The sequence below is a fragment of the Panicum virgatum genome, chromosome 9N, assembly GCF_016808335.1.
Source record: "Panicum virgatum strain AP13 chromosome 9N, P.virgatum_v5, whole genome shotgun sequence".
Classification (NCBI taxonomy): Eukaryota; Viridiplantae; Streptophyta; class Magnoliopsida; order Poales; family Poaceae; genus Panicum; species Panicum virgatum.
In genome coordinates, this window is record NC_053153.1 from 30,249,959 (window position 1) to 30,322,047 (window position 72,089).

A 72,089-nucleotide genomic window follows, 5' to 3' on the forward strand; every position below is an offset into this window, starting at 1 on the left:
CGCCACTTGGGCGGTAGCACATACCTATTGGGAGCCACGAGCGGCAGGTGTGGTGGCCGCCATACCTTGCCAGACTGGTGGCTCGGCCACTGTTTTGGTCTCACATTCTCTGCTATCGTATACTGAGGTATTTTCCTCTTTTGCTCTCAAAATAACTACTAATAAGGTAATACAATATTGGATAATATCCAAAATCAGCAATCACATAGTCAGCACACCACTTGTACAACAAAGAGCATGGAGGTAGTAAAAGATAGCTTGAATGTGTACATGCAAATGGCTAGTCTTGAATCCTGCTTCTCTTAATAACATTGGCTAACGCATGGAGCTTTGCCTTCCAAACTGAAGTTTTAGTTCCTTGGAGTTGTCTATTGGCATGCATTAGTCAAAAGCTCTGCCGAGGACCCATATTCACACTCTGTCCTCATCAATCTCCTCACCTCCCCTGCCTCCTCCCAACGTCGTCCTGTTTCTGCATAAAGATTTGCTAACAGCACATAATTCCCCGAGTTCAATTCTATGGTTCAAGACAGATAAGGTGACATCTGCTCAGTTGGATTTGTTCAGAGTGTGAAACATCCTATAAGGATCTCGCTGCCGCGGTTCCTCTCTATGTGTGCACTAGAAAAGTCCCAAGAGCAAGTTCATTGGATCATCTATTTAGTCATGATGAGGCAATGGTATCACCCATAATGTTAATCCTGATCCTCCTAAGCAATTGTGATTGTGATGCGTTCCTTGTACTAATCTACATCAGCAACAATATGCACAAGAGTTGGCATCCTCCTCCCGGGGAACAAAGCAAGAAAACAAGCCGGCTCACAGCATCAGAACGCAGTCCAGGTAGCACTCCTCTGCCTGGGCTTGAGCGACATGCTCACGCCGTCGCCGTCGGCGGTGAGGCTGCCGCACTTGCCGGCCGGGATGCTGTTGGGCGTCAGCGCGCCCGGCCTCGGGGACGGGAACCTCGCCGGCCTCCCGCCACGGGGCGACAGGCTGACCTCCTCCAGCGCCCGGAACTGGAGCTCCGACGGGTAGTCCCGGACGCAGCCGATGCGCGGCCCCGCGCCGGTGCTCCACTGGAAGGACAGCTGCTTCCCGAGCTGGTACGACCGCATGGCACGCTTGGAGTTGATGCGGCTCAGGATGAGCGCCTCCGGCACCTCCGCCAGGTCGTCCAGGCCGTGCTCCTCGTACAGGTCCTCCGCGAACAGGTTCCGCTTGCAGAAGTCGAGGCACTCGCCGAACGTGGCCGAGTCCGGGTCGATCTCCTTGCCGCCCGGCGACGGCAGCGGCCTCGAGCTGGGCTGCGGGGCCGGTGGCAGCGGGACTCTGTTGTTGGAGCTGATCACCAGCCTCGGCGGCCGCTTCCCGTGCAGCCTGTTGTCCGAGGAGGCCTTCCTCATCGTGGATGGCTGGGCGGGTTCGTCGTTGCGGGTCTCGGCTTCCTGCTCGCCATGGCCTTGCACCGCCTCTTGCTCCTGGCTGTCTTCTTTCCGCTCGCAGAGCTCGGTCAAGTCCAGCTGCGAGTGGTGGTTGCCCTTGAGGCTGAAGTCGCCGTCTTCTTCACCTTCTTCTGATGGGCTCAACTGCAGGAAAACCGAAAAAACAGTTTCAGGTTATGCAGAATTTCATTTGCAGGAAAACCTTCTGCTGACCTTCACATCGCTCAGATCCACGCTCCTGTCCTTCAAGAAGTTCATGAACTCCTGGAAGTTCCGCTCCGTCGGCCGATAATGCCCGCTGTGAGGCCACACAGCCTGCAATGGGCAGATTTCAGAGTTAAGCGAGACAGGCAAATTTAGTGTTGCAGTTATGAATCCCTCCTACTAATTGCCCTGGTTGGTACCTTCAGAACTCCATTCTCTGCAACCAGTCTCCCGGCAGCAGAAGTGGCTCCCCCTGCAAGGAAGCTTGAGTGCTGGAATACGCCCTTCCGCTTCTGCAAAGATGTAAAAAAAATCGGCCTTGCATGCGTCAGTTTCTGAAACGCTGTCAGTGTGAAGAAAATTCTATTAGAACTCTTCTTGGAGAATTGTTACTACTCACCTGGCCGATATAAAGTGTCTTGCATGTACTCAGCACAAAGATCCACTTTGTCCCCGTGGCGCTTCCAGTTGTATCGACGATCTGACGGCTCAGCTTGTACATCAGCCTCTTATCCTCGACTATCACTTCGTACGATTCCCTCTCTTTCTGCACAATGCCGTGACAACAGATCCTGTTAATAGGATGTAACATCTGCAACCGAGAAGATTATTCTGCCTGCATGTTTTTTCTCTTTGAATCAAAAGAGGAACAGTGAAACTTACAGGGCCAAGGTACTTGATACATTGCTTGTGCAACTTCGATCTTGGGCAATGGTCCTCTAAGCTGACATCTTTCCCTTCACCTACATCCAACCTGTCATAGGAATTACAGAACCGTGAGTACTCAATAACTGTGTTGTTCTTTAGGTTCGGAGACATGACTACTGCACTTTTGCTGTGTCTGTACCAGTAGAAGAATGGTTGCTTGCTCTGGCAGTGGAGCCAACATTGGTAGTAGAAGTGCAGGTTGTGGCCATACCGATGCCGAGGGTCAATCTGACAATAAGAAATTAGTTGAAATCCAGTTTTGGTTGCAGAATGGCATCATCTGAATAGCATTGGGACATTTTATTCTTTGTGCATACCGCTTCAAGCCAATGTTGCAAGGCAAGTTTCTGGGCCTTTTCATCCTTGGAGAGACCTTTGCCAACCTAAACGTGATAGCAACACTACACCTGTGTCAGAAATGTAGTATATTCCTATTCCAAGAAAACTGCTGATACAAAAAAAAAAATGGTATGATGATATCTGAATGAAAGAATACAAGTGGTACCTTGGCAGCCCTCATTCTTGCCCGGCACCATTTTGAAACAGCAGTCTCAGGCTTCTCTATGTCAAAGAATGACACCGAATTTCGCTTGAGCAGTGCAAAGTCAAGCAATTTCCACCTGCATTTGCCGATCATAAAATTCAGAAACCACCACTTCAATGACAAGAGCAGTCAGTCCTTACCATCGTTGCTCCACAAGAACGGCACAATCCGCAAGCTGGCGCCTTGTCCTGAAGCTCTTGTACACCTTCTGCAGTCTGAGGGCCGCGGCCTGGTGCCTCGGGCTGTCACTTTCGTCGACTGGATGATCCGGTGGACGGTCTCGGGCCGGCCCGAATCTTGATGAACCAGCGGTGCCAGCACCAGGACTGGTGTTGCAACAGTCTCTGTCAGGTTTGGGACTCCTGACGGACGAGAGAGTCTGCATCTGAACGTGGTCGGCCTCTCTCCTCTTGAAGCTCAGGGAGCCTTCCAACATCAGGTTCCCATGGCCGTAGCTGGGGGACAATGCCGAAGGCGAATCAGCTGCGTCCTCCATCTCCATGTCGTCGAAGCTCAGGGACCGGATGAACAGCCGGCCCATGTTGTCGTCCACGGCTGGCAGGTAGTCATCCGGTGGGTAAGAGATTGACAGCCCCATTTCCCCTGATGGCAAGATGTGGTTGTTGGAAATAAATATTTCAGTTAAGATATTGTGATCTTTACTATTAAGGAAGTGTTTAAACCATCTAAACGCGATTAAGGAAACCTAATGATATAACCCTAATGGGCTGTGATCAGCAGGCCCATTAGGCCCGTTTCCAGAGGCTGGCCCCCAGCCCCACAGTGCCTATAAATATAAGGTCGTGGTTAGCACCTTAATTAACCCATTCACGTCATTCTAAAACCCTAGCCACCGCTAGTCTGATCGCTAAAGGCACTGGAGGGGTTTGGAAGGCCAAGCACTCCCGTTGGCGCCCGGAGGACGCCGATTCGCCGCTGCGTCTTCTACACCGACAAGAACGCCTACTTCCTCTACGGATCAGGCGTAAATGACTGCTGCAACTGCTAACGCTGGTATAATGTTTACCAATTTATTCCGCATTAGATTGATTTGTCATGAACTAGGTTATGTTAAGATCTTGGGTTATTAGCCTCTAATGTTTAAGCCTGGCTAATTCTAACAATCGGTATCAAGAGCCATCTTAACCTAGTCATGCACGATCAATTTTGAGCTATGTTTATGCCTCTGTTTTCGTCGGTTTAAGATGCAATTAGATCCTGTATAATGGCTTTTATGTGTTAATCATGCTTGATTAGATCTAAATCATGATTAATTAAGTTTCTGATCACGAGATTAGATCTAATCTATTTCGGTTTATGTCAAGTTTAAGATTAATCTTAATCTGTTCCCCAAATTAGATCTCTGTTCATGTTAACTTCCGCAAAATTAGTTGTTAGATCCATGAGTTTAGATGCATCACAGAGCATTAAGAAGGAGGGGAAAAGCAATTTTTCAGATTGCATCACGAAATTCCCAAATTTATGATGAACTCTAACCCTAATGGATGAATCCTTACCTGGAGGTGTGTCTGAGCCATAAGATCTCGGCGAAGGACACCCCAACGGAGCCCCTCGACGGGAAGCCACGCGACTCGGTCGCACGGCAACCCGGCGAGAGGATCCGGAAGGGATTAAGGCGCTGCGGCGCACGCCGCTCACCGCGCACGGCGCGGGACCCGCGCTTGAGCAGCGCGAGACTCGTGGCATCAGAAGGCGGAGGGCTAAGGCGCCGACGCTCGCGCGGCCCCGGCGGCGTTTTAGGCGGCCAGCATGCCGGCCGGGCTCTCCACACGCCGGCCCCACAAGGGCGTGTGGCACGCCATCAGCGGGCGGCCGGGGGGCGGCCAGCAGCCGCAGCTCCCTCGGAGCAGCGCATCAGGTGGCGCTGCCTACGGGCCCCCCGCGCGCATGAGGCCGCAGCGGTCGGGAGCCAGAGCGCTGCTGCTGGCCAGGGCCCCGCGCGCTCGGGTGCATGCGCCGGCTCCCACGCAGGCGCGCGCGTCGAGCCAGGCGGCGCTCCTGCGGGCCCGCGCGTCTGAGACTGCGGCGGCTGGGCCAGAGCGCTGCTGCCGGCCAAGGCCCCGCGCGGTTGACGCTGGCGCGCGCGGCGCTGGACTGGAGACGAGCGGCGGCTGCTGTCTGAGGAGAAAGTGGAGACTGGAGTGAGGAAACTAGGGTTCACACCGCACCTCCACTGTTTTATACTGCACCACATCAGTTCGTGGCCATTGGATCTTGATGAACGGTCCAGATTTCTCCGCATTAGGATTTCGTGGGATGGACCAAATGGGCCAAATGCGCAGATTGGGCCGCGCGCGCAGAGGAGAATTTTGGGCTTTTTACGTGTTTTAGCCCAGTTTTGATGTTAAAGCCTTATTCTTTTACTGTTTCTTATGATTTAAGCTCAATTTTAATTGCTGTTATGTTTAAAGGCTTTAATTATTTCTGTTGCACTTATTAATTACCAGCATTATGTTATTTAATTTCCATGAGTTATGTAAATGTTTTTTTAATCATGTTTTAATTGCATTTATTCACTGAAAATTATGTTCATCCACCATAAGCAATTAAGATGCACTCTATTTAAATGGAACCATCGGGAAGTTTATTTAGAGCAATTGTAATTAATTCTGACCATCGTTGATTTAATTACGAGTTTTAATGATAAATTTCGTTTGTTTTCTCCATCGGTGATGCAAATTGAAATTTATGTATGATTTTAATCAAACCATCGTAGGGTTAATATCATACTTCTTATGCGCATCTTAATTGTGAGTTTAATTAAGTTATTATTCTCATGATTTTCAGTGAACACTATGACGGGCTACCTGAAGTCCATTGAGCACCAACTATCCAAGCTGGTATAAAGATGTTCAGGTGGCCATTGCTGTGTGCGAGTATGATCTCGCCTTACGTCAAGATAAGCCAGCAGAGCCCACTGATCCCAATGGTGATCGTACTGCCATTGAGAAGTGGGAGAGATCAGACAGGATGGCTAACATGATCATTAAGAACACGATCACTCCGGCCATCTGTGGTGCTATTCCTGATAAGGACAAGGATGGTAATGATCTGAGCGCCAAGGCATATCTTGCCAAGGTGGAGGAGAACTTTAAGAGTTCTTCCAAGACTTATGCTAGCACCCTGATCATGAAGATGCTGACTTCACAGTATGATGGGCAAAGTGGAATCAGGGAGCACATTATGAGCATGTGTGACATGGCAAATAAGCTGAAGACACTGGATATGGCTATCTCTGATGGTTTTCTGGTGCACTTCATCATGACTTCTCTGCCAGCACAGTACAGTCCCTTCAAAATAAGCTACAACACTCAGAAGGCGACTTGGAGCATGGCTGAGCTCATTAGCTACTGTGTTGAGGAAGAAGAAAGGCAGAAAGCTGAGAGGATGAAGGATGCTATCAACATGGTCAGCGAGCGCTTTGGGCGTGTTAGCATGAGCAACACTCCTAAGCATCAGGCTGAGTCTGGCAGCAGCAGGCAGCATAAGAGAAAGTTTAAGGGCCATAAGAGCAAGGCCGTGTCACATAAGAAGACCTCTAATGAGAGGCTGTGCAAGTTCTGCAAGTCACCTAAACATGAGCAGAAGGATTGCCATGGATTTAAGGAGTGGCTTAAGAACAAAGGTACAATTACTGATTATGTATCTTTTATTGATGAATCATTCTTAGTGAATTTTTCTCCCAATACTTGGTGGATTGACTCAGGTGCCACTGTGCACATTTCCAATTCACTGCAGGTATTCAGTTCGATCCGAACTATAAGAGAGGGGGAGCGAAGTCTAAGAGTGGCTGATGGCAATGAAGTGAAGGTTGAAGGCATTGGGAGCTTCAATTTGGAGTTACCAGGCGGCTTCAACCTTAGTTTGCATGATGTTCTTTATGTTCCCAATTTGAAGAGAAATCTTATTTCTGTTTCGCGTTTAGATAAGTCGGGACATATTTGTGAGTTTGGCAACTCTGTGTGCAACATTAAATTTCATAATTTAAGTGTGGGCCTTGGTCATTTGCAAGGCGATCTTTATTTGCTCTCTCTTGATAAAGTTTATTCTGCAATGAATGTGGATGATGTATCGCATAAGCGTAAGCGTACTGATGAGACTTCTTCGAATTTGTGGCATTGTCGTTTGGGCCACATTTCGAGGGGGAGAATTGAGCGTCTCATAAGAGAAGAGATACTCCATTCATTAGATCTCTCAGACTTCGATCAACAATGTGTTGATTATATTAAGGGGAAATTCGCTAAGACAATTAAGAAAGGAGCTACTCGGAGTACGGGCCTATTAGAAATAATTCATACTGATATTTGTGGCCCGTTCCCAGTAAAGTCTGTTGATGGTTTTGACTCGTTCATTACTTTCACAGATGACTTCTCTCGTTATGGTTATATTTACCCCATTCGTGATCGATCCGAGTCATTAGATAAATTCAAAATATTCAAGGCTGAAGTGGAAAATCAGCATAATGTCACTATTAAATTAGTGAGATCGGATCGAGGTGGTGAATATTATGGGAGACATGCTCCATTCGGCCAAGTACCTGGACCATTCGCTAAGTATCTTGAAGAGAATGGTACAAAGGCCCAGTACAGTATGCCGGGCGAACCACAGCAAAACGGAGTTGCTGAGCGTCGTAATCGTACACTAATGGACATGGTACGTAGCATGCTTAGTTATTCTACTTTGTCTGTGGAGTTGTGGATGGAAGTATTAAAAACAGCTGCGCACATACTTAATCGTGTTCCTTCCAAATCCGTGCCAAAAACACCTTATGAGTTGTGGTTTGGGAAGAAACCATCGCTTAATTATTTGCGTGTGTGGGGCTGTCCAGCCGAAGCTAAGTTATTTAATCCACAGCAAAAGAAATTAGATGATAAGACGGTGAGCTGCTATTTCATCGGATACCCTGATAAGTCTAAGGGATACCGATTCTACTGTCCTGATCGTTTCACTAAGTTCGTTGAGACCAGGCAGGCTGTATTCCTAGAGGATGCAGGAATCAGTGGGAGCTTTCCGAGGAGGGAAATAAATCTTGAAGAAATACGGGCTGAGCTTCCCATCTCGGTGATTCAAGAAACAGTAACACCTCAGTTAGTGCCGCTGTTCGTTCCTTCCGTTCATAGGACACCATCTGTTCAGATTACGCCTCCTGTTCAGAGTACTAGCTCTGCTCCGCCTGTTGAAGTAGCTCCTGAGCCTGCGAGCGAACAACAAGCTGAGCAAATAGCGCCTAATGCTGAAGTTGAGAACCCTATCGAGGTGCCTCAGACTGCACCTCAACCAGCACCTCAGCCTGTTGAACCATTAAGAAGATCACAGCGGGCTAGGAAACAGACAGTTTTCCCTGATTGTGAAACATACTTAAGTGAAGACATGTATGATATTGGGAAAGCTGATGATCCTAACTCATTTAGAGAGGCAGTATCATGTGAGAACTCTGCCAAATGGGTTGAGGCCATGGAAGAAGAGCTTAAGTCCATGAGTTCCAATGATGTTTGGGATCTGGTAGATATTCCTAATGGAGTCAAACCAGTAGGCTGTAAATGGGTCTACAAGACTAAACGTGATTCTAAAGGGAATGTCGAACGATTCAAAGCAAGGCTTGTAGCCAAAGGATTTACACAAAAGGAAGGGATTGATTATAATGAAACCTTCTCCCCTGTGTCTAAGAAAGATTCATTTAGAATCGTTATGGCGCTAGTGGCTCATTATGACTTAGAGCTACATCAGATGGATGTCAAAACTGCGTTCCTTAATGGTGACTTGGATGAGACCATCTTCATGGCACAACCGGAAGGTTTTGTTGTGAAGAGCAAGGAACATTTGGGATGCAGACTTAAGAAATCCATTTACGGGCTTAAGCAAGCGTCAAGACAGTGGAACCTTAAATTCGATCAAGTGATTAAGAAATTCGGATTTAAGGAGAATGACGTGGATAATTGTATCTACACTAAGATAAAGGGTGGTAAATTTATAATTCTAGTGCTTTATGTGGATGATATCCTATTAGCGAGCAGTGATAAGCGTATGCTGCATGAGACAAAGGGATTTCTTTCATCCAATTTTGATATGAAAGATCTTGGTGAAGCCTCTTATGTTCTGGGCATTGAGATACACCGAGATAGGACCAAAGGAGTACTAGGATTGTCTCAAAAGGCATATATTGAGAAAATGCTTAAGAGATTTAATATGGATAAGAGTAAGGCCACACCTGTTCCATTAGCGAAGGGCGATAAGTTTAGTGAAGCCCAATGTCCTAAGAACCAATTGGAATCAGATGAGATGAAGGACATACCTTATGCTTCAGCTGTCGGAAGCCTGATGTATGCACAAGTCTGTACGCGTCCTGACTTGGCATTTGCTACCGGAATGTTTGGAAGATATCAGAAAAATCCCGGAAAGGTCCACTGGGTTGGTGTCAAGAAGGCATTACGTTACTGCCAAGGCACTAAAGACTTCATGCTCACATACAGAAGATCAGATAACCTTGAAGTTGTGGGTTATACTGATGCTGACTTTACTGGATGTGTGGATAGTAGGAAATCTACATCAGGATATATCTACATGTTAGCTGGTGGAGCTATATCATGGAAAAGCTCTAAGCAAAGTTTAGTTGCAGCGTCGACGATGCAAGCTGAGTTTGTGGCATGCTATGAAGCAACTGGACAGGCTGTTTGGCTTAAGAATTTTATTCCGGGCCTTAAGGTAATTGACAGCATTACGGAACCTATAATGTTATACTGCGATAATCAGTCTGTAGTATTCTTTTCGAGTAACAACAAGTCAAGTGGTGCTTCCAAACACATTGACCTTAAGTATCGTGTTGTGAAAGAAAGATGCCAGGATCGAACCATTAAGATTGAGCACATAAGAACTAATTCTATGTTAGCGGATCCGCTCACTAAAGGCTTACCACCGAACGTGTTTAAGCAGCACGTTACTAATATGGGTTTGGTGGATAGTCTTTAGGTCCTGGTTTAGGGCCATTATGACTCCCAACTAACGAATAAGCGTTCTACCGAGGTGTTTCAGTGAGACTGTGGGTAATGGGATCCCAGTAGTGCATCAAGCTACAGACGACGCATTAGTCCGGTACTTTCTGTTACTACTAAGGGTGAACATTAGTATAATACGAACATTAGCCTTAACCGTTCGATCAAGTGGGAGAATGTTGGAAATAAATATTTCAGTTAAGATATTGTGATCTTCACTATTAAGGAAGCGTTTAAACTATCTAAACGCGATTAAGGAAACCTAATGATATAACCCTAATGGGCTGTGATCAGCAGGCCCATTAGGCCCGTTTCCAGAGGCTGGCCCCCAGCCCCACAGTGCCTATAAATATAAGGTCGTGGTTAGCACCTTAATTAATCCATTCACGTCATTCTAAAACCCTAGCCACCGCTAGTCTGATCGCTAAAGGCACTGGAGGGGTTTGGAAGGCCAAGCACTCCCGTTGGCGCCCGGAGGACGCCGATTCGCCGCTGCGTCTTCTACACCGACAAGATCGCCTACTTCCTCTACGGATCAGGCGTAAATGGCTGCTGCAACTGCTAACGCTGGTATAATGTTTACCAATTTATTCCGCATTAGATTGATTTGTCATGAACTAGGTTATGTTAAGATCTTGGGTTATTAGCCTCTAATGTTTAAGCCTGGCTAATTCTAACAGTGGTGCCACGCAAACCTTTGGCCGACTTTCTTTTTCTGCCGTTAGATTTGGTTGTTGGGTATCACAATCTGTGGTCCGTAACAATCAACCTGTGCCAACAAAAAGCAAATTATTGGAAACCAAGTGCAAGTGCTAGAATCGGGTAAGAACTATTTCAGAAGAGCACATTTGAAGCCCTTTTTCGTGCATGCTGCTTTTTTCAAGCGATTTTCCCATTTTCAGGAGCAGATTGCAGGTCAGGATGTAGGTCAAGAGATGCAAGAAGTTAAGAACAATCGAGGGAGGGAAAGCGAGCATGCAACCGAACAAGAAGAGCTTCCATCTCTCATTCAAGTTTGCTACATGCTTCTAAGATCTTAAGGACCATGATTTACAAAACAAATATTCAGACATTAAAGCAGAAATAAGAACCATGAACACACCTCTTTAATCGCCTCCAGATCCTTGCGCCAAGTTCCAACCAAAAACAAGAACAAGAGGCTCCTTGATCCTGAGATAGGCCTGCGAAGCAGAAAGCTATTTTGGTGAAGTTCAGGGCCAATGGAGAGGAGATTTAGGAGGAACAGAATCTAAATGGGGTGGTGGCCATACAGGGAAGGTGGGTGTCAGGAGGTCAAGGCCCTGCAGCCTGCAGCTATAAATAACAAAGCAAAACTTGGGCTGTCCTATCCTAGTGCCTTGATTAAAGAAAGGCTCACTGGCAGATTTGGTGAATTAAAAACACACTACACAACAGGCTAACATGTTCTGTGTAATACTGCAAATGAGAGTTTTGTCCACATTAGTTAGGAGACATGCAAGCTTGGAAGAGAGAGCTTTCACACTAGTCCTCCTTGAAGAAACCATTCTGAAAGGTTTTTAAAGCAGGGGGGAAAGAGTGTGTTGGCAACAGATGGCCGGTCTATTCTGACTGTTTTTTTTTTTGCCTCGTTTGTTTCTATTATCTTCAAGCGAATCCAATTTAGAAAGCGCGAAAACGAAGGAAGTGGAGGTCTCTGTTGTTAGCACTTATTTTTGAAGGAGGTATTTAGACGCATTTACTTATCTGGTGGTTACGTTTTGTGTAAAAATCTTAGCTGAAAAAGAATTCCGGTCATCTTTACTTTAGTCTGGTTTCTTTGGGGGCTTTTGCGAGGTTAGAACAGGTCAGGAGCATTATTCTGCCGACACATAACGTCATCTTAAAGACATTAGCCGTTGCTATTAAAATGGAGATCTCGTAATCTATGTTCTTATCCAAGTCTAAGTCACAAAAGAAGCATCACTTTAAGTTGGTAGTTGCTGAATCTTACTTGAAGAACCACTAACCCTTTGCCAAATGATAGCTAATCTTGAGCTGCAAGATCGGGATGGCCCTTTTGTAATACCCTTTTTGAGAGGGATGTCATCCAGCAGAGGGCCCTTTCGCCCATTCCTAGCTTTTGCCCATTATTGCAACCGGACAGTGACTTGTCACACGCAAAAAAAAAGGGGAAAGTAAAAGGTTGCAGATTGTTTAGCTAGCATCTCGGTAAAAGAATGCTAGCTAGATTACATCAGACTTTAGCATCGTGGCCATCGTATTTTTCCTCTCTCTCTTTTTCTTTTTTCGAAAGGGGAATTCAAAAAGAGCTGAAGTCTCCTGCGGTCAGTGCTGCGTACGGACAGGAACTAAAATGCATCTGTGTTTACAAAGGTGTTTCCCCCGGAACCGGCGATCTTAGGCTGTCCGTAATGGTTAGTTATTTAGCTAACTAATCTGATGTGGCAACAAAAAAATTTGGAGAGAGAATAGTCACTAGCGACGAACAAATAACTGATTTATTTCACGTAGTTTAAAAATATATGAGAAGCATGTGAGTCCAATAGTATAAATTAGTCTTTTTTCTCTCTCACTTCTACATTAACAGACTATATAATTAGTACTAGTTATTATCATTGCGGATTCCCTTACCGTTATTTGTTGAGTTTGCATAGTGTTTAATAACTGAACACATCTCTAAAGGTCCAAAAGACAGGCACGCTACTATTGAATATTCACCGACGCGGACGGCAGCTCTTGAAGCTTGAGATCATAGTCGGTGTGTGCGTGTCTACAAATCGAGGATATTATGTATATATAATAGTAGTAAAATAATGATGGAAGTAGTAAGGGTGTATTTAGTTGGTAAAAAAGTTTGGGTTTTAGTACTGTAGCACATTTCGTTGTTACTTGACAAATAATATCCAATTATAAACTAATTAAACTTAAAAAGCTCGTGATAATAAGTTATATTGTGCAATTAGCTATTTTTTCAACTGTATTTAATATTTCATATATGTGTTCAAAAATTTAATGTGACGAATATTGTAGAATTTTTTTTGAACTAAACACCTCCTAATAATCGAGTCAAAAGGTACATACGTATGCAGCACCGGCGTCGGCAGGCCGTACAGGCCGTACCGAGACCCGTCCTTGCAAGTACAGGTCAGAGCACCAGCTGTGCCCAGCTTTTTCCAACCAAAGCCCGTGTTTGGATGTAAAATTCCAAATTCCAAATTTTTTTTCGGCACCTTTATGGAGACTTAAATCTAGACGAAATAAAAAACGCATTGCGATTGCTGTCTATAAATGGCGAGACGAATCTAATTAACCTAATTATGCTGTAATTAGATGCTAAATTGCTACAGTAATGCTACAGTAAACAACCTCTAATGATGGATTAATTAGGCTCGTTAGATTCGTCTCGCGATTTACAGACGAGTTCTGTAATTATTTTTATGATTAGTCTACTTCAAATGTAGAAAGATTCTTTTTCAAAAAATTTACAACGCGCAACCAAACGGGGCCCAAGGCTGTGTTTAGTACCCAACTTTTTCCAAAATTCCCATCACATCAAATTATTAAATGTACCAAAAGACCCATGCATAGAGTATGACATGTAAGTAAATAAAATAACAAATTTCATAGTTTAGATGTATATTTTGAGACGAATCTTTTGAGCCTAGTTACCCATAGTAGGATAATATTTACCACAAACAAATATAAAGTGCTATAGTACTTTTTAGTTCGCTACAGTGCCAATTTTGCAGGATCTAAACACAGCCCAGGATGCACGAGGTGAGATGCAGGCAAGGCAAACCGGGTCGGATTATGGGATTAACCAGCGCAAACCGAGCCGCTTAGGGTAGTCCCAATGGTAGAAACTAACACGTTTCCATAGCAAATGAAATCATCTATAGAAACCATTCTTCACAGTGGTAGTGTCTTTGAGTAATAATTGTTTTCTCTCTCTCCCAATTCCACTAATGGGGAGCATTGCATTAACCCCATAGAAATTAGTGGTTTCTCCCCAATGGAAAATTCATGATTTCTTGTGCATTGGGTCAAGAGTAGACATGGTTTCTCCATGAGAAAACCATTTCTATGATTTGTACTCTCTTTCCTCATTAACTAGGCTGCCACATCACCATTTTGCTTATTTGACAAGCTATTTAATAGAGATAGAAACTACCATTAATACTCCATTGGGAGTGCCCTTATGGACTCCGCCATTGCGCTGGACCGCTGGTCATGACCAACGCAGGTTATTCCAATCTACTAGTAGTATGTTAATTTAGGGACCAATAGAGATAAATCGCAATTACTTCCTATTAGTTGTACAACTCCCTAAGACCAATCTCAGAGAGAGTGTCATGAGATGTGAGAGGAGTGTCATCACCATGACACTCCTCCGGCTCGGTTATCTAACCTTACAATGACACTGCCCACTGAGACTTCTAAATTATTCAGAGATCGTTTGTTTTTGCGGATGCTACTAGATAATTCAATGGCTCGCACAGATCGCGCCGTTAGGGCTTTCTCATGGCTCCGTGCAGGGGCGGCAGCAGGAGCATCAGGATTAACTTTACAGGTAAGAGAAAAAAACAGAGTTACTAATAAACTTGTTTATCGGATTTTTTATTTTTCATAAATTTAGTGGGAGAAATTTCCTGAAATATGGATAGAAATAAGATATCACAATGCATAGAAATAAGAGGACATATGGATTAGGAGGAAAGATGGGTACGGATTCAAGATTACTGAGAATTTTTATCAAACCAGTCACCATCAATAAACACGGTTATCACTGCTAGAAAATCTCTCATTAGTACCGGTCGGGAACCCCCGGTTTCTACCGGTTTTCCGACTGGTACCGCTCCTCCGGTACTAAGTGCACGCGTACTTAGTACCGGTCAGCTGGCCCGGTACTAAACGGCCCGTTTAGTACTGGTTGGTAACACACCAACCGGTACTAAACTGCTGGCCACGCCAGCAGCTAGGCCGAGCAGTTTAGTACCGGTTGGTAATACCAACCGGTACTAAACGATTTTTTTTTTCTTTTTGATGCTTTATATTTGTTCTCTTTTCCTTTCAATTTCAATTAATTAGTATTAGTACTCGTACTCGCAGCGGTTTGTGTATTCGTACTCGTACTCGTATCTATAATTCGTATTTGTATATGGAGCAAAGCAAATAAAAAAATTATATACATATACATACATGGATAAAAGAAATGTTAGAAATTATATACATACATGGATAAAGGACAATAATATTTACAAGTATGAATTCTCATAAGTTTTTTCCGACAAATTCTTCAATAATTCTAATCATCTGCATCGTCATCGGCACCGGCATCCTTCTTGCGGCGTTTGTTGAGTTTATCAGCTCGAGCCACACTTATCATTGGATCGGAATAAAATTCACCTTTTTGATTTATCACCTCATCCAACATGAATCCACAGTGTGCTTCTTGAATTGCCCTGATTCTTTCCAGTTTGATGAGGTTCTCTTTCAGTCTCCGAATCTGTCAACAACAAATAAACACCAATAGTTTAATTTAGTACCTACATGGAATTAGATACAAGAAATTGTTACTAATGTTATACGTACTTCGAAGTTTTCTTGTGTCACCCTCTTGGTTTCTCTGCAAAAAAAAGTGCATGTGCTCACATACGTAGTATCCGCAGAGGTTGGTTCCTTGTTGCTGTCTTAAACACTATATACATATATACATGTTATGAAATATTCATGCTGTTTGAATAAATGAAAGTAGATGTGCGATATTCGTACCGGCTTGTTATAGTTGAATTCAAGCTCAGTCGGTGTTGACGCGACTCCTAATTGTGTTTTGAGGAACCGAGACCATGCCCTTTGCATGATGTCTATGAGATTTTGATATAATTCTGGTGGCTTATTCAAGGAGTTCCACACAGTAACTCAGGACTGATCAATTTCGATCACAAGTAGGATCCAATGGAAACTGTTGATACATACATATGGATACAAAAAATGTTAGATATATACACTCATTGGCTAGTTGACTCAAAAAGTGAAAGGACTCACTTGAAGTTGTACGGCAACAGAATGAATGTGCGATCGTGCTGCCCTTCCAAGGACATGACTAAATTATTCTCGGTCCGATTCGGATATTTGCGTACACACTCCTCATGTATAACATTCGGATCTATGAAGCCAACATTGTAAATCCCGCTCTTCCGGCAATTCTTACATTTTCATCCTGCACGATTACAAATAAAAGGAGGGAATGAGAAATCCAAACGACTTAGTAGAGCTAGAGTATACAATTGACAAAAAACACTTACATAGACCATACACTGACGAGGGACTTGTCTAGGGCGTCTTGATGGAATAGAAACAAAAAATGGTCAAAATCAATCCAAATGTCATCCATTCCCCGATAGAAATGGGTATGTTTAATTCGAGCAGCTAGCATTATATACCCCTCTGCACATGCTTTCAAGTACCACTGATGTAACTCACGCATTCTTGTTGGTAGGGTGTCAATCAACTCTGGCCACATCAGAGGTTCCCCCAGTACAAATGGCTTTCTTCCTGCCCCTTGGTGAACCGGGATTTTTTCCTGACCTAGTTGCTGAGCTTTTGTGAGGTTCGTTTCCTTGACAAACTCAGCAGTAGCTTCATACTCTTTTGAAAGCACTACTAGAGGGGGTACGCTTTGTTTGGGCTGTTTGCCGAGCTGGGGGACTTGGTTGTACCTCCGATTACTCTTCTTCTCCCATGATTTTGTAATCGAGCGGTCGTAATCCGACATCAGTGGAGGCTTTGGTTGGCACATCATGGATAGATAGAATTTCTTCGCTGCCGGATCCACTGGTTCCTTTGGCGGAGGCTTCTTTGGCTTCAACTGCTTGCGCACGTCTTCTTGCACATAAGCATCCAATTCCTCTGGAGTCATTTCGTAACTTGACTTCTCTGGCGCGGGATTCTCTTTCTTCTTCCGTTCTTGGGTCTTCTTATATCTTGGAGGTGGCGGTGGCGGCACCCAAGCAGATTTCTTCTTCTTTGCGGGGCGAGGAGATGGCGGAGGCGGACAAACACTAGGCTCCCCGGAAGCGGCCAGTGACAGCGATGGACTAACGCTGGGGTCCTGGGCTGCGGACGGTGACGGTGGATCCACACTGGGCCTCGGAGACCCTTGAGCAGCTGGCGGTGACCTCGGAGACGGGCTAGGATCCCTTCCTGCAATTTTTATGTACTGTTTTTTTTTCCAACAGATCCAAGTGTGGAGGGCCTGTCCTAGTTCCTCTTCTCCATCGCCTCCAGGGTTCTCGAGGTCGAGGTCTTTCCATCCTTTCTCGACACGGTCAACCATGACTCTAGCATATCCTTCTGGAATCGTCATGCCATGGATTGTCCCGCCTTGAACAGGGACTTCAGCAACCCCGTGAGCGACTACTTTCAGTTTTTTCCTTAGCGGAAATAGAAGCTTACAGGGGGTCCTCACGGCGATGTCATCCACGGAGTAATGTTCCGCAACCGTTTCCTCTCGATCTGCGGCTGGGTGTTCCATTGAAGCGATGCTGCTACGACGCTGCGAGCCGACGGGGCTAGTCTCCAGCTGTGCCATTGATCTGGCTTTTGGTGGCTGCTGTTGGCTAGCTGTAAGTGCACCTTCGATCGAAGCAACCCGTTCTTCTAGGGCACGCACCTTCTCTGCTACTTCAGCTTTTCTTCTCTGTTGGCTTCGATACGTCTCTATGTCGCCACTGAAGCCATGCTTCCATGGAACTACGCTCATGAATCGCACATGTCCTGTGTGTTCCGGTGTGCCAAGAGCGTACGTCAGCTCGTCTTTCTCTCTGTCTGACTTGAAGCTGCCTTCAGACGCGGCCTTTAGTGCCACATCGAGCCTGTCGGCCGCTTCCCTTATGGCATCGCTAGTGACGAACGACCCATCTTCCATATTCAATGAGCCTCCATGAGCGTAGAAGTAATGTTTTGCTCGCAATGGCCAGTTGAAAGTCGCCGGTACGATTCCTCTGGTAATAAGATCATCTTCCATCTTCTGCCATTTCAGAATCGCCGACGCATATCCTCCTTGCCCAAGATGATGGAAGTGCTTCTTTTTTCTCGCATTTTCCTTGGCTTGGGCTGTCTTCTTCTCGCTATCCTCGGACGACTTGTACTGCACGAATGCCTCCCAATAAGGACGTTGATTCTTGAAGTTTTTCTCGTAATCCGGCGTGAGTCCCTTTTTAACATAATCTTTGTTCAAATTTTTCTTGAATGTCTGAAAAGCAATAGCCATCTTCTTCATGACCCAATCCTTAAATAGCTGTTCTTTGTCCTCCGGAAAGGTGAAGTGCCATTTGACATCTGCCCATAACATTTCTTTCTCGGTCTCGGGAACGACGTCAGCATCGATATTTGTGGCTTTACTTTTCTTCCATAGCTTGAAGCTAATGGGAATGTGGTCCCTGACATAACATCCACATTGATTCACCACCGTCATCTTCACACCCTTCGGAGACTTTGGTTCACCGTCAGGATGCAATGAAGTGATAATAGTGTGCCCCTCCATGATTTTCTTCGACCCATGTTTCCGTTTTGGTTTCCTAGTCAATCCGGATGCCTAAAAAATATGTATTTAGTACGCATTATACTTACATACATAATTAATGTGTATGTTTATATATATAAGCACGAATTGTATATACCTCTGCGTTATCATCTTGCACAGTCGTTTGTTCTGTCTAGTTATCATCTCCATCGCCAGTATCGTTAAGGTATTGGCTGCCATCGTCCTCGGCAGCATCCTCTTCATTGTGGTGCGTGCCCGTACCAATTATGTCCGCAAGAAAGGCCTCGTCGTCATCACGGCGAAAGGGTTCCATTTCGTTTCCTATGTGAATCACATATGTTTGATATGCAATTTTTTACTAATTAATAATGTATAAAAAAATTATAAGTGCACCTTCGATAAAGCCTCACAATGCATACATGGACAAAATTTCTAAAATTTACATCATATACATCTTATATACAATGTGCCCTGGAATTTAATAAAATGTGCCCTGAATTTTCTAAGATTTTCTACTAATTACACCTGTTTATATTTATAGTATAGCAAACTAAAATTTACAAAGAAAATTAGAAGTTCAATACATAAAGTTGTACAAGACAAAATTTACATCATATACATTTCATAACATACAATATATAAAACAATAAATGTGAAGCTCTTAAAGACATGAAGTTTTCTACAATATATAATATTTTTGTACAATATCCATAATTATTACAAGATATAAAGACATACTTTTGTACAATATATCTATAATTTCTCTACATTTTCCATAATTTTCCATACATTTTTCATAACTTACATACATTTTCCAAAATTTTCCATAATTTCTCTACATTTTCCATAATTTTTCATAATTCCTCTACATTTTCCATAATTTTCCATACATTTTCTACAAATTTCAACAAATTTACTACATTTTGAACAAATATCTATAATTTTCTACAAATTTCAAAAAATTTCTACAATTTTCACTAGTGCGTATCAATTCCTAACATTTTCCTACTATTTTCATTATTTCTACGTATATATCTACCAATTTCTTACAAATTTTCAAAAAATTTTAACAAATTTACTATACTTCGAAAAAAAATATCTATAATTTCTACAAATTTTCTAAAATTTCTACAACTTTTGTTCAATTTTTTACAAAATAGAATACTGCTTTAAACTAATTAAAAAACCTAAACTAAATTCGAATTTGAACCCTAAACCCTAAACTAAATACTGCTTTAAACTAAAATTCAACCCTAAACTAAATTTGAATTTGAACCTACTAGTCAAATAAACTAAATTTCAACCCTAAACCCTAAACTTAATTCGAATTTGAACCTATAATTCATTAAATTAAAAAGGTTCAATCACAAACAAAAAAAATAAAAAAACCCTAAACCCCCGGGGGCCGGCCGCTTGCCTCTGCCTATCGGCGTCGGGTGCAATGTGTGAGGGGGGGGGGTGGGGGGAATCGGGGGCGAGGAGGACGTCGCGGCTCACAGCTGCAGGCACGCGGTGGCGGTGCTTGAGGACGGCGGCGGTCGGGGATGGATGACGCGAGGACGGCGGCGCTCGTGGACGAGGCCGGTGTGGTGGCGTGGCACGGGCGAACTGAGGGCCCGCATGCGCGTGCTCGGCGAGGAGGAGCTGCGGCGGCAGCGCGTGAGCGGCGAGCGGGCACGACGACGGCCCACGAGGAGGCACCGGTGGCGTGGAGCGGGGGCGCCTGCTGTCGAGGAGGAGAGGGCCCGGCGTCGCGGAGGCGGAGACAGAGGCGCGACAGGGTGTCGGCGCGGAGATGGAGGCGCGGCGGCGGGGCGGAGGCGGAGTTGCGACCGGCGGCAGCAGCGGCGGCGAATCGATCTCGGCGGAGGCGAAGGTGAGGGGAACGGCGCTCCTGAAATATATATAGGGGTGCCAATTTAGTACCGGGCCAAGGCATCGCCCGGTACTAAACTGGCGCCAACGGAAGTTAGTACCGGGCGTAGCCACGGCCCTGTACTAAATGGCCACATTTAGTACCGGGCCGTGGCTACGCCCGGTAGTAACCTGCCCTATCTGGCGAGAAATTTTCATGCAGTTGTTTAGTACCGGGCTAAGATTCAGCCCGGCACTAAACAACTAATTAAATAGCTTTTCTGTTTTTTTGTGAGTGTTTTACATGTTGTTTATTCATAATAAATTAATTATAAATACAAATATATGTTGTTTTCATCATGCAAAATTATATTTTTGTATTTTAGGTCACTATGTTTGATATATTTAATGTGTATCCACTTAATTTATCATATTGAGTCCAAATATTTTTTATATGTGTTTCAATTGTGTTTTGTGTGCAAACTATTATATAAATGCATAAAAAATTTAAATCTCAGTTATTTCATACATGTTAATTAAAATAGTTAATTAAATAGATTTTCTGTTTTTTTGGGTGTTTTATCATATATGTGCGTGCACTTAATTAAATATATTTTCTCTTTTAATTATGTTTATCACATTGAGTATGCACTTAATTAATTTATCATATTGAGTCCAAATATTTTTATATGTGTTACAATTGTGTTTTGTGTGCAAACTATTATATAAATGCATAAAAATTAAAATTTAAGTTATTTCATACACCATATATTACATCAATCACTTGGTTATATGAACATGAAATTATAACATAATGATTACACATCATCGTTTAATGGAACGTTGACAACCTTTCTTTTTACGAATGTCCCTTGATCATGATCGAGGCGTAAGTAAGGAGCGTCCTTTTTGGACAACAGGATGCTAGGGTCAACATCGACAGAGAATGGAGGACAGGACAACAGGATGCTAGGGTCAACATCGACAGAGAATGGAGGACAGGACAACAGGATGCTAAGGTCAACATCGACAGAGAATGGAGGACGGTCGTAAAACTGATCAAAGTCTTCTGACTTGTCCGAAATGTCTTCAACTCTAATGATTTTTCTTTTTCCTGGAAGAACTATGTGGCGTTTTGGCTCGTCGTCGGACTTGCCTTTATTTTTTTAGGTTTGCTATCCATGTCCTTCACATAGAAAACATGTGTCACATCCTTGGGGAGGATGAATGGTTCGTCTTTATATCCAATCTTTTTGAAGTCCACTATTGTCATTCCATACCGGTCTATCGTTACACCGCCACCTGCTCGGTTCACCCATTGGCATCGAAACAAAGGAATCTTCAAGAGGTCATAGTCAAGCTCCCATATTTCCTCTATGACACCAAAGTAGCTGTCCTTATTTCCATCATGGCCTATTGCATCAATACGCACACCACTATTTTGGTTCGTGCTCTTTTCATCTTGGGCTCTTGTGTAAAATGTATATCCATTGATCTCGTATCCTTGGTATTGCAGGGTGGAACTCAAGCTTTCTTAAAATGAAAACATAAATAGTAAACCATAATTATTTTGACACTCTTCAGTTCAATGCGAACGCGTCGTTCCACGCCATAAGGGATGCGCAATCAATGTTCGCGGCTTTGTTTCAGGCTCACTTTCTCTAAAACCATCGAGAAGAAAAAATGTTTGTTTCGAAACATGTCTATGTCGTTAACCTTGACCCTGCGGTGATGACACTGACATTCGGGGCTAGTATTGACATCCACGACACAGTGCGGTACAATAGGACCCGATGAAGGATTTTATTATTGGGACCAAGACCGTACTCCTTCATCGCGTCGTCATATATACCGCACCGCATTGTGGATATCGATGCTAGCCCAAATAGCAGAGTTTTCACCGAAGGATCAAGGTTAACGACATATTCATGATCTGAAACATACATTTTTTAAACTTTTCGATGGTTTCAATATGAGCCCCAATAAATACATCATTAGAGTGACAAAATAATGCAACTAAATGCATAACAAATACCAAACTAATTAAGCATGCCACTTGACAAAAATTGAAAAAAAATCTGAACAAATTATTAGAATAAAAATGAAAACATAAATTATAAACTATAATTATTTTGACACTCTTCAGTTCAACGCGAACATGTCGTTCCAAGCCATAAGGGATGCGCAATCAATGTTCGTGGTTTTGTTTCAGGCTCACTTTCTCTAAAACCATCGAGAAGAAAAAATATTTATTTCGAAACATGTCTATGTCGTCAACCTTGACCCTGCAGTGATAACACTGACATTCGGGGCTACTATTGACATCCACGACACAGTGCGGTACAATAGGACCAGATGAAGGAGTACGGCCTTGGTCCGGATAATTTCATTCTTAACTGACTCAAAAGGTTTGGATTTCATAATTGAGACCAAGACTGTACTCCTTCATCGCGTCCTCATATATACCGCACCATATCGTGGATATCGATGCTAGCCCCGAATAGCAGTGTTTTCACTACGGGATCAAGGTTAACGACATATTCATGATCCGAAATATATATTTTTTAAACTTCTCGATGGTTTCCATATGAGCCCGAATAAATACATCATTAAAGTGTCAAAATAATGCAACTAAATACATAATAAATACCAAACTAATTAACCATGCCACTTGAATAATGCAAAATCACATTAATTCTCAATAAAAAAACCTAAATAAATTAATTGAGAGAAATCTCTAATTAATTGAAATAAATCTCTATAACTCCTAATTATTTTGACACCCTTCAGTTCCAGGAAAACACTCTTTTCAATATCCAGAAACCATCTAGAAGAAAAAAAACTTTATTTCGGAAAATGTATATGTCGATAACCTCGACCCTGCGGTGATGACAATGCCTTTCGGGGGGACACGGTGCGGTACAAGGATGTCACCAATCGGCCAGTCGCAGCACCAATATTTCCGGTTAATAGGAACACAGCACTAGGCACAGGCAGTGTGCTCGTTGATATGCTCTCAGTGCAACAACGGCCATGCTGACTGTGTCAAATGCTGTCTTCGTATCAATCGGAAGTGCTGGTGATGCGACCAACCGATTCGCAACGTCCATATAGCGCATAGTGTTTCCCCGAAAGGTAGTGTCATCACTATTGGATGGAGATTAACGACGTATACTTGTTTCGAAATAAAGATTTTTTTAGCTTATAGATAGTTTCAATGTGAGCCTGAATAAATACATCACTAGAGTGTCGAAATAATCAATTCATAATAAAAAAATCTATTATAATTCTTTCATTAGTTCATTATAAAAAATTAACTATCCACATTATGGTTATATCTACTACAATCACATGTTTTGTCTACACTCATTCTAAAAATTTCTACTATCCAAATGCTCATCTGAATCTAAAAATAAAAAATATGCTACGGTCATTTGTAATATATAGAAAATGATTGAAAAATATGTCTATAAATTTTTCATATTCAACCTAGCCAATACACCTACTCCCACATTCAAGTCATCGGTTCTATATATCTCAAATCATTGCATAAATCAAAGAAATCATACTCATCCTCACTATTTCTAAAAGTCACAAATTTCTCTAACTATAGAGCATAAAACCAAGAATAAAGACTATTAATGAAGAGAGGATGAAGTTGCAAACCTTTGGCGCACTTGAATGAGTCCAAATCACAAAAAAATGGATCAAATAATGGCGGCGCAACTCTAATATGAGAGAAGAAACCGAGCTCGAGCTAGTTCTCTGGTGAAATGGGCGCTGGCTCGGCTCGGGGAGGAAGAAGCCCCAATTTATAGTGGGAGCATCAGTACCGGGTGGTGGCTACAGCCGGTACTAAAGCTCCCCATTTAGTACCAGCTGGAGCCACCAGCCGGTACTAAGTTTCCTGGCGCCAATTTAGTACCGGCTGGTGGCTCCAGCCGGTACTAAATTGTCACTAGCTGTTGCAGGCGGCTGTTGGGGGCTGTCGGTGGCGCACTTTAGTGCCGGCTGGAGCCACCATCCGGTACTAATCGGCTCCCATGGGCACTGTTTCTTTGATCCGGTACTAAATTTGCACGTTAGTACCGGTCGAAACCGTGACCGGTACTAACGACCGTGGACGAATGTACGTTTTTCTTGCAGTGTATCGGTTTTCTAAAATAAAAATCCACCTTGAAATTTTTCCGCAACACGAGCGCTTCTTACGGCGAGCAGGCTACTGGACTACGAGCGTCATCCTGATCCATCGATGTACCCCGCTCATCGGGACAGTGATCGCCATCGATCTGGGCAACACCAACTAATTCTGGTCTTAAAAGGTACGCAGATGGATTTTGTTCCTCTTGTGATTCTTTCCTCTTTATTAGAAGTATAATTATAAAGAAGATAGACTGCTGGGCGGCCGGGCCGGGACCAATGTTGGTCGACGACGACCATGCAATGCATGCTGAAGAAATTAGATTTGTGGTAATTACTTGTATTCCACATTTCCACCAATGAAAACAAGCAGATTGAACAAGTTTTCCGAAGGGCGGTTCGTCCAGAGAGCCGTATGCAAGCGCGAGAACACACATCGTTATTTATTTGGGCGGTACGGTATATGTTTTTTTAATGTTCAGAGCCTTGCTTCCCTCGTCGAAAGAGCAGCGAGCGAGGCGGCTAGCAAGCTAGGCCGGGCATTCAGGGTTGCAGGCCGGGCACGCAGACTTGCAGTCTTCCATGGTGACGTGGCAATTCTCCTTTCTGATATGGGTCCCCGCAGCAGTAGCAATCCTGCATACCACGGCCGAAGTAGTCGCACTGACCCGAGAGGCACCACACGATCTTGATCTTGCTCTCATCTGGTGATGATGTCAAGTTGACTGCAGGAGGAACAACAACAGCATGTGTGGCCTCCAGAGGCTGAGGACGACCTGCTGAGCAATTTCGCGTTAATTGATACATATTCATTTACGAATTAAAGTGCACAAGAGCATCGTATCAGGGATAAAATATATAGAGTGGACCCAGCCTTTTCTAATAAAAATGTGGACTCAATTTTACATGATTGCGTCATCCTGATTCTAAAGACACTAGCCATCTAGCTAGCTGTAAAGTGGACCCAGTTTTTTCTACTAAAAATGTTCTGTCGACCAAATGTAGACGCAGATCGATGCACAAAGATAAGTACTGTAGAACCGCAAAACTACTGATGATGCACAAAGATGAGTACTGTATGTACTGTACACGCAGGAGAATGAATGAAGATCAGAGCAGAGGACGGCGCCGCAGATATCGACGTCCAGGCCGGGATCGGATCGAGATAAGCAAAGCAACAATGCAAAGTACAAATTGGATGTATATATACTTACCACTCTCTGCAGGCGAGCCGAGGCATCCAAGGAGGAGCACGGCGGCCAGCTTTACTAACATCGCCGCCATCACGTCGCTTCTGCTGGTCGTCGTCATATATATATATATATATGAAGAGTATATTCTGTAGCCGGCCACAGAATACCTTGTTCTATAGCCAGGCTAACCGACCGCACCAACTAGTGTCGATTGCTGTCAAACCGGCGCGAGCAACGATCCCGTGACCCGATTTAAATCACCGGCGCCTTTTACGATCGGGGGTTTCCCACGCCGCATGACCCGAGCCGAGCCGATCGTGGCTTCCAGGCTCGTAACTGAATACATTAATGGAGTTCTTCTAAGGAATCGTTACTATAATATAATGACGAGATCAATTTACCATGTAATAGTTACACATTTGGATTGATTCAAGACTAGGGACGAAAATGGTCGGAAACGATCGGTGAAAGACTCCACCACTTTTACTTTCACATTTTTTCATCGAAAACGAAAGCGGTACGGTATTTTCGGAAACGAAAACAGCACCGGTATTCCGGTAATTTCGAAAACAGAAATATACGGTCGAGAGCACATCGATAACGGTCGAAACCCATCAAAATGATATTTAAAAAACGATAAACATATCAAACAATAAAGCATAACATTAACTATATGACTTGACACATCTCATGCAAATAGTGAAGATTCGATTAAGATACTAATCCAAAAATACGCGATGCGCGAGCCACGAGGTGAGCATTGCTAAGTCGCTGTTGAGGATAGCACCGGAGGGTAGGGGGATGGCTACGCCGGATAGTGGAGCCGTGGAGACTGGAGAGGGGGCGGCGCCGTGGAGACTAGAGAGGGGGTCACGACCTCGCTGGGGTCAGAGAGTGGGGAGTGGGGAGTGAGGGATTTTGAGGCTAGGGTTAACTTGAAAGTCTGGACCAGCAGGAAGCCCACGAGCTATTGGGCCGGGAAAGTATGTGTTGGGTTGTGCTTCAAATACGATAATACCCGTAAATTACCGGATAAATTTCGAAAATAGTCGGTAGAAACTAAAATTGTTTTTGCTTTTAGGTTCAGATAAAAATATGTTTTTGTTTCCGTATTTTCGGTAGCCGTTTTCATTTTCGTTTACACCAGAAACTCGGTAAAGTCTCGAAAACGGTTCCCAGTAATCGAAAATTTTCGTTTTCGTTTTCAACCCTATTCAAGACCATAATCGGGATACAGAATAGTTATTTTTGTAGCCAGGCCACCTAGCAAACTAGGATTGGTCACGAGAACAATCACCAGGGTCCGCACATCCCTCAGTTGTAGCTCGAAGGCGAGAGCCTCCCGAGCGAGCCGAGCCGACCATCCAGGAGCGATGGAGCAGTCCATCATTGCGTAACTGGCGCCAGTTTTGTATGAGAAAAATTAGGTAATTAAGAGAACCTAGGGATGCGATCGAGATTTCAGCTGGATTCATTTGTAATAAAAAAACATTGCCGTCCAGAATACACATGCATCTAGGTAATTACGTAAAGTTGGTTATGAGAATACTTGAACTAGGTATTTTGAACGGACATAAACAATTCATTTACGAGAATGACATGAGCCATGTTACTAAAAAAATTACGATAAATTTATTAGAACCTTATATACGTGAGTTACGAGAATGCCTCTTGTACTAGAAGTATCATGGCGGTTTACTATATAATACTACAATTAGGAAAGATGGTTCGAATATATATCTAATATCTTGACAGAACATGTATGAATTACAAAAATGCCTAACATAACGGAATACATATGGTGGATTACCGTAAATAGATTAATCGAGAAAGATGGATTACTATAATATATACATATAACCCATTTTGGCAGGACAAATACAATAATTTTATAAACATCACACTAAATAGAAACATTAGCTAAATAAATTTACATCCGGTATTTGAGAGAATCATTTAGAGGTGCTCTCATTCAGCTGCATCTGGTTGGGCAGATATTGTACTCAAATCAATGCACAATGCCTGTTAGCTGCTCTTAGGTGAGCTCATCTTGCGCGAAACTTGATATAAAGGAATCATCACCTGAAAACTTCATAGTAACGAGGAGAATAGTCAATAATAAATTCATTTCATATTTCTAATATTTATAGGAATGACATCACATATGGCTATCTACAAATGTTTAGAAGTTATCACTAAATGATGGGTAGATACATACGTAATTTTCTAACTGACTTATGACAAACATAATTCAGATTAGTAATTAGCACGAATTTGCTGTAACGTTGACCAAGTTCCAACACAATTCAAATTTTAATTCCATGGCACACGAATTTGCTGTGGTGAAGGGACAATGAAGATTCTAGTAAAATTATTAGAATTGTCTGCAATCAAATTAGTAAACGGTAATGAAATTATGAGAATTGTGTGATAGCAAATCAGTAGTAACTATAAGAACAATTTAAGTTACGACATCAATCAAAAAATTGGTTTCACGCAACTAAAGAAATGCAAAGAAGCCAGCACAGACAAAGCTGGCGCCACAGACAAAGCAACAACCAATTCATTGCGGGAAAGCAAATGAATAGAAAAGCACTAAAAAAGATATACAGTGACAGAAGAAATCTAACGCAAGGGCAATCTGCTGCTAATCTTGAGGGAATCTGCTGCTAATCCAAAAGGAATCAGATCAATGCTGACTTAGTATGAAGGATTTTTGCGGTTGCTTGCCGCAGAATCTTTGTTTCTGGTCTAGTAATGCCTATTCCCAGCAGTGAAGGGATGGCAAACGGCCAGGTCCGGACTATCAACAGATGAACTAAGACAAAAATAAAAAGAAATTATTTAGCAGAAGAAAGGCCCAGACATGTTATAAATAATTTTGACTAATATATGACTAATAGAGGTCATCAAACATTAACCCAAGCTTCACCGAACTATGTTGGTTTTCATCATATACTGGCCTTTTACATCTCAGTTACATGTGCAAATTTGTTGTGCAACAGCTAATGGTTAAAGATATTTCACAAGTGGGTTTACAATATTTCTCATGACTACGTTAAAAGATTATCGCATAGTTGCAATATACCCAAAAGGAGAAGGAATTGGGCAAATCATAGTGACATGCCAACTGCAATAATTAAGACGCTCAGGAACCATTTTCTATAGCCAGGAGACCAAATTACCATGTGAAAGTAATCGGGTGCTCTAGCCTAAGAGGGGGAGGGGGTGAATTAGGCACTAATAAAAACTATAACCTATGGCTCCAACTAGTTTGCACAAAACTTAAACTAAAACATGCTATCTAGATGTGCAACTATGTTGTTCTAGTGTAAAACCCCCTATCCCAAAAGAGTTTAGCAACCTATAGCCTTTCCTATCAAGAAACTACTCTATGAAAGTAAAGGCACATAAAATGCTAGTAAGAAATGCGGAACCTTAATGAGCGGGATAGGAGATAGCAAACTCTTGACGCGGGTGTTTATCCCGTGGTTCGGTTAGCCACAAAGGCACACCTACATCCACGTTGTTGTAGCACTCACTAAGTGAAGCGTCCCCTCATAAGAGAAGACTTAAATGTGATACAAACATCAGTCCCGGGAGGCTGATGCCACATTTATTACATCAGATGGTTCATTACTGTACAAACCTCCGAGGATTACACTCGATACAGATGATAATAACTAGTAACCAAGCTACAACATAACATCAGACCGCAACCCACATGGGGTCTAGCTCGGGCTCAGAGTACTGCGTCAGCGAAGACATTCGAACAGGGCCGGTTCCACAGGCAAGGTTGGGTATAGAACGATAACCCTACTCGGCGTCGTCTGGTACGAAGTCTGGGTCTTCTTCTGTAAAAAGTAAGAATGGGGTGAGTACAAACGTACTCAGCAAGTTCAACCACACCCACGGAGGGGGTTATATCAGAATAATATGCACAAGTAAATCAAGGGTAAGGTTACGGTTTAGTTTACAGAAAGTTAAATTTTATGGAGGGGTTTATTTAGCAGAAAACATTTCAGAAAACAGTTTTTGTATTGAGTAACACGGGGTTCAAGTCTTAACTGTTACCGGACTCCCCGTCCATCGTACACTACAAGAAATGTGACCTTCTATGACGAATATCTCATGACACTCGATCAAAATGTCACTAGGTCATTCCCTTTTATGACATTTTATATAGGGTGGTACAATTTAGCGACGAAAACTAGGTGTTCGTCGCTAAGACAAGATGAAAATTGTCATAAACTAGTTTTACTTCATGTTGTGACGAATGCATTTTTGTCACTTGAGTCCAACTACAAACGTCATAATTTTATGACAATGCTAAATTGTCACTAGGTTAGGTGTTCGTCACTAATGTCTTCGTTAGGCAACGACGGTGACCTACGTGCAAACTTATTAGGTCCCAAACCCATTGTTCATGTAAAAATAAGTGAAAGGAAAAAATAGAAATTGTGATTTTAAGATGGAAATGGTACGATATGAGCCATTGCTAAATATAATATTTTACCTATAGTATATTGAATTCATTGAACATAATAGCCCATCCTAACGCCCTCAAAAAGAAAAATAACAGCCCACCTTAACCTGGAGCTATTTGGCGGTCCATGTAAATAAAAAAGCAAAACAAGAAAGAAGATATTGGTGCCACGGATCGAACCAGAGACCTCCAGATTCCAAACTCTCACCATTTCCACTGAGCTAGAGAATGTTTCCTAATTTTATTTGTAAACAAAGCATATTTCTACAATTATTAGTTACTCTCACCAGCACAAAATCACCGCTCCTGGGAACTGGGCGCAGACGAGATCCAATCGGGGGCGCCCGGGCTCCCTCGACGGCCGCACGCGCGCTGCTCCCTCCCGCCGCCCGCCGCCCCTTAGCGCAGCGCGCAGCGCGCCTGTGCCTTGTGCGGCCGGCGGCTCCACCCGCCGCCCTGCGGCTTGCGGCCTGCGGGCGCATCTGTTGGCTTGGTCCAGCCTGCGCCGTGCTGTGGCCACCCGTCACATCCCGCTGTCAGTCACCCACTGCATCTCTCCGCCCATCGCTACTGATTGGTACTGCTACTCTTTCTCTTTGCTCCAATTGCAATCAGCAGACTAGGGAATTAGAAATTACTAGTGCATTGCGCGGCCCCTACGCGCATTCTGTTGTCTGAGATTTTATTTGGGAATCTTAAGTGGATACAATATATGTACACAGGGAGCTGCTCTACTACATAGCAGATATATGTACATGGATGGTAGGAATACATAAATAAGGCTAGTTATTGGAACATAATTTTTGCTTTACTATGCTATTATTCCCTGGTTTTGGTTCCCAACCTTTGAATGGTAATAAATTGATTATTTAAATGCTGGTGAATAGCATTCAAATGTTGAGGGTATTTGTTCCTCTGTTTTTTGCTCAATCTTTTCCCTGCTATTGTTCACGGGGAGACAAATAATCATCACAGAAAGTAGTACGCATTACAATGAATTCACCCATGGTCAGCTTTCCATTTCTAATCATACACTGAAAGACGAATATCCTACACAAATGGTGAGCATAGAGCATAAGGTCCTCAAATGTACATATTGTATTTCCATTTTGCTGAACTCCATGCACAGTCCCTGTTCATAAACCAAAATCTTGCAAATGGAAAAGGTAGAATATTGATGCATAAATGAAAAGCATACATAAATTTGGCAGATTTTCTTTATTAAATTAAGTCTGCAACAAAATTTATGCCTTAACTGAAGCAAATTAAATACTTGATCCACATAACTGGAACCTTCAAGGAAAAACAGATTCGGTAAAGGTTTAAGTTTTATTGGAATTGCCCAACTACAGATAACATATGCACATATTTCTAGCCAAGTGCAGAAGGCACATGGACTTCGAATTATTTACAACAATGCATTTTACTTGATGACAAGGAAATAGTATTGCATTTCACTTGATGGTACGGATGCATTATAGTGCACCATTTTATTTCATGGATTCATGTCGCATGTTAGCGCCTAGCACTTGCTATTTGATTTGTGTAGAGAGGAGAAGAATTCATGGTAATAACCAGATACAATTGGACATGATACTTTAGACTGTATTTATGGAATTCATATATTGCTTGGTCATTTCACAGAAGCTTACTAATTTATGTTGATTGCTGAAGCATGTTTGTGCTCATGGTAGTTTGTATCCATTCTTTATTTCTAGATGCATCCTCCCATCTTTCGCTAAGTTTTGCACTTGTTTCAGTGATCTTCAAATGGACAAAAATTGGATCAATAGTAGGCTTTTTAGCAAGGCACATCTAGATGGAGTCAGTGAGTTCATGAAGTTTGTCTCTGAGAAATTTCCCAATGACGAAGACATACTTTGTCCATGTCGTAGGTGTTTGAATCGGGTTCATAGAAATAAAGGAGTTGTGCAGGATCACTTGTACATCATGGAGAAGCACTAGATGGCAGAATTATTGAAAATGCAGATCATCTTAATGAACATATTCCTTTCAACGAGGATGTTGGTATGAACGAGGATGAAGAAGACCTTGATGATAGGATTCCTGATATGGTAAAGGAGTTGTTCATAGCTGAGGAACAAGGTGCTGAGAATTCTATGTTTGCAGCCATATTAGAAGAGATGAAGGAGGAACTTTTCCCTGGTGCAGCTGTTACAAGATTTTCTTTTGTTGTGAAGTTACTCCACATCAAGTCATTCTATCGAATCAGCAATGCTGCGTTCACTGCAATACTAAAGTTGTTATCATTAGCATTCCCAGCTTGCTCTCTTCCCACATCTTATGATGAAGCAAAGAAACTTATTCGTGCATTGGGACTCGGATATGATACAATCCATGTGTGCCCGAATAATTGTGTTTTGTTCCGGAAGGGGTTGGCAAAACATGATAATTGCCCAGTTTGTGGTGAATCAAGATGGAAAGATGCGGATGGAAGGAAACAGATTCCTCAGAAGGTATTGCGGCATTTCCCATTGGTTCCAAGGCTGAAGAGGATAGTTGCTTCCAAAAAAACCGCTGAGGAGGCACAATGGCACAAGTTGAAGAGAAAACCAGTGGAGAATGAGCTTAGCCATCCAGCTGATGGTGAGGCATGGAAAGAATTTGATAGAAAATATGAGTGGTTTGCAAAAGATGCAAGGAACATCAGACTTGGTCTTGCTACGGATGGTTTCAATCCATTTGGCAAAATGAACTCCTCATATAGCATGTGGCCAGTTTTTGTTGTGCCTTACAACTTTCCCCCATGGATATGTATGGATGAATCCAACTTCATGATGTCCCTACTCATCCCTGGTCCGGAATGCCCAGGAAAGGACTTTGATGTCTTTTTGGAGCCACTCGTCGAAGAGTTGCTCACCCTTTGGGCAGGTTTGGAAACTAAAGATGCATTTAGTGGAAAGGAGTTTAAACTACATGCTGCAGTTATATGGTGCATTCATGATTATCCAGCTTTGAGCACATTGTCTGGTAGAGTCACAAAAGGATATTATGCTTGTGTGCGTTGTGACAAAAATCCTTGCTCCAGAAGAATTAGGAATAAAATCTGCTATATTGGACATCGTCGTTTTCTTCCAAGGGACCATCCATGGAGGACAAAGAAATATTTTGATGGTCAAACTGAAAAACGTGACAAGCCAGAGGAATTTAGTATAGATGAGCTGATGCAGCAATTGGAGAGGGTGAAGGATGTTAGGCCAGGAAAGCATCCTGGAAGCAAAAAGAGAAAGCGGGAAGCAGAAGATCAATGTTGGAAGCGAAGGTCGAGGTTATGGGATCTGCCATATTGGGAAAATTTGAAGCTGCGACACAATCTTGATATAATGCACATCGAGAAAAACATTTGTGACTACATTATTGGCACTTTTCTGGGCATTGTTGGGAAGTCAAAGGACACTATTAATGCCAGGCTTGATTTGGAAGACATGGGCATAAGACAAAATCTACACTTGTGTCGTCATGGAGATTCATACTGTTTACCACACGCCCCTTACACGATGAGTAAAACACAAAAGCTTGCTTTTTGTGAATTTTTAAGAAGTGTGAAATTCCCAAATGGATATGCTTCAAATTTAGCAACACATGTTAGTGTTGATGCATGCAACCTCCAAGGACTCAAAACTCATGATTGCCATATCTTACTACAAAGGATTTTGCCTGCTGCTCTACGAGGGCTCATGCCTAAGGAAATATATGAAGCAATTGCTGAATTAGGTAACTTCTTTCAGCAATTATGTGCTAAAACTCTGAAGGTAGATGTTTTGCATAGAATGAAAGAAGAAATACCAATCATTCTGTGCAAGCTTGAGAAAATATTTCCTCCTTCTTTCTTTGATGTTCAGTTGCACTTAGCTGTTCATTTACCTGATGATGCACTCCTTAGAGGTCCAGTACAATATGGATGGATGTACCCAATAGAAAGAAGGTTATATACCTTGAAACGTTTTGTGAGGAACATGGCAAGACCTGAAGGATCCATTGCAGAATCATATGTCGCTAATGAGTGCTTGACTGCTTGCTCGAGGTATTTTGATGATGTCCACACACGGCACAATCGGGAGGGTAGGAATAGAGAGCGTGTTGATTTGAGAAAATGTGACCTATCTGTTTTCCAGCATGGAGTTGATTTGCTTGGAGCCTCTAGGGTTACATATCTCGAACATGAATATGACAAAATGGTTTGGTATGTGCTGAATAATTGTCCAGAGGTTGAGCCATATATGGAGTATGTCATCCCTTCTATACATTTTAAATTTTTTATATAAGCTATTAGTTATTAGCTCTAATGTGTTGAATTAACTATGATTCACAGGTTATATAGGAAAGAGTTAGAGAATGAGGGAATTCCTGATGTTGAAAAAACCATTGAGAAGCAATTTTCCTCCTGGTTTAAGAAGCATGTGAGTTTTTAGTCCATATCTAAAATGAAATATTATCAGCGTATGGGTTTTCACAATATTTCACATGTACTTGCGCAGATTGCAAAACTACGTTTTGTGAATGGAGAAGACATCAGTGATGACTTGTATGCATTGTCATGTGAACCTGATCTAAGAGTTCGCCTATTTTCTGCATGTCTTGTACATGGTGTTCGGTACCACACTGTTGACCGTGAAAGAAATAGAAGAACCCAGAATAGTGGAGTCATGGTTGAAGGTACACATGATGGTGATAATATTGATTTTTATGTGTGTGTGTGTAAATTTTCAACAGAAGTACAGAACTACATTCTAACATTACATCATACAATATTTGATTAGTTATTCACTGAACAAATCTCTAATTTCTGTTATTTAATATTCTTTACCTGCTCCTTTGGCTTTACCATGAGCCACATCACCTGTTATTTAATATTCGTTATATGAATGATGTAGAGATTTAAATTTTTATTGATTCTGAACATTCCTGTTGGAGCTATGCATTGCTAAACTAGCACTTCTAATACCAAATTTTTAATGATGATTTCCATGTCAGTTTACTATGATCAAATTTGATGTATAGCTTTCGCTTGAAACTTATATCTAATATTTTGTTATCCTTTCATCGCTAGGATGACATGAACGCTATTATGGCAGCTCCAGTTGAAGATGAACAGCAACCCAATACTGCAATTGAAGCAGTTTCTCAAGTTCTACCATCAAGTAAATTCCTTCAAAATGTAGGCCTTCAGCCAGCCTTGAAGAAAAGATCTAGCCGAGCTGAAACTTTGCGTGTGCAAGAGCTTGAAGCGCAACTTGAGAAGGAGAAACAAGACAAAGAGGAACTTCGACAAAAGCTTGATGGTCAGCAACAAGAGATAGACAACCTAAAGAAACAGTCAGAAGAAGCAAGACAGAAGCATCTAGAAGATGTTGGAGATCTCAAGAAGCAATTAGAAGAAAACAATGCTCTCCTTCGTGGTTTGATCAGCTTCAATCAGAGTCAGTGATAGGTGAATACTTATCCCTAACGTGGTTTATGCTTTCATGGGACTATGGTATTTTGGGAATATTATAGCTAACTTTGGATCTAGGAGTTGATGTGTCCAGATGTGAACACTAGGTCCTTTTTGGCTTGAAGTGCCATACTGCTCTGCTGTTTTGTGAACCTGTTGGCTGCCAAATGTGCAAAATGTGAAGATCCTGTTATGTGTGTGGATCTAGATGGTGGTTGTCATATTTTGTGAGATGGTTCTGTTGGTGGAATATATGGATTATTGCTATGTCAATGAACTATTGAACTGTGATAATATTATGTGAATGAAGTATGGTTATGTTATTCTATACTACAAATACCATTTTGTGAGCTGGATGTGGATGTGTTGGGTTACAAATGAGATTAAATTAGCATTATACGATTCATGTTTGGACGGCCACAATAGTTGGGCAGCACTATAGTGGGCTGGTCTCATGTTGGCCCAACTGCGGGCCTTGATATGAGCTGGGCCAACATGGATTGGGTCCAGCTACAAATGGACTTCGCATGGGCTGGGTCAAGCATAGTTGGGCCTCAACATGAGCTGAGTTACCTAAATATGTCTGTGTTAGGCTGCAAGTGGGCCTAAACATGGGTTGAGCCAGGCTACTAGTGGGTCTAAACATGGGCTGGGCCAGGCTGTAAATGGGTCTAAACATGGGCTGGACCAGGCTGCAAGTGGGCCTAAAAATAATGTGGGCCAGATAAATTATGATGAAATAAAAACGTCACAAGGTAGAGCCACGTCAGAACCACATCACCCAGCTTGATCCTATGTGGCGAAATCACATTCTACAGCTTATGACAATTTTCTCTCCAACAATAACGATTCTAAGGCGTCATAAAAATCTGTGACGATAAATGTATCGTCATAAAATCTATGACAATTTTAATATATTTCGTCACTGATTGTCATTAGTGACGCACATTCAATGACGAACTTTTTTTTTGTCACAAAGTCATCATAGATTAGATACAATGACAAATATTTAGTCTTCTGTGACACAATCTAATCATCATGGAAGGCCAAATTTCTTGTAGTGGTAGCACACGGCACAACTGCCAGACACAATTCCAAAACAACTCATGCTAACCCATCCCCAAAGAAACACTAGTTATGTGACCACACCGTAACTCGCCCAATACTATGGGCACGGACTATTCGAATAGATTCTCAACTCTGCAGAGGTGTGCAACTTTACCCACAAGCGGGTACCACAACACGAGCACCGAAGTGTCGGTGTAGATCCCGACATAGCCATTACCCACCTTAGCTAGACCTGACTAGCCATCACGGGATGCACCAAGAGGTCATCGACCGTTCACTTAGGTATAACCGGGCATAAGTCACTCGGGGCTTATCCCTTTTCCTTAGTCACCCGTTGCTATCAGCTCTCCTGATGGCTATCAAATTAACTAGTGGGATTTATGCTAAGCCGTTGCCCATTCAACGGTCGAGTGGTTTGCACGAGAGTGGAGTTAGGTGAGATGACACACCAACTCGGTCCTTAGACACGACAAGATGGATATCTCCCTTCTTTGCCCTGCCACACAGGCACGGGCTCACCAAATGGCAAATCACGCAGAAATGCCATCCATCCCGTCTGGACACACTTTTCAAAAACACCATTTTTTTATCCCTTCCCACACACGCACACATTTTCCTTATAAAACAAGTAGTATTATGAGCAAAGTCCTAAGCATTCTAATACCGATTAACGTCCAAGCCAAATTAGACATTAATCTAGGTGGTCAAGGAATGGTCATCACAAATCAAAGGGTGGCTATCCAACCGTGTTTTCATGCAAGCAAAACATATGCAATTTTATAAAGCAGGTCATTGGGTTGTGTTTATAAAAACTAGGACAGAAACATGCATCAAAGGATGGGATTGAACTTACCGTCTTCGTAGCCTTCGGGGAGGTCCTGTCCTTTGGGTTCGGGGTCACAGAACGGGTCCTCGTTCAACTGCTCACAGTACTGCTCGTTGACGGGCTCTTCTTTGTTCACTCCGTGGTCTACAGCGCACACAAACAAGCACACAATCAACACACAGAAAATAAAGACCAATCGTTGAGCTCGAATCGGGAACACATAAGATAAGGGGTACGGAGTAATATCTTTGGGTGGATTCCTAATGGCATGGTCAAAACTATGTTATGAAAGGTGTGGTAAAATTTTAGGTTGATCCGATGTCGTTTGGCGCATGAAATGATAGGTTAATCAAAGGTTTAGGGGTTAAATCAGGGTCCAGGGGCCTATTTGTAATTAAATTTAAGAAGGCATGGGCTTGGTTTGTATTTTAGAAATTATTTGGGTTATTATAAAAGAGTCAGGGGTTTATTTGCAAAAAGGTCAAGAGGTGGGAGGTTTCTTTACTAAAAAGGGGAAAGGCTAGGGGGTTTTGGGCATATTGCCCTGTCCTCTTCCTTCCCCCGCACTAGGAAACAGGGGAGGGGGAGGCGCTCGTCGGCGGCGGCCGATTCGGCCGCTCTGGGCCACGGCGGCGGCCGGGGTGAGGGGGAAAAGGAGCAGGGGGGCACGGCGGCTTGATTCCCCCACCTGGCTTGACTTGAGGTGGAGCGAGGCAGCGGGTCTTCGAGAGCGGGCGGCGGCGGCCACCGGAGTCCGGCGGGGCGACGCTGCAGCTGAGGAGAGGAGGGCCGTGGGGGTCAGTGAGGTCGGGGTGGCGGGTGTGGAGCTCGGAGGCGCCCCTTGGCCCTTTTTATAGACGGCTAAGGCGGTGGAGGCGAGGGTGCGGCGGTGGCGGGCCGGCGGACTCCGCGACCGGCCTTAATGGCGGTGGGGGCCGGCTCGGCGCGTAGCGGGGGCGGCGGCAGCTGGGCGGTGGCGAGGCGATGTGACGCCTCGGGCAGGCAGCGACCGTGCGCAGGCGGCGCTGTTCCGAGGTCGCCGGCGCTATGCAGCGTCAACGGCGGTCGGCCAGTGGCGTGGCGTGCGGGATCGAGCAACGTCGCGTCGCGGCGTGCCGTGCGTGCGCGCGCGGAGGCGGTCTGGAGCGGGCGTACCCACACGCGCTGGCGCGCGGGCCTGCGGCCGTGGTGCGGCGTGGCCGTCGCGGCTCGGTGCGCCGAGCCGCCGTCCGCGCGGGCGCACGGCCAGTCCGGGGCGGCGTGCGTGCACGCGGCCGAGCGGCGCTGCGGGCCAGGGTGGGGAGCATGGCCGGCCGAGCGGCTGCGGAGCAGGGGCGAGGGGAGGAACGCCGGGTCGGGCGGCGCCCCGGAGCGGAGCACAGCGGGGGGGGGGCGCGGTCGGGCCACACAGCAGAGGAGGAGGGGAGGAGAGAAAGAAAGGGAGAAAAAGAAAAGGGAGGAAGAAATGGAAAAGAGAAAAAAAAAGAAAAGGAAAGAAAGGAGAGAGGGAGAAAGAGAGAGCGGGATTCGCGGCGTCACCGGCGCTCGGTCGGCCACGCACGGCGCCTGGGCGCGACGCGCGGGTCGAGGGAGAAACAGGGTGCTGGATACGGGTGTCGGTTCAGGTCCTTCGGGGATCGGAAAATCGAAACAGGGAGGTTCCCGGAAAGTTGGGGTTAGGGTTTTAAGGAGGGGTCGAGCTCAACAACGAGAAACAGTTTTAGCGCACGATTTAATTTAGTGAGTTTTCGGGATGTTACACTAAGAGTATTGCTACTCGGTCACCAAGTCTCTTCCGTGAACGCAATCACAGTCACCTTGGCCCCGGGTTCCACTAAGGAGCTTCTCCACAAAGGATGGGGGTCTCCACGTCCCCCGCACAAAGATGTCGTCGCCGTTCCACACCAAGTCGGAGGGTCGATGACGTTGCCGGCGAGCTTCACGCTCCAAGGTGCCGGCAGCTGATGCAGTGACCACCGGTTGAACCGATGCCTTGTTCCGATGCATCACCGGTTTATCCGGTGCTTAAGAATCTTCTCCTGACAGCTGACGTCATTACACCGATGGTATGCACCGATGCTTCACCGGTTCAACCGGTGCTGAAGAATTTTTTCCTGGGGTCTTGACATCGTCTCTGGAACATAGGACGCCCAATGCACCGATGCCCCCTTTTTGACCCGTCGGTTCAACCGGTGCCTATAGGCTGACTTGGCTTTGATTCCCTTCTGCACCAAACTTCATAGCGCCGGTTCTTCCGACAAGCGTCGGATGCACCGATGCTTAGGCATCGGTTCTTCCGGTGCTCCTGATTCGAAGAGCCCCGTAGGGGCGGCCCTTCGGGTCTTGCTACGCATATCTTCTCTTTCTCTTTGTCATCACTTTAACCTAAAAGCCTGAGAATGATCATCTTAACAATCATATTAGTCCAAGTGTTGTGTTGTCATTCGATCACCAAAATCACTTGAGATGGCATAAATGGTGCCATGTTCCTTACACCATGAAATAATTATGGATAATTCAGATGATGAATGACCGCAATTTGGCATCTCCGGAACCACTTACTTTAACGATGCAACCAATTTACCATTAACTAATTAGGCTAACTTTTCCAAGGTCAGCTAAGTAGGCTTCTCTTGAGTCAATGCAGCCAGGTGTCAAAATGAAATTTAGATGATATGGTCAGAACAAGAACCACCAATTCCTTGAGGGTAATCAGAACAACGGAAAAACACTAAACAAATGTATGTATAGTAAATAGGACAATCTAATTCAATGAATGAAGGGACCCAACCTTAATCTGCAGGAAGAAACCTGTAACTGCATAGAGAAATGATGGGTAATGCTTTGCCTGCGCAGGCGGCAGGTCATCAGCTTCTCTTGAGCATTTACGCAAACACAGAGAATGCATAAACATAACCCTTGGTTAATCTGCGAAATTTATATACACAACATGCAACAATTATCGTAAGAGTAGAAGCCAGTGATGGATGAGCACCCGACAGGGCTGCTAGCAGCTTACCGTGCCTGGACGACCTGCAGCTGCGGTAAGGATGCCCGCGTCCACAGGTGCGCCGCCGTCCCGCTCGTATGTCTTCCCGTAGCAGTAAGCCAGTAGCCACGCCTGGCAATTCACGCCGTGGAAACTCTAAAGGAATCACGAACCTCATGGTTGATGGATAGGTGCAACTATGTGGATCTGCTCACCTCGGATTATGTCCGCTTTGTGGAGATGGGGATTAAAGGGCCACCAGTGCGTCAACAATGACAGTCGCCGTGAGGAAGCAGTGACACGCCGCCGGTGGAGGGATGCTAACAGCCGTTGAGACCTGCCAGTACCTAAAATCGATAGAATCAAACAAAGCTATGCAACCTGGTATAAAATCGGAGGAGGATGTGCATGGGAACGGAGCAGCAGTGGGTGGTAGATGGCTATGGATAGGGATGCGAGCAGATTTGAAGCTTGTGATGTGGTTGGGACGGGATCGTCGCCGGCGGCGTACGAAGCACGGGAAGGATTTGAGTTTGTCATGGTCAACGGGGGAATGCCGTAATTTGGGGCGGCGGCGCGTCGCCCGTGACGCTAGGCAGCCAGCTCGGAACGCTGGGATCGGCTGACGAGCCGAGCCGGGTGGGACTGGGTAGGCGCCGTGCTGGGCGAGATCGGTTCGACGGTTAGACCCGGCCACAGAATGGGCTATTCGATAGCCGGCTACAGGTAATGAGTTATATATATATATATATATATATATATATATATATATATATATATATATATATATATATATATATATATATATATATATATATATATATATATATATATATATATATATCAGATGGAGAGAGTCGTCGCAAGCACCATTTCGAGAGTGCCCTACATTCATCGAGACTTGGTCCTCTCTCTATGTATATATAGACGGCCGGCCGGGTATATAGAATTAATATACATGCATGCGTTGATTAATTAATTCGATAAATGCATGCGCGCGTGGTAAATACTCCCATATGCTAACGGATCCAACTAGTAAATGCATGAGATGAGTACATATATACCCATGCATACCTGGGACTATCCTTTCCGATTAGCTACTCGTGTAAATAAATACTAATAGCCTTAAATAAAGTAAGGAAATATATATATTGATGTGCATGCTGCTCACAGTACGGGAAAAATCCATATATATATATATATATATATGTATATATATATATGTGTGTGTGTGTATATATATATATATATATGCACGATGAACTAAATGTTGTTTCCGATTAGATAAATTGCAGTGCCATTTACTTAATTTCGTTTATAGGTTCCGGAAGACCAAAGGTTTTTACTCGAAACCATGCAGCATCGGTTTTTTTTTTGACACAAGGTGGTAGAGCTTTATTGATCAAGAACAGTTACATCATTTGATAAGATATCAACAACAAAGCGAGGGGGATCATCCTCCCAAATACAATAAATCTTTGAAATTATAGCTTGCTTTGCTAATTCATGGGCCACCACCTGGTTTGTTTCTCTTCTGCAATGCTCCACGTACGCAAATATTCTGAACTCCTAACCAAATAGTGATACACTCATCGTATATAGCTGCCGCTGAGTTTGCTGTAAATCTTCCATCTATAATTTCAACAACATCCATACAATCCGTGCTGTACTTTCGAGGAAGAAGATTAAGTACGAAGGACGCAAAAGTCAATGAAGTGACAAAGTGACTTGGATCCAAAAGCTCAGCCAGGCTATAGAAGCGTGACCGTGAAGTTACCCTTTTGTAAGGAATAAAATGTAGTTGGTAATCAAGGGTAAAGACGTTATGAAAAAATTGGATTTGCCTCCCTATGAATATGGAGAGGCATTCTATTCACGGGTTCTTTTTGGGAATTAATGGAGATTGAAGTGTGTTGAACTGACATTCTTAATTAACTCTCAGATACACTTCTTGGTTTCGGAACCAACAAGGAGAGATGGGATAGGGTATCGATGGCCAAACGGCTAGCATGTAGCATGCCGAGGTACAATAGCGTAGACTCAGGGTGTGTTTAGGTCTGGTTTAGATCCTAAAATTTTACACAAAAAAATATCACATCGAATATTTGAACACATACATGGAGTATTAAATAAAATCTATTTGCACACTACTACAGATCGGGCCATTTGTCCCGGTTCCAAAGGGCAATTTGTCCCGGTTTTGGAACCGGGATTCGGCTGCCGGGACAAAAGCCTCGGCTTTTGTCCCGGGTGGTAGAACTGGGACAAAATGTCCCTCGCGCTAAAAAATCTTTGCGCTCTACGGGATTCGAATCCAAGACCTATTGCCTAACACATGGCTTCCTTGCCAACTCACCTAAGTAGTACATGTGACTCAGTAAAGAATAACTCACTTTTGAACTATCACGTGGAGGGGCCTTTTGTCCGGGTTGGTAACACCAACCGGGACAAAAGGGTCCTTTTGTCCGGGTTGATGCCACCAACCGGGATAAAAGAGTCACCCTTTTGTCCGGGTTGGTGTTACCAACCGGGATAAAAGGGTTGGGCCTTTTGTCCCGGGTGGAGCCACCAACCGGGACAAAAAGAGGGACCTTTTGTCCGGGTTGGTACCTCCAACCGGGACAAAAGGCCCCTGTCCCACCCGTTGGCCTGGCTAGCCTTTGGACCCGGGATAAAAGCCACCTGTTGTCCCGGGACAAATGGCCTGAAACAAAGACATATTCTGTAGTAGTGGCAAAACCTTTTGCACGGATGAGTTGTAAATCGCGAGATGAATCTAATGAGCCTACTTAATTTATAATTTACAACAATGATGCTACAGCATCCATCCGCTAATTATGAATTAATCATAGAGTAATTAGGCTCATTAGGTTCATCTTGCGATTTACAACCCATTCGTGCAAAAAGTTTTGTAAATAGACTTTATTTAATTCTCCAAAATAGTAAGATTCTCTTCTAAAAAATTACGCCAAAAATATCTAAACACACCCGTTGAAATGAAAATTATTGGGTGTCACATTGAATGTTTGACTAGATGTCGGAATGATTTTTTGGACAGTAATTAAAAAACTAATTTCAGAACTCACCTGGAAACCGCGAGATGAATCTTTTGAGGCCTTTGACGGCATCATTAGCACATGTGGGTTACTGTAGCACTTATGGCTAATTATGCACTAATTAGGCTCAAAAGATTCGTCTCGTCGTGTACATCCAAATTGTACAATTAGTTTTATTTTTAACTATATTTAGTGCTCTATGCATGTGTTCAAAGGGGGAGACAAAATTTTTTAGGTGAAAATTTTTAGTAACTAAACGGGACCTCAATCGAAGAGAGAGGAGAGGCGGGGAAGGAGACGGATCAGGATCCCTAAGAGAGGAGATGCAATATTTTGTCAGTAAGGGTGCGTTTGTTTTCATCAGTTTTTTAGCCCCTTGTCATATCAAAATTTATTTATAAAACTTTTTGGCAGATGGGTGCTAATTTGCAATACAAATCTAATGAGCATACTAATCTATGATTTGTTACCGTGATGTTACAGTAACCATCCACCAATTATGAATTAATATACCTCATTAGATCGTCTCGCAGTTTAGCCACAGGGTTCTGCAGTTAGTTTTGTAATCAGATTTTATTTAATATTAATAAATATCAAGATTTTCTTTGATATGATATAGTCTAAAATTTAGCCTCTGTAACAAACAACCTCTAAAGCGAAAGCTGGCTAGGTTTCTAGAGGTGGAAGTTTGTGTTGTTGACCTAGTGAAAAGTGGTGGTGGTGCTGTGTGGGGTGTGTGTGAGAGGGCAGGGCGGGGCGGTGCAGATCCACCCAGATCCGTACCACCAAAACTAACGCCCGCTTCCCTCTTCCTATTCCCGGAGTGTGTCTCCTGCTGTATAATATTTTTTTCAAAAGATGTTGCACAATCAATTCATATGCTATATTAGTCTGCTAAATGCTTGTACACGCGTGTCAACGTACTTTGTAATCTCTATTGTGTGATTGTCTTGGTATACAATTAATTAGCTCTGAATTACTCTAAATTTATCAAGTAACACAATTCTTGATTTGTGTTGTACAAACGATTATGATTTTCCACATTAGTTCTTACTTAATGAGTTTATTTGCATGGTTCACATATTACGTGGTTTGATGAATGGCAACAAAATTGTAGACCACAACCGATAGTATGCACATAAAAATATTAGATATTCCATCTTTAATATATCTATCCTCTTAACCAATATATGAGCCGACTATAGTAATGACTATATATGGCATGTCACATATATTTAGTTAGTTGTTGGATAAATTATTAGTCTTTATAAGTCGTACATACCGTAAGCTCTGCAAGTGGGAGCATGTGAAAAGAGTTAGGATGTGACACCTTCAAATGTAGCGGGTTGTTTGCTTGCCGACTACATGTTATAATTGTGAAACTTCAAGCTAGTTTTTTCCATGTTTCATTGAATTTCAATTCCGTTTGCACCACAATACTTGTCGGGTACCACGATTAGGGACAACCTAATCGGGGTACTAAGATCACCCTAAAAAATGCAAACACATGTTAGGCGACTGAGGCCACGAAGGCCCACGGACTCTTTCCAATCTGGAAGAAAGGAAAGAACTCAAAGAAGCCCAGCATGCGGCCCATCTACGACCCCCTTGGACCCGCGGGGCGACCTCCGCCTCGCTCGAGAGCTCCCATCGGGACACTCGACTGTGCCCCGCATCTCCGCCTCGCTCGAGGGTAGCGAATCTACCCTCGAGCGGGCAAAACATCTCCGCCTCGCTCGAGGGTAGCTAATCAACCCTCGAGTGGGCAAAACATCTCCGCCTCGCTCGAGGCCACCCCTCGACGAAGAAGACAAACGTCTCTGCCGCTCACCCGCCCGTCGTACGGAGGCATTGAATGCCAACCACTCCTCCACAGCGCCCAGGACAGACGGCGTCAGGCCGCCATTCCCCACAGTAGCTGTGACCGGAGTCCCGTCCGCCAACTCCGGTCACTACTCCGCCATCCCGGACGCTGTGGCTGCACTATGGGAACCTGCGACGCGGGACGAGACGTGCTCGGCACAGTTTCTGTTACTATTCTGCCAACTCCGACTGACCGAACTCCACCTCACCACACGTATGGCCCCGGACCCGCCCCCTGCCCGGGAAGGGGTCCGGCGTCGCCACGTGCCCCTCAAGGAGGGACGCTCAGCACTCACAGCCGGAGTCCCGGACCTCCCCCTCGAGGGGTCCGGGATCTCCGTGTGTCTCCCGGACCTCTTAGTGCGCGCGCCAGCACTCCGTTCAGGGGGGTCCGGGACCGCCGCGTGCCCCGCTACTGCTAGGGCACGCAAGACCCTGACCTGCAGGGCCCACGGAACGCCACCACGCCACATCTGGAGGACTGTACACCCTACAGCGACGACCACGCCGCCTGCTGGGGCTGGCAGGACGCCGGCGCGATCTCCACAAGACCAAGGACGATACCCAGGACGACTGCCACGCCCGACGCCATGCCCCCACAGTGTACTTCCCACAGTATTCGACCACTGCACCTCCGCGATTCGGGGGAAGACGATGGCTTCCATGTTCCCTTGCGCATGTACACATCCCTCCTTGTGACTATAAAAGGAGAAGACGGGCTTCCTTTAAGGGGGACGTCACAATCATCATCACGCGAACACGACGCTCAGCACTTGATATTGGCACTCGCCTCAATCGACTTCTCCTCTAGCAGAGACCTGGGAGCTTCCCTCCCTCTCTCGCCACACCTGTATCCCCCTACTACAGGCACCACCGGTGCAAGATAATACAGTGCCCTCGTACACCCCCTTGCTGGACGTACGGCCCCGTGGCCGGAACCAGGATAAACCCGTCGTTACTGTGTTGCCTCTTGCATCAACATCTGGGACGAGGAAACACGCAGCATTACTAGTTGGGATCCGTACCGCCGGGTCAGGACACCGACAGTTGGCGCGCCAGGTAGGGGACGCTGCGTGACATTTTTCTCTTTCGTTCCCATTTGATCTCCAGGGATGGCGAGCAGATCGAACCCATACCCCATGGGCGTCTCGGATCCGCTCCCAGCAGGATACGTGATCTGGTTCGGGAGTCTCGAGTTCAGAGCAACCGGCAATGGTTACCTCATGGAGCTCCTCTCGCCCAGACGCAACCCGGACATTCTGGCTTCACCAGCCCGGCGCAACAGGTGCTCGGGCCATCACTCACGACAGGCGCGCACAGAGCGGCGCCGGGCGGCACGCCACACCTCCCCTACGTGGGTTGATGTTGCCATGTCGTGGCTCAGCGTCGCGGCCGACGGGGCCACCGCTTCGTCATCACGTGCTTCGGCGTTGGCAGCGCCGGCACCATCATCAACTGCAGCTTTAGTGCCTACCAGGGGGGCACGACTGCGGCGTCGCCCTTCATCATCGGGATGCGCAACACTGTGTCCTACGCTTCTTCGTCCAGCACCAACTTCGTCGAGTATGAAGATCTGCCGGGTCATCGCCTCATGTCGATCCAAAACCTCATCGCATCATCTCCTAATGACTCTTACCCCGAGATGGCGAGCTCGATCGCTGACGACATCAGCTTCTGCATGGACAACTTCACGGCCGAGGAGGCCGAGGACTACTCCGGGGTCCACGACCCTGGCGCTTTCCGCTTGTTCCAGCTGGCGACGGCCTACTGCCTCACTTGCTCTGAGGACTCCAGCGAGGGGGATTATGATCCCGCCCGGGAGTGCTTCATGGTCCAGCTCGCGGACGGGCAAGACGACAACGCTCCGGGTGATGACGGGAATGGCGGGGCAGACGCGCAGGCGAACCAAACAGTGGTGCCGCCTGCGGCCCCTTCTTCTTCGACAAGCTCGGCGGCGCGGCAGACACAGCTGGCGCAGCTCAAGGAGCTTCAAGCCAAGCTCGACGAGCAGCGTCGACAGACTCAAGAGCTGCGCACCGCACTCGAGCAACAGCGCACCGCGCGTGGTGCGCATGCCCAGGCGGCGGCTCGCGTTGCTCGGGAGCGGATCCTAGCAGATGACAACGTCGACAAACCTCCGAAATTGAAAACAGCCGGCGAGAAACTCGTCGTTGCGGCCTACCTACTCCTAGCGATGCCCGAGCCATCGACGACTTCGGGTCGCAACCTGCGCCGTGAGGCACAGGTGCTCATTGAGCAAGCCGCTGTACAGCAAGCCGAGAGCTCTACATCTCGCATGCGCTCGATAGCCCCGAAGCAGCCCAGTGGGACTGCACGTCAGGACCACGAGGCCTCGGCGCACACTCCGCCAGGGGGGAAAGGAAAGGCAGCCGTAGCGCACAACGCGAAGGCACCCTCTGTGCACGACCGCATCGGAAAGGCTCCCGCAAGGGACCGACTACACGACACACGCGGGCATGCCGGCGACGGCGACGCCCGCTACATTATCAATGGCAGGAAGTACACCCCTCGACGGGGTGGACGCTTCGACCCCGAGCACGACAGGGGTGAGTCACTAGAGCCTCCGGGCACCCGGGTGTTTAGCCGGGAGATTCGAACTGCTTCTTTCCCCCCGCGCTTTCGACAACCCACCACCCTCGTCAAGTACTCAGGCGAGACCGATCCTGTAGTTTGGCTCAACGACTACCGCCTAGCGTGCCAGCTGGGCGGTGCAACGAAGGACGCGGTTATCATCCACAACCTCCCCCTTTACCTTGCTGACGCCACACGAACGTGGCTCAAGCACTTGCCCCCGGACCAGATCCACAACTGGGCCGACTTGGTCCAGATCTTCGTGGGCAACTTTCAGGGCACATACGTGCACCTTGGGAACTCCTGGGACCTCAAAAGGTGTCGCCAGAAGCCCAATGAGTCCATGCGCGACTACGTGCGGCGCTTCTCCAAGCAATGTACCGAGCTCCCCAGCATCACCCACGTCGAGGTCATCAACGCCTTCCTCGAGGGCACGACTTGCAGAAACCTAGTGCACGAGCTTGCGCGAAGCCGTCCCGCCAACGCCAACGAGTTTTTCGATGCTGCCACCAACTACACCACCGGTGAGGAGGCGGTTGGTGCAATTTTCGACGACAAGCCGAACAAGCGTAAGGAAGATATGCCCGCGGAGGGCAGCAACGCCAAGATCAACGCCCCCGCCAAGAAACAAAAGCGGGGGAGAAAAGGGAAGAAGCAGGCCCCTCCGATCCAGCGTGGAACAGGTGTGACATCCCAAAAATCTATCAAGAATAAATCACTCGCTAAAATATCCTTTTAAAATTATTTTCATCGTTGAGCTCAAAAATTCTCCTAAAACCCTAAACCCTAACTTTCGGAACCTTTTTCCGACCACCGATGTCCCATCCCCGAACCATTTCTCTGTGACCCTCGTTCCGCGCGAATGATGCATGTGGCCGACCGGGGCCGCAATTACCGCCGGCGCGCGTTCGCTCTCCTTCTTCACTTTTTCTTCTTTCCCATTTTTCTTTTCTTTTCTCTATTTTCTTTTTCCTTTTTCCTTTTGTTTTTCTCCTTTTTTCCTTCCTCCTTTTTCTCTTTTCCTTTTCTCTCTTTTCTTTTCCTCTCCTCTCCCTCTCTCCCCTTCTCTCCCGCGCGCTGCAGAGCAGCCGCTCCTGGCCCGGCCCTCGTGCGCGCGCCTCCACCCTCAGTCCGTGCACCCCGCCACGCCAAGCACCCCCCTCGGGGCAATGTGCACGCGCGCGCACACACGGAGCCGCGCACGCCGCGACGCCGCGCCGCCCGCCACGCTGCCCGCCGCTGAGGGCTGCCCTGCTCGCCGGCCCACGCGCCGCGCGCGCGCAGCACGCGTTCCACGCGCCCCCGAGCTTTGCCGGACCGCCACCGCCCCTCTATGCCACCTCGCCATTCGCGCCGCCGCAGAAACAGGGCCGCCGCCTCGCTGCTTGCGCCGCTCGGCGACAAGCACAGGGTCCGCCCCCCACGTACCACAGTGCCCGGCGCGCCGCTCGTCGCTGCCCGAGGGGTCATGTCACCCCTGTGCCACCGCGAATCGGGCTGCCGTGGCTCCAATCGCCATTAAAGGCGCCCGTGGAGCTCACCGACCGACCGTACTACGGCCACTGCCCCACGGCTCTCCCCGCTGTCTTATTTCGCCTATAAAAGGGACCCTTGCGTCGCCCTTTACCTCCACTACCCCCCCCCCACCGCCGCTCCAAGCCTCCTCCCGAGCTCCCAACGCCTCCGCCCGCCATTGCCGCCGCACCAGGACGCCGGCCACCGCGGAACTCCCCTTCCCACTGCACCCCAGCCCAAACCGAGGTAGGCAATAGAGCCCCCGAGGCTCCCTTTCCCTTTTCCCCTGGTCCGGGCCGCCGACAAGCTTTCAGCGCCACCCCCACGCTCCCCGCCACCCGCTGCCCGCCGGCCGCGGTGGCCAGGCCACCCCGGACCGCCTCTGGCCGAGCTGCGACCGGGAATCGGCCCCGCGGGCTTCCCTCCTCCTCCTCCCCTTCTCCAGGCCGTCGCCGGCGAGCCGCCTTTCCCCCTCCCCTGTTTTGGTCGCGGGGGAGAAGAAGGAGAGGGGCAATTTGCCCATAACCCCCTGGCCCTTCTCCTAATTGCTTAAGAGCCCTCCCACCTTTTAACATTTTTGCAAATTAAACCCTTCCTTTAATATATTTCGAAATAAACCCTCCTCTCATATAAACACATTTATAAATAAACCCCTGACCTTTTCCAAATTGACCCAGAAAAATTCTAAAATACAAACCAAGCCCCTGCCTTCTCAAATATAATTACAAACAAGTCCCTGGATCCTTATTTAACCCCTAAACCTGTGTATAACCCATCATTTCATGCGCCAAACGACCTCGGATCGACCTAAGACTTTATCACGCCTCCCATAACATAGTTTTGACCATGCCATCAGGAATGTTACACCCGGTTTATAAAAAGACATAAACCGAGCAATCATATACGTGCCAGGATCAAGTCACACGTATATACAACAGAATGAACAGTATATCACAGCACATATCACATAAAAAGATATAATAAAGTGAGTACGAATCTTATTGATTACATTAATGACAAAAAGTCTGATATAGAGTATGCGGAAGCGTGAAAACATATACGAAGTCTCTCGGAAGCTGGGCGCCACAGGGACGTCGACTGGGAGATGAACACCTAGAAGTCCTCGTAGTCCTGGTAGCGCTGAGTGAACTCCCTCGCGTCGGCAGGAACTGAGCAGCAGTAGAGTATCCCCAGGAGGAAAAAGAGTAGAGTAGGCAAGAGTGAGTACACGACTTGTACTCAACAAGTATAACACAAACTATGAGGCTCTAAGGTTGGCTGACTCAACTGCATTAGCTTTTAAGTCTTGGCAAAATTTTATTAAAGCTATTTACTACAAGTTGATGAATTACCATAAACCTAGTTACATAGTAATTAATCAAAATTAATCATGATACTACTGAGATCCATACCAAACCAAACCAAGCCACCCGGGAAAACCCTCCTAACCAAAGGAAGATAACCCCACTAATCAAAAGGAGGATCTGGGCCGCTCATGACCGTGAGCATGGCTATTATACCAGTTTTACACTCTGCAGAGGTTGCACATCTTTACCCACAAGTCGTGAGCTACGCTAGTTGTTCATCACACTTCCTTAGGTGAGATGACTAGCAAACTCACTACGAGGCTTTTACAAAGAATCTCGTTGGTAAGGAATAACCGCGAGGGTTGGATCGGCGACTATGGAGCAGGTCTAGTGGGCGTCAAGAATACCACAGACGAGGCCACTCAGTACGAGGGCCATAGAAGCTTACCACCCTTGCCCCACAGGTAAGTTACTCCAAACCAAAAAGACCTAATTATTACGCCAAGTCCGTCCCATAACAGTCTTGTGGTAGCGCTGTTGTCCCAGGTTGTCGCTCTATGAACCAGTCCTTATGAAGAGTGGCCAACCCAGCAGTAAGCACCGTGCTGGCCCCCTAAACCATGTTTCAAACAAAAACCAATTTAACGAGATGTGAACCCCACAAACGGGCCACTCTCAGAATTAAGTTGCATATACCATTAATCAAATTAATTAAAAAGGACCAAGTGTGTTATAGCGCGGCACCTAGCATAACTAACCAAAATGCAACCCAAAGGATATATATAAAGGATATAAAGTGGCTAGGAAAGTCCTTATAGGCATACAGTATTAAAATGCAGTATGAAAATGTATTTAAAGTGATAGGTGGTGTTCATGTTATACTTGCCTTCCTCAAACTGCTCCTACTGCTCAAACTGCTCTGAAGATGGCTCTTGGCACTGGTACTGATGCTACTCCGGTAGCTCAACGTTTACTCACGATCGCAACGCCAAAACAAGTCCAGCACATACACATACATGCAAATAAAGGCAAACACTAAGAAACAGTACAACAATACATGAAAACAACAAACAAAACTATGCTAGAACTATTCTACGCGTTACAACGATCGCGTGGGCATAAAGAACACCTAAAACGGAGCTAGAACGCGAAAACTAGGCCTAAAACAAGGTCCGGGGGCTTAACTGTAAGAAAAACAGAGTTTCTGGGGGTTTTTCTGCAAAAACCAAGGACCTATATGTAATTAAACCATAGTTCTAGGGTCTAACGTGCAAAAACAGCAGGTATGGATGGTGGGTTCAAATTCTAAAGAGTTCAGGGGTTAAAACGTTAAAAACTGGGCCTATCTATAAATACTTTTGAACTGGACAGGATCTCGGGTTGAATTCAGGAAAACATGGGGGGTCTTTAGCAAAAGCGCCAGGCGCTGACCGGTATTTGCCTCAGTTGACTCGGGTTGGGTTTGATTTATTCTAGGCCGTGGATCTGCGATCGGACGGCCTTGGGCGAAGGGCACGCGGGATGGCGGCGGGACTCGCCGGCGACACACTCCAGCGGCGGGGGCTCACCGGACCTGGCCAAACTTGGCCGTCCATGGGTCAAATCGACCCGGGCTTGGGTCTGGGGTGATCAGCGCTTCATGCGTGATCCACCTGTGGCCTAAGCTGGGCTCGGGGAGGTCTAGAGCTGCGGGTTCGATTGCGGCGGCGGGTCTGTGCGGCGGCGCTCGCCGGCGTGCGGCGTGCAGGCCGTTCTGAGGCTCAGATTTGGCACAGGAAGATCACGCGTGACACGGGTAACCTATTTAGGAGCTTGGCGTGGGGCTTCCGCACAGAGAAAAGGAGACACGCCACCGCGGGGCGGCTTGGCGGCGCTCCGGCGAACCGTCTCGCACGGCACCGCGGGGTATAGCGGCCTACACGCGCCCAAATCTAGCGCACAAGGAAGAGGGGGACACGACGAAGCTCACCAGGGGCTCGGGGTGGACGGTGGTGCGGCGCAGCAGTGGAATTCCGGCGGCAATGGCGCGGCTCGACGGAGCTTGTGTCCGGAATTCCTCGTACGCGCGGGGCTGACGTCGTGGAAGGAGAGCTTGACGAAGGTCCTGGACCCGAGGTTGAGCGGTGGCGTCGGTTCGCAGTGGCGGAGGTGCTGCGGAACGGCCGGACCATGGCGGCGCAGAGGTAGCTTCGAGCAAAGGCGATGGCGGACGGAGCTAGGGTTTGTGGCGGCTGCGGGATGGGAGGAGGTACGGGGCGCAGGGGGTCGCGGAGCGTGTTAAAGGAGGGGAAGCCGGGGATCTCGGCGTGCGGGCCGGGATTGACGCGCTGCGTTGGCAGGCCAGCCGGGTGCGGGGTGCGTCGCTTGGTGCCACTGAGAGGTGGGCCTGGCGGGGAAAATGCGCGTCCGTTGCGCTGAAGGAGAGCTGGGCCGCGGCGCTGGCGCTGGCGATGAGCGGGAGAGGGAGCTGGGTCGTGAGCGTGGAACACGGGAGAGCGCGGAATGCAGGCCGGGAAAAGAAAGGAGGCGAGGTCACGGGCCAGGTGCGGGGTGGAACTGGGCCGTGCGGGGAAGGGGGAGAGGAGGAAAAGGCCGGGCCGGCCTGGGTTTGGGTTTGGGATTCTTTCTCTTTTCTATTTCCTTCCTCTTCTTTTCTTTTTCAAACATCACTCAAACTAATTGAATTCAAATCAAGTTTGAATCCAAACCCTATGCACTCAACCGATTAAAAAATATGCACCAGCATGAATGCACAAATATGTTGAACCTACAATAAATTTTAATTACTTTATGAAGCAAAAATAAATTATAAATGCAAGGCTAAGCAAATTAAATCCTAGAAAATTAAATAAAGCCAATTAAATTTATTATTAAATACTGAAATTTAGATTAGGGCGTTACAAGGAACCCACCCAAAAATATTACTCTGAACCCCATATATTAACTATTTCTGATTCGAGCTCAACGATAAAACTTTTATTTCTATTTCTTGATTGTGTGCATGTTTGTATGCGTCGTAGATCACGGTGTGAATGAGGGAGAACCTGTCGACGAGCAGTACGGTGAGCAGGCGAACGAGGACCAGTTATGCGACCCCGAACCCGAAGGACATCGCTTCGACCAGGACCCCCCCCCGAAGGCTTTGAAGACGGCAAGTTCAATCCCATCCTTTGATGCATGTTTTGTCCTAGTTTTTATAAACACAACCTATTGGCCTATTTTACAAAATTGCATATGTTTTGCCTGCTGAAAACACTGTTGGATAGCCACCCCTTTATTTGTTATAACCATTCCTTGACCACCTAGATTAATGTCTGAATGTGTTTTGTTTGGACGTTAATCGCTGTTAGAATGCTTAGGATCTTATACATAATACAACTTGTTTTATAAAGAAAAGGTGTGTGTGAGTGGGAAGGGATAAAAGTGGAATTTTCGAAAGATAAGTTTAGACGGGATGGATGGCATTTCTGTGTGATTTGCCGATTGGTGTGCTTGTGCCTATGTGGCAGAGCAAGGAAGGGAGATATCCATCTTGTCACAACTAAGGACCGAGTTGGTGTGTCATCTCACCTAACTCCACTATCGTGTAAACCACTCGACCGTTGTCACAACTAAGGACCGAGTTGGTGATCAAGGAGAAGGGATTAGCTCTGTGTGACTTATGCCCCGGTTAAAACCTCTGTGATAGGTCAATGACCACTTGGTGCATCCCATGATGGCTAATCAAGTCTAGCTAAGGTGGGTAATGGCTTTGTTGGGATCTGCACCTATACTAAGGTGATCGAGTTGCGGTACCCCGCTTGTGGGTAAAGTTGCACACCTTTGCAGAGTTAAAACCTATTCGAATAGCCGTGCCCATGCTACTGGGCGAGTTACGGTGTGGTCACATAACTAGTGTTTATTGTGGGATGGGTTGGCGTGAGTTGTTTTGGAAATATGTCCGGCAGTTGTACCGTGTGCTACGGCGGATGAGGAGTCCGGTAGCAGTCTAAAACTTGGATCCTGTGTGTATCAACCCTTCGTGTTACTCGGTACAAGAAAACTGGTTTTGAAAATGCTTGCTTTCAAATGAACCCTTGCATAAAATATTGTTTTCCGCAAAAGTAAATATTAACCTTATCCTTGAATTACCCTGTGCATTATACTCTGTTTATTCCCCCTCCGTGGGTGTGATTGGACTTGCTGAGTATGTTTGTACTCACCCCATTCTTAATTTTTACAGAGGAAGACCTCGACTTCATTCCAGAGGACGTTGAGTAGGGTACCGTCCTGCACCCAGCCTTGCCTGTGGATTAGGGTCACCCGCAGGAGATACCACATGGCGCAAGACTCTGATGACCCCCTTTTTATTTTTAATATCGTTGTGTGGGTGTGGGTTGTAATCCTCGCGATAGTGGCGCTTCTCTGCTCACTACCGCGTAGAGTTGTACGGTAATGAACCATCTGATGTAATAAAAGTGTCATCAGCCTCCTGGGACTGATGTTTATATCACATTTAAGTCTTCTCTTATGAGGGGACGCTTCAGGTGGTATCAGAACCGTAGGTTGGCCGTAGGACGTGACCCTAGGAGCGAAACTCTTTTTTTCAGGCCCTTTCACATTTGGACTTTTCTTTCCTTAAATCCTTCTTTCACACAAACACTCACCACTGGTTCTTGCCCTTTTCCAGATGGCTGACAATGGATGGATTGATGGAATCTGTCATGCAGAGCCCGGCCTTCCTAAGTTATTGATACTCAGCCTGGAACGTATTGGAGTGGTGGACCCACCAGAGTACGTCTACCGGGAGTACGACTCCAAGGGCACTCTTCGGTGCGACGTAATGGTTTTCGTGGGAAAGAGCACCCGCTACCTTGATGTGGATCCCTGGTTCATCTCCACCACTGGATTTTGTTTCCCTGACACCTACCGGAAAGCCGCCCGTAAAGCCCTCCGACGTCTGCGTGTGATCTACAAGCACCATCTTCAGCAGACTCCTATGGGATTTTTTTCGCCTACTGAAGGAAGAGGACACACATGGATTGCCCGGATGAGAGGACTTGGAAGAGAAGAAGAAGACCTAGAAGATATGGTCTCCCACCTATCCATCTATCTCACCGGTCTGGATGAGCTCTACCGCGAACAAGCGGCACAACTGAAGCAACAAGTCCATAGAGCAGAAAAGGCAACCCAAGAACTGGATGAACAACGGACAAGAGCCGCATGCGCCGAGTATTCCCTTGCCGCTCTCCAAGCCCAAATGCAAGAATGTGAGGCAGAACTAGAAGAACAACGGACAAGAGCCGCACGCGCCGAGAATTCCCTAGCCGCTCTCCAAGCCCGAATGCAAGAATACGAGGCTCACAGAGGAATAGGTGGGTGGATAGAGGAAGAAGAAGAAGAACCCGAAGAAGCCCATTGGGATAAGGGTACTCAGACCGAAGATGACGTGATGGATCAGTGTCTTCCACTGAAGAAGCGCCCTATCAGGATCGAGGAAGAATCCCCATGATAGGAGTAGCACCCTAAGTTAGAACCTCTGCCCTAATAATCGTGTATCCATGAAGTCTATATCCCACCATGTTGCAATAATAAATACTCCCTTTGTGTACCCCAAATAATTGTGCAAGTTTATTCACCCTATCTTTGTTTTCAGATGGCTGAGGAAGGATGGACCCAGGGCAATTGCTAAGCTGCACCTAGCTTCCCCAGCCAGTTGATCAATGCCTTGGAAAGCCTTGGCGTTACGGAATGCCCGAGGTACTACAGCAGAGAGTACGAGCACCATGGTACCCTCCGCTGCAGGGTGATCCTGGTCATCGCCAGGAGTGATCGCTACCCCGACATCCAGCCATGGCGAGTGACCGCTATAGGGCTTAGGCACCAAGACACATATCCCTTGGCCGTCAAAAATGCACTCTGTTACCTGTGCCGGATTTTTGAAAGACACCTCGCCTCCACACCAATGAGGTTCTTTCCGCCGGCCATCAGAACCCCAGTTTGCGAAGCTCGAATGAGGAGTCTGGAACGGCGCCGCCATGAAGAAGATCCTCTGTACCAAGTGGCTACTTACCTAGCCGCCTTAAATCAGCTCTTTGACGAGCAAGCCAACATTCTGAGGGAGCAGACCCTTCGAGCCGAGCAAGCAGAGCTCGCGGTGAGACTGCAACAGGTACGAGCAGCCCAAGCCGAGGCAAGAGCCGCAGCCACGGTCAGCAGTGAAGCAGTTGCTCAGGAGAGCCTCAGGCAAGCCCGAGACCGCCGTATGCAAGAATGGACCAGAAGTGGAACCCCAGTCCCAGCAATTGGGGAAGACCAAGTTCTACTCGGGACACCCGTTATAGGATGGGGACCACTCGTGATAACCCCACAAGCCCCACCCGAGAACCCCGAAGGGTCTACAGCAGTCGGTGAAAGAGAAGCCGCTACGCAACCCCTGGAGAACGGGAACTTAGAGGACGACGAGTTGTCTGTTCCCCTGGAAGCACGTTCCGCCCCAGAAGAAGGCTCGCCCCGCGAGTAGAGTGCCCAACTCCACCCTAGTGTTGTACCTCCCAACCCCACTGGCTTAAGTTGTACCCTTATGTGTGAACCTTTATCCGGACGTGTAGTACGCGTTTTAGTCTTACCCCGTGTTGTACCCTCCCTTGCGATAATAAAGTTGTGTGCTTATTGTTTGCTATGTTTGTGTGCTTGTTAGTTGTGTGCCTATCGGCAGAAGGTAGATTCTGCCTTTTCAAAAATATGAATTAAACAACTTAAACAGCACTTAATCCCAATCTCACAAAAACTCTACCCAATCTACAGATGGCTTCCCGAAGCATTACGAGGGCCTCCCGCATTCGGAACCCTGCAGTCGCTGGTACGGGAGTGCAGCCAAATGGACAGAACCCTCCTCTGGATGAGCAGGAAGTGAGCCAGATCCGAGGAGAAAATCAAGGAGAAGTGCCACTGCCACCACCACCACCCCTCGGAGACCTGGCCCAGATAATTCACAACTAGACCCTCATCCTAGAAACACTGGCCAATGCCCTCGTAAACAAGCGGCCTCGAGAGCAAACCATGAATGACAAGCTGACAGCTTTTCTGAGGACCAAGCCGCCCACTTTTGCCGGATCCAGCAACCCCTTGGATGCAGACGACTGGCTACGTGTGATCCAGAGGAAGCTCGAGCCGTTTGAATGCCAGGATCGAGACAAGGATCTTCTGGCAGCACACCAACTCACCGGGACTACCTTAGCCTGGTGGGAAAATTACTGTGCCGCTGCCAAAGATGCCTCCACCATCACATGGAAGGAGTTTGTAAAGGAATTCTGCCGATATCATATCCCCTCGGCCACCATGAAGCGCAAGGCAGATGAGTTCCACGCACTACAGCAAGGAAGCATGTCAGTAGAACAGTACACTCATCAGTTCATGGAGTTGGCCCGATATGCCCCAGAAGAAGTGAATGATGATGGGAAGAAACAGGACAAGTTCAAGAAAGGATTGAACCCAGAACTCCGAACCCTGCTTACCCCACAAATCTACCCGGACTTCAACACCCTGATGAACAAGGCGATACTTATAGAAAGGGCCAAAATTGAAGAGAGGAAGGATAACAAGCGCAAGTTTCTGGAAAGCAAGTCCCGCCAGCAGGATCGCTTCCAGAAACCCAGAAGCTTCAGCTACATTGCACCAAGATCCCAGGCCCCTGTGCAGTATAGGACTCAATCTCAGGTGACAGGTCCACAGGCCCCTAACACACAGTTTAGGAGCCAGAACACTGTGAAGGCCACACAGAGCAATGCAAGCCAAGTCACCATCAACAACAGCAATGCTAGGGCCTGTTTCAACTGCCGAGAGATGGGACATTTCATTGCCAACTGCCCATATGCCAAGAACAAGCCTGCTACATCAGCCTTCTCCAATACAGTGAATGGACCAAGGCCAGTTCTGTCAGGTGCCAACCGAGTGCCCATCCGCAACAATAACAACACCAACAACAACAGTCAGCAGATGAGGCAGCCCCAACAGTCATTTGGACGAGCCCGCGTCAACCACATCCACGCACAGGAGGCTCAGGGAGCTTAGAACGTAGTGCTCGGTGAGTACCTAGTCATCTCAGCTCTTGCAACAATATTATTTGATTCTGTAGCATCACACTCATTTATATCCTCGAGTTTTGTGGAAAAGCACAACATACCTACAGTACTACTAAAAACACCCCTAATAACCCGGACGCCTGGAGGTGACATCAAATGTCAACTAGATTGTCTACGGGTAAGGATCAATTTAAATGGGGTAGAATTTTTAGCAGACTTAGTAGTACTTAAGTCTAAGGGAATAGACGTGATTCTTGGAATGGACTGGTTAAGCCGACACAATGGTCTCATAGGTTGTACTGACAAGGTGGTACACCTAACAAACCCGGAAGGAGTACGAGTGACCTGCCATACCCGGGTAAGTGGATCAGACCCAATGGCGTTTAGCATGGAAGCCAAGTCCTTAGAAGAAGTCCCAGTAGTAAATGAGTATCTAGATGTTTTCCCGGAGGAACTCCCTGGAATGCCACCAGATAGGGATATATAGTTTGTCATTGACCTTGTCCCTGGAACCGCCCCTATAGCCAAGCGACCGTATAGGATGGCAGCCTCCGAATTGGCAGAATTAAAGAAGCAACTGGAAGAATTGCAACGAATTGGCTTCATCGGACCGAGCTCATCGCCTTGGGGAGCCCCAGTACTATTCGTCAAGAAGAAAGATGGAAGTATGAGGTTGTGTGTAGATTATCGGGCACTGAACGAAGTAACCATCAAGAATAAGTATCCCCTCCCCAGGATCGATGACCTTTTTGATCAGTTAAAAGGGGCCAAGTACTTCTCCAAGATCGATCTGAGGTCAGGATATTTTCAGCTCAAGATTAGAGAGAGCGACATCCCAAAGACAGCCTTTGTCACCCGATACGGGCAGTTTGAGTTCACTGTAATGTCCTTTGGACTCACAAATGCCCCTGCTTATTTTATGAACCTCATGAACAAGATATTTATGGATGAGTTAGATAAGTTTGTCATAGTCTTCATTGAGGACATACTTATTTACTCGAAGAGTGTCCAGGAGCACGAGCAACATCTGAGAGTAGTGCTGGAAAAATTAAGAGTACACAGGCTATATGCCAAATTCAGCAAATGTGAATTCTGGCTGGAGAAAGTAGCTTTCCTTCGTCATATTCTGACCGCGGAAGGACTAGCAGTGGACCCCAAGAAGGTCGAAGCAGTCTCCAACTGGCAGCAACCGACCAACGTCAGTGAGATCAGAAGTTTTCTCGAATTAGCTGGGTATTATCGGAGATTCATTGAAGGATTTTCCATGATAGCCCAGCCCATGACAGAACTGCTCAAGAAGGAGAAAAAATTCACCTGGACAGAGTCATGTGAGAGGAGTTTTCAAGAATTGAAAAATAGATTGACGACTGCCCCAGTGCTAACCCTACCGGACATTCATCGGGATTTTGTCATCTATTGTGATGCATCCCGACAAGGATTGGGTTGTGTACTCATGCAAGACGGGAAAGTCGTCGCATATGCTTCCCGTCAACTTAGGCCTCATGAGCAGAATTATCCAACCTATGATTTGGGACTTGCAGCCGTAGTGCATGCCCTTAAGATTTGGAGACACTATTTGATTGGGAATAAGTGTGAGATTTACACCGACCACAAGAGCTTGAAGTATATCTTCACCCAGCCAGACTTGAACTTGAGGCAAATAAGATGGCTGGAATTGGTTAAGGATTATAATTTGAAAATCCATTACCACCCCGGAAAAGCAAACGTGGTAGCCGATGCCCTAAGCCAGAAATCCTATGGGTCTAAGGATGATCATCTGCGAGAGGAAATGGCATGATTGAATGTGCACATTGTTCCTCAAGGTTCCAGCCAAGTGCTGAACGTCCAATCTACACTAGAAGACAGAATCAGAAAGGCACAAAGTTCGGACAAGGGGCTGATGGAAATCCGGAGGCAGACTGGAGAAAATAAGGCACCAGATTTTAGGGTGGATAATAGGGGAACCTTTGGTATAAAGATAGAATTTATGTGCCCCAGAAAGGAGGCTTCAGGCAAATGATCATGGATGAAGCCTATAACTCGGCCTACTCCATCCACCCAGGATCCACCAAGATGTATATGGACTTAAGACAAAAATATTGGTGGAAAGGAATGAAGGCGGATATTGCATAGTTTGTCGCCCGTTGTGATACTTGTCAAAGGATCAAGGCCGAACATCAGAAGCCAGCAGGGCTGTTGCAACCCCTACCCATCCCGGTTTGGAAATGAGATGAGATAGGAATGGACTTTGTAGTGGGTTTGCCCAGAACCCAGAAAGGACATGACTCCATATGGGTAATAGTGGACCGACTCACTAAATCGGCTCACTTCATACCCGTACGAACAAACTACGGCGGGGAAAAACTAGCCAAGCTCTATGTGAAAAATATAGTAAAGCTACATGGTGTGCCTAGCAGAATTGTTTTAGATAGAGGGACCCAGTTCACCTCTAGATTTTGGAAAAGCTTGCATAAAGCCATGGGTACCAAATTGGATTTTAGCTTCGCTTATCACCCACAGACGGATGGCCAGACAGAAAGAGTAAATCAGATTATGGAAGATATGTTGAGAGCATGTGTTCTTACCTATGGCAAGGATTAGGAGCAGAGTTTGCCCTATGCAGACTTTTTATACAACAACAGTTACCAAGCAAGCTTGGGCATGTCACCATTCGAAGCTCTTTATGGCAGAAAATGCAAAACCCCCCCCCCCTGATGTGGTCAGAAGTTGGAGAAAGGGCCCTAATCGGACCCTCACTCATAAAGGAAGCGGAAGAAAGAGTTGCCGAGATTAGAGAAAAGCTGAAAGCAGCTCAGTCTCGACAGAAGAGCTACGCAGATAAGAAAAGACAGTAAATAAGCTTCAACCCAGGAGACTTCGTTTATCTCAAGGTCTCACCCATCCGGGGGACTCGGAGATTTCAAGTACAAGGAAAGTTGGCCCCTTGGTACATTGGACCGTACCAAGTTCTGAAGAAAGTTGGAGCAGTAGCGTACCGTCTAGAACTATCAGAAGAAATGTCGGACATACACCCAGTGTTTCATGTCTTGCAATTAAAAAGGTGTTTGAGAGTACCCGAGGCAGAACACGTGCCAATGGAAGCAATAGATCTGCAGCCAGACCTGCATTATCAGGAGATACCGGTCAAGATTCTAGACACAGGCACTAGGAGGACGAGAAACTCCGAGGTACGGATTTGCAGAGTTCAGTGGAGCAGACACGGAGTAGAAGAAGCTACGTGAGAACGCGAAGATGCTCTGAAGAAAGAATTTCCTCACCTGTTTAGGACCCAGCCGAATCTCGAGGACGAGATTCCTTTTAAGTGGAGTAGGTTTGTGACATCCCAAAAATCTATCAAGAATAAATCACTCGCTAAAATATCCTTTTAAAATTATTTTCATCGTTGAGCTAAAAAATTCTCCTAAAACCCTAAACCCTAACTTTCAGAACCTTTTTCCAACCACCGATGTCCCATCCCCGAAACATTTCTTTGTGACCCTCATTCCGCGTGCGCACGCGAACACTGCGCGTGGCCGACCGGGGCCGCAATTACCGCCGGCGCGCGCTCGCTCTCCTTCTTCACTTTTTCTTCTTTCCCATTTTTCTTTTCTTTTCTCCATTTTCTTTTTCCTTTTCTTTTTCTCCTTTTTCCCTTCCTCCTTTTTCTCTTTTCCTTCTCTCTCTTTTCTATTCTTTTCCTCTCCTCTCCCTCTCTCTCCTTCCGCTCTCTCCCCTTCTCTCCCGCGCGTTGCAGAGCAGCCGCTCATGCCGCGCTCGCCCCGACCGCTCCCGGCCCGGCCCTCGTGCGCGCGCCTCCACCCTCGGCCCGTGCACCCCGCCACGCCAAGCACCCCCCTCGAGGCCGTGTGCATGCGCGCGCACACACCGAGCTGTGCACGCCGCGACGCCGCGCCACCCGACACGCCGCCCACCGCTGATGGCCGCCCTGCTCGCCGGCCCACGCACCGCGCACGTGCGCAGCACGCGTTCCACGCGCCCCCGAGCTTTGCCGGACCGCCACCGCCCCTCTGTGCCACCTCGCCGTTCGCGCCGCCACAGAAACAGGGCCGCCGCCTCGCCGCTCGCGCCGCTCGCGACAAGCACAGGGTCTGCACACCCATGTGCCACAGTGCCAGGCGCACCGCTCGTTGCTGCCCGAGTGGTCATGTCAGCCCTGTGCCGCCGCGAATCGGGCTGCCGCGGCTCCAATCGCCATTAAAGGCGCCCGTGGAGCTCGCCGGCCGACTGCACCACGGTCACCGCCCCACGGCTCTCCCCGCCGCCTTATTTCGCCTATAAAAGGGACCCTCGTATCGCCTTTTACCTCCACTACCCCCCACCGCCGCTCCAAGCCTCCTCCCGAGCTCCCAACGCCTCCGCCCGCCATTGCCGCCACCCCAGGTCGCCGGCCACCGCGGAACTCCCCTTCCCGCTGCACCCCAGCCGAAACCGAGGTAGGCAATAGAGCCCCCAAGGCTCGCTTTCCCTTTTTCCCCTGGTCCGGGCCGCCGACAAGCTTTGCAGCGCCGCCCCCACGCTCCCCGCCACCCGCTGCCAGCCGGCCGCCGTGGCCAGGCCACCCCGGACCGCCTCTGGCCGAGCTGCGACCAGGAATCGGCCCTGCGGGCTTCCCTCCTCCTCCTCCCCTTCTCCAGAGCCGCTCCCGAGCCCCGGGCCGCCGGCCAGGCCGTCGCCGGCGAGCCGCCTTTCCCCCTCCCCTGGCCCTTCTCCTAATTGCTTAAGAGCCCTCCCACCTTTTAACATTTTTGCAAATTAAACCCTTCCTTTAATATATTTCGAAATAAACCCTCCTCTCATATAAACACATTTATAAATAAACCCCTGACCTTTTCCAAATTGACCCAGAAAAATTCTAAAATACAAACCAAGCCCCTGCCTTCAAAAATATAATTACAAACAAGTCCCTAGATCCTTATTTAACCCCTAAACCTGTGTATAACCCATCATTTCATGCGCCAAGTGACCTCGGATAGACCTAAGACTTTATCACGCCTCCCATAACATAGTTTTGTCCATGCCATCAGGAACCCACCCAAAAATATTACTCCGAACCCAGAAATTCCTCGCGGAAGTTTATCTAAGTCGCATACGAGAACACGAAAGCAGAGTAAAGAAAACGAAGGCTCGAATATTTAAGGCCTCGATGGGCCACACTGTCGATTTTAACGATAACGAATTTCTTAATTCATAGATACAATTACAAAGTATAATTACGACAAGTACTAATCCATTACATGGGCTCCGAGGCCCAGTTTTCCTATAGGTTATCATCCTCCCTCTGTGGATCTACAACAGCATCAAACTCGGCTATCGGGGGGATGTTAGCTTCGAGCTTCTCGGCTAAGGCAGTGGCGAACTCCTCGGCGGCTGCGTCGGCGTCGTCCATGATAGCCGAAGCGGCGTCCGCATCGGCGTCGCTGGGAACGACGTACCCCGACGACACCTTCTGGAGATCCATGATGTAATGCGTCGAGGCTACTGCGAGGGCTCGCAGGACACCGAGACGGAAGGTGCTCTTGGCATGCTCAGCGATCCGGCCACCTAACGCTCGCAGGCGGCTGACCACCGAGCTACCAGAGACGGTGCCCTCCCCCTCGAGCTCCTGGCACACGCTCACAGCGGTTCGCTTCAGGTCAGTGTACTCCGCCTGCACCGCCATGAGCGCGGTGTTGATTGCCTCCTTCGCCGCAGTCTCGTCTGCCACTTGCTGCCTCAGCTCTGATCAAAGAAACGAAGATAAGCTACGAAAAACTAGAATCCAACGACATCGAAATTTCGAGCACTCACCTGCGATGTTCTTCCGTGCCTCCTCTCGCTGGACCCGGGCGACCTCCTCAAGGGAAGATAAGGAGTTCTCCTTCTCCTTGAGGGCGGCCTCCGCATTCCGGAGTGCCACCTCCTTCTCGTCGAGGGCCTTGCCCTTATCCTCGAGGGTCATGGCGAGCGTGTCGACGGTTGCCTTCTCGCGCTGGAGCTCGTACTCTTGGCCCTGGAGCTCGGCCTCCTTGCGCTGGAGCTCGGTTTCCTTCAGCTCGAGCGCCGTCCTAGTGCGCTGCAGTTCGGCGGCTTGTGCCTTGGCTTCCTGATCCTTCTGCTCCGATGCAGACCTTTGGGCATCACGCTCGTCGGTGTTCCGCACCAACTCCTCCTCCAGCACCTGTCGACGCGCCTCCAGATCCGTCATCTTCGTGTTGGTGTCGACACTCTGGAGCACCAGGCCGGCGTTGTGCTGCCCAAGCCAAAGTACCTGGGAGTACAGCCGGGTCATCTCGGCACTTTTCTTGCGCGAGATGTCCCTCAGCCGCTGCAAGAGGAAAGGTGTGGGTAAAACAAACAAAATCAGGGCCAAAAATATGAACGATTCTCGGGGAGGAGCCACTTACCTGGCTGATCTGGAAATCTGTCGTCCGATGGAGCTCCAGGGCGCGATCGAGGTGGTTCTGAATCTGAGAACTTGCCTCGATCTGCACCTGCCAGACGGCCTCCTCCTCTCGCTCATCGCAGAGAAACTCCGGGGGGGACCCCGGAGTGGATAATCGCCCCGTGATGGGGTCCCTCGGATGTCCCCTCGTCGAGCACCTCCACGCAGGCCGACGTGAACTCAGCGATCTTGTCGGCGGCGCTCGCCGCAGCAGTGGGGTCGATGTCTCTTGAATCCCCGTATTCCTCGCTGCTATCCGGCAGCTGCACCACCGGGATCACGCTGTCCGTCGCCACCTGTGCCGTCACCGTCTGCGCCATCATTGCCACAACGACACCCTCGTCCTGGGCCACTGCGGGCACCGAGACATGGGCTTCCTCCGCCACTGGCGCCCTCTGCGCCGACTCCTCTGCGACTCCCTCGACCCCAGCCCTCGGGGGCTCGGGGACGAGGGTCTCCGCCTCCGTTTGGCTGGCGGGGAGCTCCTGCGCATCCCCACCAGCTCCCTCCTCTGCGACCGTCCAGGCAGCGCTATCCGCGTCCCTCCGACTGACCTTGGCTTCGACGTCCGGCCGGGCGGCGTCATCTGCGCTACCCCGGCCGGCCTTCCCCATGGCGTCAGCCGAAGCAGCTACTTCAGCTCCGCTCTGGCTAGCGTCGCCCGCGTTCCCCAGCGCTCGAGCCTGTTGGGCCGCCTGGGCCCCGCGAGCCATCGCCTCCCGCAGCTTCGCGGCCTCCGCCACGATATCCACAACGGGCGGGGGCTGCGGCGCCGAGTGCCGCGTGGCGCGCGCCTCGGTCTTGAGGGCTTTGGTCGGCGCGAGCGGAGCTGCGTCCTTGGCAACGGCCCCAGAGCTAGAAATCGGGGAAGGAAAGCTAAGGTTAGCAGGACTGGGGGATCGATCAAATGAACACAACGAATAAAACAAAAAATACTTACCCGGACTGGGCACTCATGCTGCATTTGCCCGTGCCACTCCTTCGGGCCCGCGGCACACCGACGCCCCTCGACGACTGATCCAAGGGTGTCGTCCTCGAAGCAGGCTGAGGCCTTGAGGCCGTCTGCACGGACGTCTCCGCGCTCGCCGCGGACCCATCGCCACGGACCCGTCGCCGCCCGTCGATATCGCGGGCGCGGGGATCCCCTCACCCGTCGCTTGCAGGGACGATTCCCTCTCTGCCACGGGCGCAGACGATCCTCCACCCACTGCCGGCATGGGTGACCCTCGACCCGCCGCCGGCGTGGGTAACCTTCGCTCTGTCCCCGCGAGGGGCGGGTCCACCAACGACCCTGGTGCGGGCCTCGCCTCATGCGGTGTCGCTGGCGCGTCCTCGTCGCCAGCCTCTTGATATACCGGCGGGGAATCCGCGCCTGTTGCCGCCTCGACATCACCGGGGAGGTTGGCCTCGGCATCCGAGGCGTCCTCCTCCTCGTCCGTGGACTCAGGCGTGGCGGGCCGCGGTTTCCCCTCCGCGCGAGCGATTTTGCACGCCCTATCGTGCTTCGCTTTCCTCTTCCTCTCAACGGCAGCCTCTGCCGCTTCCTTCCGCTTCTTCACCACCTCCGTGTGAAGGCGGTTGACCTCATGTTACTCTGGGATCGGAGGCCTCGAGGGGTGGCACCTGCGGCTCACCCCCTGCAAGACGCAATCAAATCGGAGTCAGGAAGCAGGAATGGGAAAGGAATAACATGAATGGACAATGGATCGAAATCGAGACTTACCAATGAAAGGAACCCCAGCTCGGGGCGCATCTTGATCTCCCAGAGATTGGTTGCGTCATTGGGGAACTCCGCCACCGCATTCCTTGCCCTCTGGGCAGCGATGCCTCGAGGGAGAAGTACCATCGACGTCCTCAACCCCGAGGCCGGGACCCCGGGAGTGAGGCCGAACATCGGCAGGCTTCTCTCCGTCAGAGGAATCACCCTCTGCCGGTGGAAGTTTGCGTTGACGGCAGCCGTCGTCAACCCCTTCCTCGCCAGGTGCACCAGCGCCTCGATGAGGACCTCGAGCCTGGCTTGGTGCGCTCGGGGCGACACCCCCCAGTCCCACTTGGCTGGTCTCTCCCGAAGCACCTTGTTGGTGAAGGCCGGGAGCTTGTTACCAAAGTTGCGCAGGTAGAACCACCCACGAGTCCACCTGGCGTTGTTGGTGGTCATCTTGTTCGGGATGTAGAGATTCTTCCGCGCCGTTTGCGAACCGTGACGGAATATTCCCTTCGGGGGCACTTCACCCTCAAGGGAACCTTATTCCGAGGCCTTACTGATCAGGGGTTCGAAGCCTGGCCCGTCGAGGGTTCGACAGGCGCCCCAGATCGCCAGAGTTAGGGACTGCATGGACATGCCGTACAAGCTACCCTCGAATGCAGAGTTCGAGATGTCCTACGTAGTGTTCAATGCTAGTCGAGGGTGCCTAGCAGGGGGATCCCATCGAGGGAGAGCATAGAGCCCTCGGACACTATTGAACGGGTCCGAGCCCCGCCTAGCGAACCTTCGCGAGTGCTTTATCTGACGTGTCCATGGACCACGAGCCGACCCTTATCGAACGGGGCATGGACGTCCACTTGAACTACCTGATAACAGCTCACCAAAGCAGCCATAGCTCACGGCCCGGGCATGGGTAGCATGGTGCGCTTCACCCCTCCTCCCTGCGGAAAGGGCAACGAGGGCCGTAACCAAAGTCGAGGGTTCCCTGAACGCCTTTACGTAGGCTGGGGCTTGGGGGCTTCTCGCACACTGCGGCTCAGGCCGCACCCTCGAATGGGTCGACGATCGTCAATTGTGAAGTTCCGTGTGTCTAATCAAACTCCCACTCTTAACGCACGCTTGCTAGATGGTTAAGCTGGATACTGGGTCGCTGTACCAGCACTGAAAATGCCGAGGGAGGCTGAAAGAGTGCCGATGACGGTTGAAAAAAACGCTGGACGGCCACTCCAGTGAAGCAACCAAGCGGGGCGATGTTTACAACCCTTGGACGAGTACGAACACTCCTCCAAGGCCTCGGGGGCTACAACCGCGGGTGCGCTGACGCGCCCCCACGGAGGAAACTTCACACATTCGAGGATCAAATCTCCTACGGGGGTGGTACCCACCCATACACTTTCGATCGTCCTCTCCGCGAAGGAGAAGGAGACTTCATTGCTCTTTACAAACAAGGATTACAAAAGGGCTACCGGCTTAAAGCCATCGAAAGGTACAAACGCATTGCCACCTGCATGGCAATTTTCCCTGTCTTGGGGAGGAGCGAGCGACGAAGAAAAGCACCGAGCCCCTGGCTAGCGCAACGGCCAGGCTGCTAGGGATTGCGAGGAACAGCCCCCAGACCGCACGGGTCCAGCGGGATGCCCTCCTCGCAAGCTTTCTTCTAGCATCCCCTCCACCGAAGACCCTGCGGGGGGTCGAGCTGGCGGACAGCACACTCCGCACCGTCTCCCCGAGAGCAACCTTGTCGCCAGGGGGGACGATGCGAAGAACAGCCACCAAACCTGGCACCAGCGCCATGGTCAGGCGCCTCCATCCCCCTTCAGGCTAGGGGACATTGCAGAAGCAGGACCCCATGGGCCCAGTGCTCTTCTGCTAATCCCACTGAAGCTGAGGGATGGTGCGCACGCCCTCTCCGGCTTTCCCCCGCCGCTCGCAAGCATTCTTCTATCACCGAAGCCTAAAAAAGCCAGGCCACCCCATCAGGGGGCCGGACGTGAAAGGCAAAGAAAAACATTACGAGACTTAGGCGATGCTAGAAATAAGAGCAGGGAAGTTGGAGAGGAAAGGGAGTTCCACGACCCTTATTTATAGCTGCGGTGGGCGCCAAGCTTCAAGCCTGTCGAAGGGAGAAGGCTTGGACCGCCCGTGGCGGCGCGACACTTCACGAACGAGAGATACCCTCGGTTACCGTGCTGAGATACGACGCGACAAAGCAAAGCTGAGCCCTTGGAAGCTGAGCGACGCAGCATCGGCGCTAGCCGACTGCCCTCGAACGGCGCACCGCAAGGCAACCAGGGGGAGCAGGGCCGAGACCCTGAGCGCGGGACAGCGTGGCAAACGCACCGGCTGCGGAGCAGCAGGCGCCATCGTGGCCCTGGCCCGCTCGGCGCGCTGACGCGTCTTGTCCCCGGAACAAAACAAGAAGGGGCGCGGCCTCGAAGTACTTTCTCCGCAGGCGCACTAACCCGACCGACGAGCTGTCACATCCGCTGGGCCGGCACCCAGATGCGCCTGGCGGAAGCACAGCACCGATCGATCACGTCAAGGGGTAAAATCGCCGAAATACCATTTGGCCGAATCCCTTGACTCGACCAAAGCCTCGGGGGCTACTGTCGGGTACCACAATTAGGGACACCCTAATCGGGGTACTAAGATCACCCTAAAAAAACGCAAACACATGTTAGGCGACTGAGCCCACGAAGGCCCACGGCCTCTTCCCAATCTGGAAGAAAGGAAAGAACTCAAAGAAGCCCAGCATGCGGCCCATCTGCGACCCCCTCGGACCCGCGGGGCGACCTCCGCCTCGCTCGAGGGCTCCCATCGGGGCCCTCGACTGCGCCCCACATCTCCGCCTCTCTCGAGGGTAGCGAATCTACCCTCGAGCGGCAAAACATCTCCGCCTCGCTCGAGGGTAGCGAATCAACCCTCAAGCGGGCAAAACATCTCCACCTCGCTCGAGGGTAGCAAACCTACCCTCGAGCAGGGCGAATCATCTCTGCCTCGCTCGAGGCCACCCCTCGACGAAGAAGACAAACGTCCCTGCCACTCACCCGCCCGTCGTACGGGGGCATTGAATGCCAACCGCTCCTCCACAGCGCCCAGGACAGACGGTGTCAGGCCGCCATTCCCCACAGTGGCTGTGACCGGAGTCCCGTCCGCCAACTCCGGTCACTACTCCGCCATCCCGGACGCTGTGGCGGCACTATGGGAACCTGCAACGCGGGACGAGACGTGCTCGGCACAGTTTTCGTTACTATTCTGCTAACTCCGGTTGATCGAACTCCACCTCACCACACGTATGGCACCGGACCCTCCCCCTGCCCGGGAAGGGGTCCGGCGTCGCCACGTGCCCCTCAAGGAGGGACGCTCAGCACTCGCAGCCGGAGTCCCAGACCTCCCCCTCGAGGGGTCCAGGATCTCCGTGTGTCTCCCGGACCTCCTAGTGCGCGCGCCAGCACTCCGTTCAGGGGGGTTCGGGACCGCCGCGTGCCCCGCTACCGCTGGGGCACACAAGACCCTGACCTGCAGGGCCCACGGAACACCACCACGCCACATCTGGAGGACTGTACACCCTACAGCGACGACCACGCCGCCTGCTGGGGCTGGCAGGACGCCGGCGCGATCTCCATAAGACCAAGGACGATACCCAGGACGACTGCCACACCCGACGCCATGCCCCACAGTGTACTTCCCACAGTATTCGACCACTGCACCCCCGCGATTTGGGGGAAAACAACGACTTCCACGTTCCCCTGCGCATGTACACCGTCCCTCCTTGTGACTATAAAAGGAGGAGACAGAATTCCTTTAAGGGGGATGTCGCAATCATCATCACGCGAACACGACGCTCAGTACTCGATATTGGCACTCGCCTCAATCGATTTCTCCTCTAGCAGAGACCTGGGAGCTTCCCTCCCTCTCTCACCACGCCTGTATCCCCCTACTACAGGCACCACCGGTGCAAGATAATACAGTGCCCTCGCACACCCCCTTGCTGGACGTACGGCCCCGTGGCCGGAACCGGAATAAACCCGTGCGTTATTGTGTTGCCTCTTGCATCAACATCTGGGACGAGAAAACACGCAGCATTACTAGTTGGGATTCGGACCGTCGGGTCAGGACACCGACAATACTTCTTAGAATTTTCTTAGCGAAACGGGATCCGATATGCTTATATATTTAATTTTCTAATAAATTTATTATTTTAGATATTTTATTCAACATTTCAGATATACTACTTCAAAATTATAGATATACTATTTCAATATTGCCATATAGGTATTGAATTGGTTTATTAAAAAATGCTGAATTTGCTTTTGCGAAATGTTGAAAGCGTTGAATATAACTTTTTTTTGGAGAAAGAATGTTGATTATCACTACTATTAGCAAAATTACCACAGTTTAGATATAACGAGAACCTGAAAAAAAAAATATAAGTTGATATGATACCACGTGATGAGAAGCTCGCAGTTTGCTTTTTATTTGGCCACGGCAGTTCATATGGCTCCGCAGGATTCATAATTTCATATATGCTCCTACTGTGCAGGATTTTTGTACTTCAGATTGTAGATATTTTGTGGGCTGTTGCTGGATCAAAATATATCAGCTTAAGTTCCGAAAGACAAATACAGAATTTTTTAAATTTTTATATTATTTTTTTCGATTTGTTAAAAATATATGCCGAAATTTTTTTTTACAAAAATGTCATCCTGCCGCCAGTTCAACCGGCGGAATGAAGGTACTGCCGGATGAACCGGTGGCAGATGCACTGTAGAAAATATACCGACATTTCATCCGGCGAAAGGGTACTGTAGCAATTTTCGAGGGCACTGTACCGACTTGCCACCAAATCAACCGGCAGTACTTTTGCAAAAAATTATAACAAATTCATATGGATTCGGATGGTGATAAAATTTATACGAAAATTATAGACCTCGACGAGATCTACAACTTTGTAATTCAAACTTTTTTCATTTGGAATCATTCTAGTGTTTAAATAATCGAAACAACATTTAGATTTAAAAAATCAGATCTAAACAAGTCGTGCTGCTCATCGGGAGTGCACCGGGAATCAGATCTAAACAACACGACTTGTTTAGA

At 47.6% G+C, this 72,089-nt stretch overlaps 2 protein-coding genes and 1 long non-coding RNA gene across 7 annotated transcripts; 1 reads left to right on the forward strand and 2 right to left on the reverse strand.

Moving 5' to 3' along the window:
- Positions 1 to 520: 520 nt before the first annotated feature.
- On the reverse strand, positions 521 to 11,431 carry LOC120690878 (IQ domain-containing protein IQM2-like). Its single transcript, XM_039973743.1, has 10 exons — positions 11,014 to 11,431; positions 3,042 to 3,504; positions 2,863 to 2,977; positions 2,675 to 2,740; positions 2,497 to 2,585; positions 2,313 to 2,403; positions 2,050 to 2,196; positions 1,850 to 1,942; positions 1,659 to 1,760; positions 521 to 1,589 (listed from the first exon to the last, which is right to left on the reverse strand). Exons 2-10 carry the CDS (start codon positions 3,497 to 3,499, stop codon positions 828 to 830), a joined length of 1,923 nt encoding a protein of 640 aa, XP_039829677.1. The 5' UTR covers positions 3,500 to 3,504; positions 11,014 to 11,431; the 3' UTR covers positions 521 to 827.
- Positions 4,672 to 6,944, forward strand: LOC120688963. Its single transcript, XM_039971303.1, has 3 exons — positions 4,672 to 4,955; positions 5,736 to 6,547; positions 6,661 to 6,944. Exons 1-3 carry the CDS (start codon positions 4,672 to 4,674, stop codon positions 6,714 to 6,716), a joined length of 1,152 nt encoding a protein of 383 aa, XP_039827237.1. The 3' UTR covers positions 6,717 to 6,944.
- Positions 11,432 to 27,334: 15,903 nt separating the features above from the next.
- LOC120692691 lies at positions 27,335 to 41,138 on the reverse strand. Of its 5 annotated transcripts, XR_005682706.1 has the most exons (4): positions 40,480 to 41,138; positions 40,252 to 40,388; positions 28,256 to 28,443; positions 27,335 to 27,714 (listed from the first exon to the last, which is right to left on the reverse strand). It is a non-coding gene; the product is annotated as an uncharacterized LOC120692691 (long non-coding RNA). The 5 variants fall into 5 exon arrangements; XR_005682708.1 differs by lacking the exon at positions 28,256 to 28,443 and having other exon boundaries at positions 27,335 to 27,707; positions 40,480 to 41,137; XR_005682707.1 differs by lacking the exon at positions 28,256 to 28,443 and having other exon boundaries at positions 27,444 to 27,714; positions 40,480 to 41,137.
- Positions 41,139 to 72,089: the final 30,951 nt, after the last annotated feature.

Excerpts from the sequence above, each read along its gene's own strand:
- LOC120690878 (XM_039973743.1), bottom strand. The coding sequence starts at position 3,499 with ATGGGGCTGTCAATCTCTTACCCACCGGATGACTACCTGCCAGCCGTG. Across the intron at positions 2,741-2,862 it reads CAAGAATGAGGGCTGCCAAG|GTTGGCAAAGGTCTCTCCAA; the intron begins GTACCACTTGTA and ends TATCACGTTTAG. Across the intron at positions 1,943-2,049 it reads AGACACTTTATATCGGCCAG|AAGCGGAAGGGCGTATTCCA; the intron begins GTGAGTAGTAAC and ends ACATCTTTGCAG.
- LOC120688963 (XM_039971303.1), top strand. The coding sequence starts at position 4,672 with ATGCCGGCCGGGCTCTCCACACGCCGGCCCCACAAGGGCGTGTGGCAC. Across the intron at positions 4,956-5,735 it reads TCTGAGACTGCGGCGGCTGG|TCCATTGAGCACCAACTATC; the intron begins GCCAGAGCGCTG and ends GGCTACCTGAAG. Across the intron at positions 6,548-6,660 it reads GGAGTGGCTTAAGAACAAAG|GTATTCAGTTCGATCCGAAC; the intron begins GTACAATTACTG and ends AATTCACTGCAG.